Source organism: Condylostylus longicornis, unplaced genomic scaffold, assembly GCF_029603195.1.
Source record: "Condylostylus longicornis isolate FDR11 unplaced genomic scaffold, ASM2960319v2 ptg000075l, whole genome shotgun sequence".
Taxonomy (NCBI): Eukaryota; Metazoa; Arthropoda; class Insecta; order Diptera; family Dolichopodidae; genus Condylostylus; species Condylostylus longicornis.
Window position 1 is genome coordinate 634,291 of NW_026578043.1, and position 72,089 is coordinate 706,379.

The 72,089-nt window shown below is 25.0% G+C and overlaps 1 protein-coding gene across 1 annotated transcript; it reads right to left on the bottom strand.

The window, feature by feature from the left end:
* Positions 1-5,944: 5,944 nt before the first annotated feature.
* On the bottom strand, positions 5,945-60,245 carry LOC129612561 (GATA zinc finger domain-containing protein 7). The gene is made up of 4 exons (XM_055526230.1): positions 59,940-60,245; positions 42,916-43,044; positions 39,290-41,752; positions 5,945-6,245 (listed from the first exon to the last, which is right to left on the bottom strand). The coding sequence occupies exons 1-4, from the start codon at positions 59,958-59,960 to the stop codon at positions 6,036-6,038; spliced, it is 2,823 nt and encodes a 940-aa protein (XP_055382205.1). The 5' UTR covers positions 59,961-60,245; the 3' UTR covers positions 5,945-6,035.
* Positions 60,246-72,089: the final 11,844 nt, after the last annotated feature.

Sequence of the window (72,089 nt, forward strand, 5' to 3'; positions counted from 1 at the left end):
AACTGCTTTTGTTGTGTTCACTTTTTGTAGAGTTGGATAAAGCATACGATAAATTTAAATATAATATGCAGAATCTTATTATTTAAAAACAAAAATTCCTTTAAAACTCATCTAATTAGAGTATATTTTTTAAATGTGGCGTTTGCATTCATTGTTCAAATTATCTAGCTGGAAAAACTTATTTAGGATCATTAAGGTTAGGAGTTTTATTTTCCAGGAAAGTGTAAAGCATTATGAAAAATTTAATATTAAATTTTGAATTTTCAATGGTCTTACTAAACCCAAGTTCTAAGTGATCACTGCTGCGTTCATTACATTAAAAATTTAGAGACTTCATTTTTTTTTTTTTCATTTTTTTTAATAATTATCAAAATAATATTGTATAAAATTAGCTTTAAAATAATAAAGTAATTAAATAATAGAACAATGGTTCTAATTATAATAATATTCGCATAAATACTCTGTAATTTTTTGTGAGGATTAAAAAAGTCTGATAATTTAAAAGCGATGAATAAATTAAGTAAATTATCTATACTATTGTAAACATTATGCAATTTACATAAAAGTGTTGAAATACAGTCGAGTACTGAATGATAAGCTTAACTTTCTCATTTATTATAAAAGAAAATTTTGTATGTTATTTTAATTTCGTTATTTCGGAAACATAACCTTAATCTCAAAGTAAAATTTCCTCTTAAATATTCAGGATCGATAAAGAATGTTAAGTATGTATATTAAAAAAAACTTATGAAGTACTTCATCACTTTTTAGATTCTGCTCAATTTGTGACCAAAATTCATTGAAATTGGAATAAAATTTTTTTTCATAAAAAAGTTGTAATACATTGGTGGCAATTCAAAATAAAAGACATTTAATATATATGAAATCAGTACCTAGTAACCATGTTAATTTCTAAAACACAACCATTGTTGCATGTCAAAATTTTTCAACTCTCTCATCAAAACAGTTAGAGTAGTCCTCACATTATGAATTTTATTACCGATTGTATTGGATACAATGAGTGAAGTTATGTGACGGCACAAAATATCGGATGGCGAGATTTCGATGGGAACACGCCTCTCCATGGTCATAAATAAACTCTTTTTAAAAAGTATGACTCTCTGTCTGTCGGTCTGTTTGTACACTCGAGTATCTCATGTACGGCTGATCTGGTTTTGATAAAATTTCATATGTTAGTTTATTTTGGCTATATCACGGATTGATCAACTTTTGGAATATTTTAGGTCTCGGCAACTGTACCTATTTGTGGTTCAATTTTACATTTTTATGCTTATAAAGGGGAGGATTCGGTTTATTAATCAATTTTCTTGAAATTTAATATTTAAATTTGGGTTATTAAAACAATGAACCTATAAATTTTTTGGAAAGATCAGGTATCGGAAATTGAATTAGAGGTCGATTGTATATATTTTTAACTATATCTACGAAACTAATTGGAGGAGATCATTGAAATTTAATATTTGTTACCGAAACTCACTGGCGAATTTATCAGGGAATTCAAATGACACAAAGAGTAACTCTACTAAATTCAAATTTACATTTTTCTAGGTAAGTAAACTAAGAGCTTACTAACATCCTTAAAAGTGAAAAAAGTGCTTAAATTTCATTTCGCCACAATGCTGACCACATAAGATTTTGTTTTTATTTATAATGAGTTTTTTAATAACACGTTTGACAATTCTGTCCGAATTAAATTTCAAAGTTTGACTGTAATATTTTATTTTCAAAAATAATTTTAAAACCATTCTAAAAATTTTTAAAAATGACCAATTAATAGTTACAAATAGATTTTTGATTTTGCATACAAACTTTAAATAATAAAAATTTTAAATATAAAATTTGATTAAAAAATTATTCATAAAAAAAGAAATAAAATTATTCGATTTAAATTGAATGAAATCGAATGAACTTTTCAAATTAACATCCTATTTAATGACAAAATATGTAAAAATAAATTATTTTTGCAAATAAAATTTTATAAGGTAGGGAAGAGAAAATTTTCAAATTGTGTACGTGCATTTCAAAAAAAAATATAAAAATTTTGACATTTTTAGCTTAAAGGTATTTTGTATTTGTATAGAAATTAAAAAACCTGATCAGTATCAATATTTTTATTTTTGATCACTTGTCCAAAAATAAAATGTAATTAATGTTAAAAAGATTTCTGACAATGCAAAATTTTCCATAATTATTCAACATGGTTGTTTTTTTTTTGCTGGTATTTCTACGTGTCATATAATGTCAAATTATTATCAAAAGTGTGTGGCAGAAATTTGAATATCACAAAACATAAAAACCTTAAAGCATTTTTATTATTTTACGCCTAACAGTTAATAATATCATAATCAAGTCAAAGAAAATCGTTTGAAGTGAATTGTAAAGCAAGATCAATTAAAATACCATACTTTTTACTATTGTGGTCATTTTAGAATATCAAAAAGTTGAGGAATATTTTAACGTTTAAACAACAAAGAAAAATTCCAGATTGTTTTCTTTTTGTTTTTGCAAAGATTAATTGCACGAGTATAAGACTATGTTGCACGAGTATAAGACTAGCATAACAAAGGATTGAGGCAAAAATTCGGTCATAACAAAGGATGATCAAGCTGTATTAAATTCGATGATAATATGTAGTAGTATTACCGTCTGTACTTCAGTATTTCAATATATAATAAAGTTGAATCAAACCAATGGTTTGTTTGCACTTTTGCCTTCAACAATTAGTGAAAGTGCTGCTTTTAAATACAGTCTATGTATGTATATCTACCACACTATTAAAAATATTGTCATTCATATACGAAACTATTTCTAGGATTGCATATATTTAGGATGAACGATTTATGCAGTCTTTGAAGTAAAGTAAAAAGTAATTTAAAGACGATTGAGCATAATGCTAAATTTTAAGAGTTAATTGCGTGAGTTAAGAAAAATAATTATATTTTTTAATGTGATTAAATTTACCGTTAGCTTTTTCCGTTCATAGAAATTTGAAAAAACTTCCGATTTCGGGAATATAAAGCGTCAAAAATTCAAATTTTACAAATTAACAAGAGGCGATAAGTTGAGAGGGGGTTGAGACGGGAAAAAATTTTCTCCTACAGAAATAAACTATTTATGAATATATAAGAGCTGCTAAAATTTCAGACTCCTGTAACGTACAGTGTAGAAGAAAAACGATATTAAAAATTTGGAAAAACGGATTTTAGATAACGGTAAATTTGAACGGCCACTTTGCTTTTTTAAAGTTTAACTGTAGTATGCCACGATAGGAGAAGCAAGCCACTGGTTTTCCGTGTTCGCAAAATTTGAACTAGACTCTCCTCGAACTGGAGTTCTCCTCGAACTGGACTCGAACCAGAGGAGAAAAATTTTTTAATTAATTTTTCTGCCTTTAACTCGTTCCTTTGATTACGTCATCCATCTGTTCTGCAGTTGCATGAAGAAATTTCCATTAAGTTAAACCATTTTAGGGTTTTGGGGGGGTATAACTTCTAGAGGTGGGGAGATAGGTAAAATTTTTGTTCTACGGAAATAAGTTTCTAGTAAAGATTTATGTACATATAAATTTTTAGCTCTCTGTCTTTAAGGGTGTAGAAACATGTCCACGGACGGACAGACGGACAGACAGACGGACGGAAGGACAGAGTAATAAAGACTAATAAGCACTTTTTTTCAAAAATTTTTGGAAAAGTGCTAAAAATAGATACTTTAAATTTACTTGATTAATAGGAAATATTTAGTTACCTTCTATTATAAGCATGAAATGACACCAGATTTTTCTATAGAATACATCTGTAATTTAAATTATACAATTTCTAATACAAATTGATCTTTACTTTTTCTGGCTAAGTTTTAAATTGTAAATTGGCCTTCATCTACTTGCATCTTAATTATAAATGAAAAGTGAACTTAAAATTTATTTTGCGATTGGTAAAAGAGTAGATCCCCATATTTAATATAGGAGCGAGGTAATATTGCACTCAAGAAATTCATTTTACATTCTAAAATTTTATTGCATAAGTTCAATTTAGAGATTTTGATGAGAAATTTCAAAAGCACGAATTTTTTCAAAAAGTATGTATACAGAGTTCACTCTTACAATTTTGTAAAATTTATATTTTTTGTACCAGTAATCTTACGAGTTTTTAAAACCAGCTTTTAAAGAGTGTAATGGTAGATTGCCTTAAAGATTTTTAAAATATAATTATTGCTGTAAACCGAAAATTGTTCTTCCATAGTAATCTTCAGTAATTTGTCAAATGTTCTCAATGTTTGTTCTATTTTTTTTTTTTCAAAAATATTAAATTTTAAATTTTTCTGATTTAAATTTTATAAAAAAATTTTTACAAATTGCAAAATATAATTTTAATTTGTATAAATTTTAATTTCATAAAAGTATTGATTAGAAGTAAAATTAAAAAACTTCTTGAATTAATTTAGAATTTTTTCTTTTATTTTGTATTTTTATAAAAAAAAAAAAACTTTCATCAGAAATTCAATTAAAGTTTATATAGAAGTTTTCTAAATAAAAAATCGAAATTTCAAATTGATAAAATGAAATTGAAAACATTTTAAATATCAATCAAGATAAAAAAAAAATTATTATTATTTTTTTTTAATTTTAGAAAATTACTTAGTTATTTATGATCTTAAATCAGATAAAAAGCAAAACTTTTTAATTAAATAATTTGCATTTTTGTAATTGTAAGTGTAATTTGTAAAATTTTATGAAATAAAATAACTAGAAATGTACTCAGATTTCAGAATGGTTTACTGAAATATTTTTTATATTTTAATTTTCTGTTAAATATATAGAATAGAAGCGAATCAAATATAGAAAAAAATTTGGTTTCGGTTTTAAATGTGAGTCTTGACGAACATATCTCTTGACGAAAATAAAGTCGTTCAATTATTGTACTATTGTATTGCAGTACAAAATATTAGATTGAACAGTAATTTTATCATTAAAAAACAAATAAAAGATGTGTTATTTGAAAATCAAAGATATTTCGAAGTATTGCGGAGGACTCTTATCATGGACCCAAACCTATATTGTTATATTATTATTTACGATCAAATGATATTGTAGGGCTCTGACAGACATGCAATTTTTAATTTTGCAACTTGATTACCTGTTTGTATTCCATATTTCATTTATATTCAAGCGCGAACACATCCAACTGCATGTATGATTGCATACAATACAACAGTTTCTAATTTTTTACAATTTTTAGTTAACGCACTTGATTTCGAATGTGTTCGCGTAACCAATTTACAATCAAGCAATAAATTGAAAAATTAAAAATTGATTGTCTGCGTGAGTCATTAAGGAAAATAGAACAAATAGAAATAATAATTTCGATGTCAGTTCAGTCTGTTATTCAGAATGTGTTCAATATTTACAATTTTTTTTAAATATTTTAATATAATTTTATTTAAAATAAATTTACAAAAAAAAAAAAAACAAATATTTGTAATAACAATACAATAGGTAATTAATTATAAAATATTTACACAAAGTTGCTAATAAAAGTTTGACTATACACAGTAGTTATATAAAAAAAAAATTTATATTAAAAACACTGGATTAAGGTAAATTTCTCAAAATTTACAGGTATAATAATAAAATATTTTAAATTTTTAAAAAAATTGCACATATCCCACTCTTTTTGATTTGTATAACAATATAATTCATAAAATTAGATTTATTTATTAGTGACAATTTGACGTGATTCTTAGATTGAGATCTTAAAAGATTTTTTTTTCTGTTTTGTTTTGTAAAAGGTGACTATTAAATTTCATTGATGATGATTATGTATGTATACTTAATATAGAACTTAAATAACTTATAAAAACAAAAACAAAATAAAAATTTAAATGATAAAAAACAAAAAAATATGCATGCGTTATATAAAATGCTAAAGGATGGTTAAATTATTGAACACATGAATTTTTTTGTAATAATTAACAATTTTAAATTAAAAAATTTAAATGATAATTATATATAGAATATTTTAAGGTCCTGATTCAAAGCTAACATCAGCATGAAAACCAGAATCATCAGCTGTATAACGAACATTTTGTACTCGACCATCTGGTAACAGTATATGATATTCACCTCTGGTAACACCATCATGGTCACGTTTCTGTTTATGACCAAAATCATTTCCAGTATGAAAATCTCGTACTCTATAACCAAAAGCATATTTTGATGCATATTGTAACTAAAATGAAAATCAAAATAAAAATTTAAAAATTTAATTTAATTCTCAATTATTAATTTTTAATAAAAAAAAATTTGATGAAATAATTTTTTAAAATTTTTAAATGAAATTCCAGTTTTAGTAACATTTTAATTAAAATAAAATAAAATGTCTAAGTAAAATAAGTACATTTGTGTATAGGTGTGTATATTGCTACTGCAGAATCCTGCAATTTTCAATTTTTAATTACAATTTAATATTCTTAGTGCTGAACTGGTGCAATTTAGTTAGAAATTAATTTTGTCATAAAATCTTAATTGTTTTTCACCGACGGCATTCCATACAATTAGAGAGGTTATGTGATAGCGCACAATTTCGCATTTTTAGTTTACGGCGGAAGTGCACTTCTACATACTAGGAAAGAGCATAAATAAAATTATTTTGAGAGAGATATTAGATTATCTGTCTAATGGTCTATGTGTTGGCCTATCTGTTTTTGCAGGTCAGTATCTCAAGTTCGGTTGAACCGAGCCATAATCAATAGATGGCTATCAAATAGTCTTCTGTTTAAAGCATATTAAATTTTACAAGATTAATTATTTTTAGAAAATTATTTATGAAAAATTATGAAAAGAAATTAAAAAAAAAAAAATGTATAACGTTTTAATAATTTTAAAAGCTTTCAACCGCAAAGTGTAAAGGATCACCTTTAAAAAGAATTAAACCTGTAATTCTATCTTCCTTATTAATTTTAAATAGCAAAAAAAAAAAATAAACAAAAACCAAAAACAATTTTCATATTTATTTAAAAGCTATTTAAGAATACGAAGGCAAAAAAAAAAATAAAAAATAAATGAGAAAAATGAGAGAAGCCTATCACACTTAAGGTGGCGAAATTAAGAATTATCCCTAATTTTTCTTATCCTCATCTTCTCATAGTATTTGCTGTTTCCTTCGCTACTTGCTTTTTTTTTTCTGTTCCCTATAAATTCAAATGTTTCGAAAATTAATTCTAAGAATTTTAAACCACATTTTTTTGTTTTAGAGAGTTTTTATAATATTTTTATGGTATGGTACAGCAGGATGTTGTATAGGAGGATAGGAACTGTTCAGGGGTACTCATATTTTTCTATTGATTTACGCTTTTCACTGTAATTTTTTTTTTATGAAATTTAAGAGAAAATAGGATATTTCAAACCGCCCATATAACCCTAAATAAAATATATTTTTTTTTCTAATGTTTTCTCGAAAATTTATTTTGGTTTTTCTCTTTAATTTTCATTTTGTATATGGTTAAAAATCTTTTGAAATTTACAATTATTTAAGAAAATGTTGAAAAAATTCAAAAACTGTAAGTACTTTTCTCAATTCTTGGTAGCCTATACAAAAAAAAAAAAACATAAAATAATATTTTTCTTAAGGTGGTAGACCCTATATTTAAATGTAATTTAACTACAGTGCTAAGCAATATTATTGATCCTTCAGTGTTTAAAAATAATAATAAATTTTTACAGTTCATATTATATATAAAATGTTTACTAGTATCTGTTGTCTTTGAAATTTAATACAATTTACATGGGGTAGACCCATAAAATTAGAATAATATGTGAGAATAGAAACTAGTCGAAATTTGTTGATGGTAGTCTAATATAATTTGAGTTAGGTTTTTTTCTGTGATAGAAAATGTTCCGTAAACCAAAATTTTAATCAATTTCTATTTAATGTTTTATTTTCTATTAATTATCCGATTTGGTTTATTTTCCTTCAATTAGTTCATTTTGTTAATTTTTTAACCATCTAGCTTAGTAATATTCTTCTTATAAAAAAAATTTCTCGAACTTCATAATCCAAAATATTTAAATTTTAATTTGTATGATATTTTGTCCGGCAAGGATATGAATTATCACATTTACGAAAAAATCGAGTGAAATTTAAAAAATTTTTACCGAAATTCTGGATGGTACTGTAAATTCCTACAGCATATTTCTTTCTCTCTCTCTCTCTCCTTTTCCTATTTCTATATTTTTAATGTTAAAAGGATATTTATGCTAAGATTCTTGTTCTTTTCACATTATAATGTTAAAGATGTTATATAATCTCGTATAAAAAGAAATACCAAGAGAATGAAAAAAAGAAAAATAAAAATAAACATAAAACAAAAAGAAAAAAAAAAAGAAAAAGTATTTATGAAATGAAAAATTAAACAATGAAAAATCCCTTCTTCAAAAGCTTTATCCTTTTTAATACCATATTTAGAAAATAAGATGATTTTTTCTTCTTCTTATTTTTTTGAGAAATATAGGTTTTAAGAAAAAAAATATTGTACTTTATTTGTTGTATAATTTCCTTGTATATATATGTAGGCTGTGATGTATTAAAAAACCGGAAGCAAATTGAAATATTTAAACAGATTTACGACCTATTAAAAAATATGATCAAGAATTGCCCTATATAAAAATAAAGACATGAAGACAAGAAATTATCAGAAAAAAAAAGGAAACAGAGAGGAAAAAAATTGGGAAGAAAAAATAAAAATTAATTTTTTTTTTTTTTAATTTTCTTTTTCTAAATTCATCAGAGGATGTTCATTTCATTTAGATTTTTTTTTTCTTTTCAAAAGAATTTGACGGAAGCGGCGACGATGATAACATTTTCGGAACAAGAAAAGAAAATTTATAGAAAATTTCGGTCATGCATTATGCGATGGTGGGCTTATAATTTTTTTAAGGAATTTTTAATTTAAAATTTAAGAAAAAAAAAAATTTAATTTTAATTTTTTTTTTGGGTTTGTAACATTCATAGAATTTACGTGTTTGTATATATTGTTCAAAAAGAACACAAAAATGTGTACACACATACAAGAATTATTACAAAAAAACCAAACTGGTATTTTTTTGTTTTAAATTTTATTTAAAACCAAAACCATTATGAATTTAATAAATTAATAATTTCAAAATTTTAATTAAAAAATAGAAATTTATGAAAATATAATTTCAATTATGAATAAAAAATCTGTTCTTCTATATTTCTAGACGTAGCAAAGGTATTCAACAAAGTATGGCACAAAGGCATTATATTTAAGTTGGGGCAAATGATACCATCACCATTTGCGCAGCAATTTTGGAATCTTACTTAATTGATAGATTATTTAGAATTAAACAAGTAGCTGAATACTCCACGCTTAGAGAAATAAGAGCAGGTGTGCCTTAAGGCAGTATATTGGGCCTATCTTTGTATTTGCTTTACACGAGTGATCTACTACAAATAAAAAATGCTACGGTAGCGACGTTTTGCTGACGATACTGCAATATTGGCAGTAAGATCGAACATTGACGATTCGACAAAAAAAATTACAGGGGGCAAGTAATAAAATAAGCCAGAGGACGAGAGATCGGAGAGAAATAAAGTTAAATAAAGAAAAATCGGTTCACATAAACTTCATCAATCGAAAAATAGTGAATCCACCACAAATTAAATTAAATGGAAACAATTTAGCAATCTATAACTCAGCAAAATACAAAGGGATCACTTTAGATGTCAAGCTATGGCTAAGAGAGCATATAAAGAAGAAACACATAAAATTAGAAAATAAATATACAGAAAATTATTGGCGCCTAGGTCGTACCTTTCGATTTAACACAGAGTACCAATTTCCTGTACGGAAACACCAAGTTAGCGCAGGTATAACGATTTGTCTGTAAGACCAGTTTTATCCATTCAGACTTTTAGGTTAAAAGCTTTTTAAAGTAGGTGTCACGCCCCCCCACTCTCGGAAGAAAAAGGCAGGCAGCGCCGTCTTCTTCGTCTTTCGATATTTTTCACCTAATAGAAAAAAAAGAATGAGGCATATTTGTTTTACTCTTAATTTTTTCATTGAAAATTATTGAAATAATTGAAACGAGAGAATGAAAACCAAGGACTCTTAAATCATGGTAAGAGTTCATAAATACATAGGTCCAGTTACCAGGTAGGTAATAGTTTTCTAGGTGTATTTCAAATAGATTTCCAGATTCCAATGGTGTTCCAGCTGTATTTAACAATATCTTCTATTAATGAGTCCGTTCAATTGAAAGGACGAAATCGCCTCATTTTTAATACATTAAAACCATTTTTCTCTTAAATTTTCTTATTTAAATAATTTTCCATAATATGGTAACCCTTTCATTGCTTTTATAAATTTATTTTAAAGTTCGTTGTTGTTTAAATCTTTTTTAAAGATTTCTTATCTTTACATTTAATGTTTTTTGAAACATACAAAATATATTTGAAAAAAATTATAACTTTATTCATGATTGTGCACCTTTTAACACGTAACAATCCGTTACGCGTAAATAATATTATATATATATATATAGTGAAAAAATGAGAACATATATAAAAGATACGAAGCGTGAAACAGAAAACCAACCACATTCTAAACAATATAAAATGAACGAATTTGAATGAAAAAAAAAAATCTTATCTGGCTTTTTCATTGTTTAGCGACGACATTCTAAAATCGTACACGTTAGGCAAACCAAAGCAAACCAAGGCAAAAAAACAAACCAAAACCATTTTTTAAACATTATTTTCTAATTTTTTGTAATGGTTTGTTTTATTTTTTATTTTTGTCTAAATAATAAATTTAAGGAAATTATAAAAGAAAAGGAAGCAGGATGGGATGCAAAAGGAAAAATTTTTTTTTTGCTCTTGTTATCATTTCGGTGAATAAAATTTCAAAAACGTGAATAGATAGACATTTTGTTCACATTGTTGTTCAAAAAAAAAAAAAATTTTTTTTTTATTTTAAATGTCCAGGATATGAGAAATTATTAAGGAAATGATGGTGTAGTTTGGTGGTATTTTTTTTGTTTTCTCTATATGCAATGCGAATAACATACTATAGTTTTAAATTTTTTGATAGCTTTCTAACATTCTTTTTATACCCGTACGATCGTATGTTTGAAGGGTATACTAAATTTGCCTTACCGTTTGTAACGCTAAGAAATAACGGTCTTAGATATAGACTCAAGTGTATGTTTTGGATCACCGTCAAATTCTGAGTCGATTTAGCTTTGTCTGTCCGTCAGTCCATCCATAACCGTCCAACGATAACTCAAAAACTAATTAAGCTAAGCTCACCAAATTTTCACAAATGATTTATTATAGTAAATCCCAGAACCCTATTTAAATTGGATATGATCGGGGTACTGGTTCGGGTAGCTGCCATACAACTTCAAAATTTATTTGGCCATATCTCAGAAACTATAAAAGCTGTGATATTAAAATTTCACACAAACGAATATATTAGTAGTTGCCTTTCAATAGTAGTTTGGTCATATTTTAGAAAAAGCAGTACTGAAATTTTGCATAAATCAATATTATGGTAACTTAAAGTTATAGTCTGTCCCATAGTCCGCTATGACATATTTATTTGTATATAGCAAACAAATATACGGGTCAAATAGACAGCAAATTCGTACGGGTATCACAGAGTTGACACGATCAGCTCTATTTTTTCTCGTTTTCTTCTTAAATTAAAATTAAATTGTTGAAAAATAGAAAATTTTTAAAAATTATGACACGTTTGCAATTTTTCTTTTTGAAAGCCGCATCACATATGTTCTTTTGGTGCTTTCGAACATATTATTATAATGAATTGTGACAAAATGAATTTTATGCAAAATATTTCATCTGAAAATTTTTAATTAAATACGAGTTGAATGAATTATATATTTTTATTAAGATTATAGAATAATGCAGATATGATAAATGCGTAGAAATTTGAATAAACCACGACAAAAATTTATAGTGGAAATTGTTTTAAGTTTGTTATTTCGAGGAACAGACAAAAGATAAAGAGTGTATAGGCATAAATTAATTTTATATTAAATGAAGATAAAATTGTAGAAAAGATTGTTGACTGTTATATCAAATGTGGTCTTTCGATAATATTTTGGAATAGTATACAGAGTGTCTGGAACTCAATGGTATTCATAAAGCAGGGTGATAGATTGTATTCAAACGAACTTTTTATGCTGAATTAATCTTTTCCTTTCGAGGGTCCTTTCTTTCGAGTTATGGGGCCTCAAGGTTGGAACATGTAAAAACCGTCTAATTTTCGCAGAATTTAGATCGAATTCGGTTTTAAAATTAGCCCCTCTGAAACGCCTCATTTATAGGCCAATTATGTTTTTTTTTTTAAACCAATCGAATTTTTTAGAAATCGATTTCGATTTAAAAAAGTTTATATTCGCCAAGCTCGTATACCGTGAAAAAATATACTCAAAATGTCTCTGTCATTCATATTTCTAAAAATCAGACATGAATATAGAAATGGAATTCCCCTTATTAATGCAGCTTGCGTATAAACATTATTTTCTGGAGGCAGACCCATTTTTTTCGTAGAATATTAGAGAATATTTCTTTAAATCCTCTAACATCACAGTACTAATATCATCCCGTAGAAAATATAATAGATATTCTTCTTGTAATGTAATCGTATACTATTGTGTCTTATAAAAAATCAATTAAAATATCAAAAATTTGGAGGGAAAAATAAAATTACTTTTGAGTGTGCATGTTTTTTTTTTAAGGAAATTTTTGAATAATTATTTTATTGAACTCAGGTTCCAAATTAGAAAATTTTGTTCATTTGATAGAATTTTTGAATTTCAAAAGGAATATTTTTATTATGGCAATTTTTCATAGCTTTCATTCATTTCGAAAAATTAGTAATAAATTTAAAGGCTCTATTTGCGTTTTTACTAAAAAGGCATATAATTTCTAAACTACAAATAAGAAATTTATTCTAAAAATTTGCGATATTCTTATTACAATTGCAGTTTGCTAAAAATTATATAATCGGTCAATGTTCGAAATATTCAATGTTCGAAAACTCATGTTCAATGTTCGAAAACAACAAAGCGAATTCAATTTATTTTAATTTTAAAAACTTTAATTTTAGATGCAATTATATTTTCACATATGCTTGTCATCATTTTATGATGGTAATCTTGTGTAGATCTAAAAATAAAAAAAAACGAAAAACAAAAAATTCACATTAAATCCCGTTTGTTTTTTCTTCTTTATTTTCTTTTTATTGTTTTTATAATTTTCTATTAAAAAGAATAAATAAATATTTTTGTTTTGTTTTTATTTTTTTATTTCTTCTTATGATCTTTAATTTTTCGTTTAACTTTTTGTTTTTTCATTTTCTTGTTATTTCTTTTTCATACATTATTGTTATCCTTATGTTTTTTTTTCTCTCATTTCCTTTGAACTTTTATTGAATTTCCTTCAATTCCATAAATTTGCTGATTTAAAAAAAAAAAAATATAACTGAAAACCTTGAACACAAATAATATAAACATTAAATGTTATAAAAAAGATTTTTTTTTTTTTGTTTCGGGAGATCCTTGGTAGACTTTTTCTGTTTTCGTTTTACTGCTTCTCTAACTGGATATTATTGTAATAAAAATAATAATCATAAGAAAAATAAAATCAGAATAAAACGAAATTAAATCGAAAATTTGTATGTCTATACCGTGTATAACACAAAGATCATATTATTAATGTAGGCATACGTGTATTATAAAAGTTATAAAAAAAACAAAAAAAAAAAAAGAAAATTCTGAGTAAAACTTTTTAAGGCTTTTGAGGCCTTTAAGGCAGACACAAAAATTCTCTCGTATTTGTACAAAATACAAGTAAGCAGTAGAACCAAGTAGAACCATAAAAAAAAAAAAATAGACATAAAAAAAATTTTTTTTTTTGTCTTTTTTTTTTTTTATTTTCCTCTTGATTTTCTTTGACTGTTTTGCTGCCAAAGAAAATTACGAGGAATTTTTTTCTTTTTTTTTTTTCTTAACTAGATTACATATGTAAATATGTATTAAAAAAAAAAAACAAGAAAAAGTAAAATAAAAAAAAAATGCGGGTGTTTATTTAAAGGACTTCTTCTACGTATGTATATACAAAAAAAAAGTATCAAAATCAAAAAACAAAATTAAAGTAAAAATGAAAAAAAAATTAAAAGAGTATAGAAAGGATAATTGGATTTCTATCAAATTAAAAATTCTTTATACATAGAAATGAAAAAATCCCAAATATTAATAGGACCAAAAATGAAATTTATTTTCATTGTTCGATTGCTCTACTTTGTAATAAATATCGTTATAATTATACATACATACATGCATGTATAGCGAGTTATGGGTTATCTCTATACAATTATTATGAATTTATATTGTTGTACACCTGTTTGTTTAATTACGTGTTTATGACATTTTTAGTTTAATCGAAATTTTAATCATATTGTCTTCAGTAATTCAAATCATAAGATTAATTTTCAATTTGAATATAATTTCACGTCCCTAATATTGTAAATTGAGCATTGTTTTAAATTGCCATATTCTATTGCAAAGTATATAGGTTTTAAATTTTAAAAGATTTAAAATAAAATTTTAAAAAACTCTTTAAAAATTTTTAAAATATTTAATGTTGAAGAGGTATAGTGAAAGTTTGTTTTTAAAATCTTATACATTAGTCACGTTATTATACAACCAATAGAGAATATCACTCGCTTCAACTACCTTTGGTAGTATCATTACCATAAGTAGGGGTGCGGTCGAGGATATCAAAAATAGAATCAAAATGGCAAGACTGGCATTTGGGCGACTTTGGAAAATCTGGAAATCGGCACACTTGGCAAGATCAACAAAGCTAAGGATGTTCAACGACTGCGTCAATTCAGTCCTGCTATATGGGAGTAAGACCTGGCTCGTTCAAAAAAAATAAAATGAAAAAATTACAGACAATGCTGAATAGGCGCGTGCGAGTTATCTGCAACGTACATTGGCCCAGTAGAATAACAAATGTGATATGGAAATGCTGTTGTAGAAATACTTGTTACGTTTTGGGAAAACTAAACATTTTGTTATTACGAAAAATATTTTTTTTGTGCTAATAGTTATTAATAGTTATATAATAATATATATAGTAATTTAATAGTTTGGGTGTGGTTTTAAAAAACTCATATATGATAAAAATTTTTATTATCAATACAATGAATTTTTATTACGTCATTTGAAAATCATTCCGTCATGTAAGAAACTCTATAAACCAATACTCGGCAAACTTTTGTTGATTATGGGTAAATATGTACTATGTCAATATGAGTAAGGGCTACTCAAGTTTCTTATACATTATCTGCTTACATATAAAAAAATAAAATTCAAAAACAACGAAAATATAATATTTATATTGACAACATGTGATATTTATTGACAATATTGTGGAAATCTTGCAAATTTTTGTAAATTTTCGTTTCTTTACTTTTCTTTTACAAATTAAATTATCGCAAAATTATCGGGAAATTTTAGTTTTAGCTCTCTTGTTGTTTCAAATTTCTGAATTTATGGATCGTTTTGACAGCTAATAAATTTTTATGGAATCTTATGTGTCTACACCTACATTATTTATGATTGAGTTCTTAAAATTTTTTTGAAAAAAAAATTTCAAATTTTAAAACTCGCAATAGAATTTTATTTTTCTTGGATGATGGGCCGCATTTTGAAACTGAACTGGTCCGTATGCTGCCGCACTTTACCGACACCTCGAATGCTTGAAATAAATTGAAAACAAACTTTAATAGCCTAGAATTAGATATACGAGTACATTCTATTTTCAATTTCTTTTTTTTTTTCAAATTTTCAATTAAATACTTAAATTTCGATGTCAATTTTGATAGTCTATTGAAATTATGGCATTGTAAAGTGAGAGTATCTAGTCTAACTATCTATGAGTGAGAGTATCTTAGTCTAACTGAATATATGATAAAACTGCTACTATTTTTTGAAGATTACAAAATAAAAAATTAATTGTATTTCCTTTTCAATTCAAATAAATTAACGTAACTTGAGGGATAAGTGTACTAAAACTAGTTTAAGGGATGAAAAAAAAAATTTTAAGTTAAAAAGTTATCGAAAAATTTTATTTAGCTTTTTGGGTTTTTTATTTTATTTTCTATTCTAATCAACTCCAAATAAAAAAAAATAAAAAATAAAAAAAATATTTTTTTTTCTGATTGAACTTAAAAGAAAACTAATTGGAAATTATAAAAAACAAAAATGAAAATAAAAATAGAGTAAAACTTTTAATTTTTGGTTTGTTTTTTTTTTTTCATATCCTTAATGATTTCATTTTAGGCGATGTGAAAAAAAAATGTTAAAAATTATTTATACATTATTTTACCATAAAAACTAAACATAAAGGAAGTTATAATGAGAAGGAATAATTGTATTAGATCGAATGTATAACATTAAAAAAAAGGATATTGTAAAGAAACAATCACACATGTGTTTGTGTATATAAGAATATTTTATAAATTTTCTTAATTTGTTATTATTACTTTTTTTTTTGCTTGTTAAAATTACTTAATATTTTTTCTCTTTTCAATGTTAACTAAATTTAATTCTGGAAAAAAAGGTTCAATTTCTTATTGGATAATTTGTGAAATATGTATATATGCATATATAATAAAGTAAATATTATGGAGACCACATATGTGTGTATAATGTATATTGTATACATATAGAAGCGTGTATGTTTAGAAGATACAATGTAGATATGAAAAATCATTTAAATAGAAATTGATTTTTAAAGGATAATATGATGTAATCTTTTTGATATTTATTTTTATTTTAACTTTATATTAATAGGATATCCTTTTGTATATATATATATAAATATAATACAACATTTTATAAAAATTATACATGCAACTATATTACAGCGTTAAAGAATGTTTTGTATACATAACATACACTTTTCTTCTAATAAATTTGAAAATTAATCGTATCTATACACAATGGTAATAATATTATGGCGAGGGCTTATGAAGAAATACTCTATATCTCAAAATATTCTAGAATTTGTATACCGTAAAATCTATAAAGAAAATTCATATTTCTGGTTACTTTATTTTAACATTTTTCAAAACAAATATAGTGTCTTTCTTGAAATAGACCAAAAATTTTTTAAACTTGTTTTCCAAATGATTGTAAAAATTTTATAATTTTGAAAATATAGGGTTTTGTTCATGAGCCCTAGAAAAAATTAATAGATTTCATTTCATATTAATGTACAGAGTGTTTCACATAAAGTAGCAAATAATTTCATGCATTCTTTGGATATTTTTTTAAACACGTTTAAAACGTTTTACTGACAAAACTATGAGAGGTAGAGGAAAATGTTATATGGTTTAAATTTTAGATCTCATTGGAACGTATATCGAAAAAAACGAAAAAAAGAGAAAGTAGCAAATAAGTATTTTAAAAAAAATATCGAAAAAGGAAAAAAAAAGTTCTGAATTTGACGATCTTTAATTCGAAAATCGATTGATCTCAAAAATTAGTTGAACCGAAAATAAAGGGCAATAAATTGCCTCTGTAAAACGAGCACCCGACGATTTTTCTATGTCACATATTTCCATTTTTTAAGCCTTCATTTATATGCAGAAAAAAACCTGGTACCTTTTTTAGCACTTTTCCAAAAAATTTTTTGAAAAAAGTGCTTATTAGTTTCACTCTGTCCGTCCGTCCGTCCGTCCGTCCGTCCGTCCGTCCGTCCGTCCGTCCGTCCGTCCGTCCGTCTGTCCGTGTGTCTGTTTACAAAACTTCTACACCTTTGAAGATAGAAAGCTGAAATTTAATACGTACATAGATCTTTACTAGAAACTTATTTCCGTAGAACAAAATTTTTACCTATCTCTCCCCCTCTAGAAGTTATACCCCCCCAAAACCCTAAAAATGGCCTTTTTTAAATATTTGTTGCAATGAAACCATAAGCATTTTTGAAATTTTGCAAACGCAGAAAGGCAGTGGCTTGCTTCCCCTTGCGCGATATACTATAGTTCAACTTAAGAAAAACAAAATGGCCGCTCAAATTTACCGTTATTTAAAGTCCTTTTTTTCCAAATTTTTGATGTCGTTTTTCCTCTAGACCCCAGACTGTAGAAGCTTGAAATTTTAGGAGCTTTTAGATATTAATAAATAGTTCATTTTGTTAGAAGAAAATTTTTTTTCAACTCCACCCCCTCTCAAGTTATCACCTCTTGAAATTCGTAAAATTTGAATATTTGACACCTTATATTTCCGAAACCGCAAACTTTTCCAAATTTTTGTAAACGCAAAAAGCTAACGGTAAATTCCATGAAATTAAAAAATATAATTATTTTTCTTAACTCACACAATTAACCCTTAAAATCGAGCATTATGTTAACCCCTTTTTATATTAATTTTTGCTTTATTTCAAAGACTGCATATATGCGTCATCCTAAATATATGCAATCCTAGAAATAGTTTTGTATTTGAATGAAAATAATTTTAATAGTGTGATAGCTATACATAGACTGTATTTAAAAGCAGAATTTTCACTTGTTGAAGGGAAAAGTGCTACAATACAAACCATTGGTTTGACCCAACTTTATTTTTCAATAAATTGTAGTTCGAAAACGAGTATATCTGCACCACACCCATCCGCACACCAATACAATTTTTTGCTGGAAATTGATTAAAGAATCATTCTTGGAAATTATTTGTCATCTTATGCACAACACCCTGTATACATTACACGTTTTATATGTTAAAGAAAAATATAATATGAATTACACATAGATACAAAGGATTAAAGAAATATATTAATATGTATATATGTATGTATATCTACGTACATTGATATAACGAATACTATTTATTATTTTAGTGGATTATCATTTTATTGAATTGTAAAATTCTATAAGTCCTTACAAAATTTATAGTTATTATTCAATATTACATATATATAAATTAAATTTTAATACATAATACTTATATATACATTAAGTATATGTATATATATGTATTATCTATATGGATTCAATAATAATACCATGATTTATAAAATATTGTATTTAATTTAGCTTAACAGATCAAAAAAGATAAAAATATATTATGGAAGAAAAAACAACAAATACAATGAAATTTATGATCTTTTATTAATAATAAGTTTTTATAGTGTATTAATGATTCTAATAATTATACAATAAAAATAATAATCATTATAATTTAAATGCAAAAAAAAGAAAAATGGCGGATACAAGAATATTAACATTAATTATAAAATTAATATTTTAATTATGTATATTTAGTTATGATTAAAAATAATGCCATATTTTTCAATTTTGTTAAATTTAAATATATTTCAAAATTTTTATGAGTAGCCTATGAATGTTCAAATTTTTAATTATTCTAAATCATAGGGCATTAATTTTGAATTTATTTTTGTATAAAATTTAAACTTAATTATTAAAATATATTAATTTATTAGATTTAATTTTAAATATTATCTTGCGGCAATTGTATTTAATAAAGAATCGGAGGCTATTCAGCTTTAAACCATATAATATAATTTAAACTGATAAATTATATTGTATGTCATGCATACATGCAGGATTGTACAATTTTAAAATTATACTTAATAAGTATAAACCAAATATAAATAATTATAAAAAATAGACAATGATTTGTTATATATAGCCCCGATATTTTGAATTCAAATGATACTCAGAAATAAAAACAAAAAATTAAATTTATACAAAATTCTATTTATTGCACCATTAGATTAATATTATAAATTTATTATTATACTAATTAATAAATTATAGAAATTTCAAATTTTTTTAAAAAATATTCTGTAATATTAAATAAGATTTAATGAAAAATTGATTTATTTTCTATTCAGATTTAGTTATAGATTATAAAAAGAATAAACTATTATTAATGAAATTTATTAATAATGAGATTTTTTTTCCTGAAATATGGAAATTTATTATTAGTTCATTTGACCATTTTATTAAGGCTGAATAATATTCACTCTTATAATTGTTCAATAGTTTTATAAATATAGAAAAATTCTATGTGAAAATGTAAAAATTTTGCAGTTTTATTGATAGGCCAAGAATAAGGCTCTAAAATTGTTTCAATAAGTTTGAAATGAGAAGCCGTATTTTGACTACAGAATGCAGTTTAAAAATTGTGAACAAATTTTCTATTTCATTTATTACTGTACACTTTTCTATAAAAATTTTTTAAAACTAAAGATTTATAGCGAAATAAAAGACACGGACGCGGTTGAATTTTATATGAAAATATTTTTTAATATAATTTTAGAATTTTCAATATAAATTAATTTACAGTTGTACGAAAATAATATTTATGCGAAAATTTTTATACTAAAAATCATATTTTACGAGAAAATTTTTGAATTTTTTTTATACTGTGCATATTTTTACGTTCACATAGCTATATTTAACGTTTAAATAAAAATAGCTTTTTAAAAACCTTTTATTCTCTTTTTATTACATTTTCTAAAAGAAAAAACTGTGCTTTCATAATAACAACAGCCATATAAAATTTTACATTAGTTCATCTTTAAAGTTTTAGAAAACTGTTAAAAAAACTGTTAAAGACTAACTTTTAAAGGTTGATTGTTAAAGCTGCACTTTTAAGTCGACTTTCTATTGATTCACCTACAATTTTTTATTTAATTTAAAATTGCATAAATTTAGGCGAGAAAAAAAATTTTTTTTTTTTTGTTGTTTTCTACTAAAAATATTATTTTTATAACTTTCCTGCATTATTGTTAATAGATTTTCAATTTTCATGTAGTAACAGAAAGTTTCTGATTCCGCAATTAGGATATGTTGCAGTAGTTTGCATTGATATGAAATAATTGCTGCGTTTAAAGTTGAATAACACATAAATTATTGTGATAAATTGGCTTTAGCAACCAGTATGAAATACAAAGAAGAAATTAAATATTTTTTATTAAAATTATGTAATTTTTAATAAAATAATTAATGAATAGTTCATTTAAAGTATATTATCTAAAATTCAAAAGATATTAGCTACAGCTAGAAAAGATAAGGCAGCTACAGCTGTTGCATTCGTATTCCGAAAATTAAAAAATTCAGTATCTATTTAAAATTCCTTAAATTCCGATTATATTTTGTGCTTTTCTTCTTTTATACTTTTATTTAATTTTTCAAGAATTTCAAAAAAAAAAAAAAATTAAACTATTGTTAGATTAGCTTTGTCTGCAAAATAAGTTTATATTGAAAAATAAATGGAGAGCAATGTACTAAATATTTTATATAATTTTTTATCCTTTTAAAAAATCCTTAAAATAAAAATCATATTGTGATAAAGAAGTTGTTTTTGTGCAAAACTTTACAGTTCTTGCGTTGTATTTTTTCTATTTTACTACTTTTCTCTTGTTATACATTCTTCTTTTACTTATTTTTTTTTTTAATAAAGCGAAATGTCCTTAAGGATTGCTATTTTAATATATTCTGAAAAAAAAAATTGAATTTGTTCGTATTTCATATAGTTTATGTTTTAAATTATTTTATTTTGATTATTTCTTAATTCTAGAAGATATTTATATTAAAATGGCTCTAAAGGTTGACTAAAATGATTAAAAGGTTTAAACAAAGTTGTGATATCTTAGATAGGCTATCTAAGTTATGCTTTAAATGGGGTTCGAATCTATTTGTCTTGACTCCTTGGCAAATTCAATAACAATACTTTCTTATCAATTGAACAAGGTAATGCTAATTTAAATCAAAGATTTCTTGTTATTTCATTGTAATTAGAAAAAATAAAAAGACTACTCTGTGTAAGATTTTCTAGTGTTCCATTTTATTAAATTAAATTCTTCTTTTTATATACAAAAATTCTTATTTTCAATGTGAGTGGTATTGTTGTACTAAATTTATTGCAACAACATCGAAAAAAGCTGGTTTGGACGGAATATATTATAAGAATATAAAATCTTTGAGATATTACCGCCATATACGGGCAAGGAATTTCAATATCAAAAAGATCCCTGAAAGGATCGCCATAATTAATATAATACATTTTGTGCCGCCACTGTCTAATGATTTACACATTATAGCAGTAAGATTTTTTAGTATTATATTGTATTTTATAAATCACACCCCGTCCACAAAGAGAGGATTATAGTGAACAATTTAGAATTTTAGTCTATATCTTACATGAAAACGTCTTAAATGTTTACGCACAATTATTTGTTTACGTATTATTGTATAATATTGGATAGAGACTAAGATATCCACTCGAATAATACCGTATCAATTATCTTATAGCTTAAATTGAGTTTACCTTAAGTACTTTACTAATTATTACAAAATCAACAAAACCTTTTAACTTTCAAATAACTTTTGTTGATTTTGCATTTACTAATTAATTTTGTAAATAAATCGGAATTAAATTCCAATTAAATAATTTAAATATAGCGCAGAAAGGAATCAGTTTTATAAAAATATATTAAAAATAATTTTTCTCTGTGTAGTTTGTGTTTAATATAATAAAATTAATTTTATTACTTAAATATTACAAGAACTGTGTCCGCAAGAGTTTATTATTATAGTCTTTAGTTACACTTTTTTGTGTAGTTGAGGCCAAAGGTCTGATTTACACAATTTAATACCATTACGTCCCTCTATTTATCCCTACTTTTCAGTTGTTCAAAATTAATTTTTTGAATAATTAGTTTTGTCTCTTGTAATATTTATTTTTACCTTGTTTGTTTAGATCAATCGGTCGGTGTCCACATTACACCTACTTACATTTATTTTAAAAATGTTAATAATTATGCTATAAATTATATTTTTTTTTGCAAAAATATTCCAATTAAGATTTTTACATAATTTTAAGTTGATAATTAAGTAAATAGACGTAACATTATTTACAGCAGCATTAAACAGAAAAAAAAAAGAAAGCGTATTCTAATTTTAGACCCGCACAAGACTATTCGTTGGTCTTTGTTAAGTGTAATGATATTTTTTTTTTGTTAGAATGCGTATAAATCTGTATGTGGCATAATTTTACCAACTTTTTATTTCATTTTTAATTTTTTTTTTTTGTAATTTACTAATTTTTGTAATAGGGTCAACAGAAAACGTTCAAAAGTACAAAGAAAAAAATTACATGTAATTTAACCTCATTTTCATTGTTCTAGAGTGACTGTATAATATAAAATAAGTAATGACCATTTATATAAGTTTCAAAATTAGTTATACTTGTGTTAAACGTTCAAATTTCTATACAGGGTAATTGTGAGTAAAAGTGTTGGTGAAAGAGTAATTTTGTTTTAAGAAAGAAGAACAAAAAAATTTGGGAAAAAAATTACGATTTATTGGAATTCTAATTACAATTAATATAGAATTATTCACTTTTCGAAAAAAATTAAATATTTTACAGAGTACATTATAAATCAGGCAGTCAAATTAGAAAAATTCAACACTTTAAAGAATTAAGAATTTTGTGTGTGAATTGTTTGTTTCGTATGGCGTAAATGATAATAAATTTTTGTAATTTTGTTGACATATTGTCAGAAACTTCAAAATTTCGCAAAATTCATGTTTCGTACATACGCTAGGGCTTTACGGCCAGGTTACGCTACAAAATTTAAAGATGTAAAATAGAAAGACGTAAATTGAGAATGGAATATAATATATAATTGTAACTGTTATATTAAATTATATGTAGTTATAATCTAATAATTTATATTACTAACTAGATTCTTGCTGCTTTTGCTAATACTTGACCACATACTCTACTTTTTGGTGATTTAGTTTGTACTTTGGTAAGAGTTTTTAATTGTACAACCTTATGAGGATTATATTGCTAAATACTTTTGCTAATTTGTTTAAAATTTTAATTCTAATAAGATGTAAATCATGAATAAGGATGCAAAATAGTCTCCAATTATGTAAAAATGCCTCATTGTAGGAATCGCATCAAAAAGCAATTTTCCATTATTTGAAGGGAAGCTACTATAAATTAAATGAATTTGCTTTCATCTGAAAAATATTACACTCGATTCATATACCCTCTTTGTAGAACAGTTACACTCTTCGATATACCTTGGTACTATTGTAGACAAATTTTAAATAGAGTACATTCAAAGCTCTTGACAAACCATTATTGCATTCCAATTCTTTATTCACAATGTTTTGCTTTTGAAATCAATGGCAACTTTCTGCAAAAGTATTCACTCTGTGTTTAGTGTAGTTTCAATATATTTTATTCAATCTTTGTGCTTCATTTTTTTTTACAATATTTTGTATCCCTTAAATATATATATGAAATGTTTGTATTTAACTGGAGACAATTATTTTTGCAAAATATAATTTTGAATTTTTTGAATTGGTCTACCAAATTCATGTACATTTTTGTAAATTGTATTTTTAATAGAATCTTTTTTTTTTTTTATTTATTTTAAAATTAGAAAATTTTCTAAATGTAGTGTTGTGTAATAACATAGTTGGAAAATTTTTTTGAAGTTCTTCTTTTGTTTTTACCATTCCAGCAATAAAAATTCATTTGGATAAAACACAATTACTAAAACTGTGTTGTCCTTATTTAAGCATTTTAATATACTCAATAAAAGAGTGCAAATTATACAATGAATAAATGGATTTGGTGAAAATATTTTAGTTATATTCGATTTTAGATCAAATAATTTTAATGAATCAATTCTTTAAAATTAAAAATATTTTTAATGAAATTGTACGATTGACTTTTTAAACTAATGTAGAAATTCATTACTAATATTATTAAGTGCTCATCTGTTATATACTTCAAAAAATTTCTTTTTAAAACGAGGTTATTCAAATTAAATTAAAATTAGAAGTGGGATTAAAATTCACAGATGTATGCAATGTTGGACGTGCTCTTACAATTAAATGTTCATCACATCACATATTATGAAAATTGCGTTATTTTACAATAGTAGAAGTCTATACAAATATTTACAACGTGAGTGTCATAATATTGTGCTATAACATTTACTTATATAGTACTTCAAGTAATTAAGGCCTATTTTTTTAAAAGCGGTCCATTAAAGGACGCTTTTGTGAATTATGTTCAAATAAGTTGTGAATGGTACCAAAATTGTAAATTAAGTATTTAAGAAAAATATTACTTTGTATATTTTGTCAAAAATTAAAATTTTGCAATATGAAACGTTTTATTCAATACGTTCAAATTTAATGATTTTGCAAAAATACTAGCACACAATTTTGCCTAATAAGCAAAATTTTAAATAAAATTATAGAAGTGATTTTACAAATATTCAACACTTAATAATATTCACAAAAAAATATCGCAACGGAATTGAAGAAGGCTGGGGATGTCTAAATAGTAGTTTCGTTTAAATAATTTCTCAAGAGTTCATGGTTCTCAGTACTTTTCTTATTAATTTGCCAGTGAGAGAGGCGAGCCTGGAATAACTGGTAAAATGAGTTGAAAAGTGTGGTGAAGACGTTATCAGTGAGTAAAAACATATTTTAATTTGGTTTTATATGAAATCTTAATTGGGGTTTCATAGTACACTAGAGATATGGTTCGAACGAAACGAGTATAAAAATTTACAGGCCTATTTACGTGACAAGAAGCTATTAAGACACTTTTTTTTGCCAAAGTTCAAATTACCAGCAATTAAGCCATTTTTTGTTATGTAAAAATATCGTTCAACTAAAATTAGAGCAAATTTTTTTTTCCAATTGAAAGGTCCAATTACCTCAAAGTACTATATTGTTTTATAATGGAGAAAAAATAAATTTTCATTTTAATTCAAAGCACATTTACTTAACAAAGTAAATAGACCTATAATAGAAAGTTTTAACGCATTTCAAAATAGTTCAACCCTTTCCGCAATGCCACTTATGCCTTCTTACTTTGAAAGGAAAACATGTAATTATCCAAAAATGCAAAATGCATAACAAAAAAAAACAAAAAACTCACAGAAAAACCAAATAATTGCGTTCAAAAGTATTTTTCACACATTCCAACATTAAAATGCTACATTTCGGGATTTTTGTTTTTTTCTTTTTTGTGTATAAATTAGAATTTTTTTTCTATTTAAAAACGATTTGTCCGCACTGCATTTTTCACACTTCAAATTAGATAATTTGGTTAGATTTTTCAAATATGTAAATATATATTGAATAAATTTATTTTATTAAGTGTTTGGTGTTTTATGGTGAGTTTTAGGAAAAGATGAAAAAAATAAAAACAAAAAATGTAATTAGAAATTTTTAAATTAAATTTTTAATTAGAATCCAATTGGGACCAGGACAACCATATTATTTTTTAGGTACAATAAATTTGATTTTGTGGTGAAATGTCCAATTGAAATATTATGTTGTGTGTATGTATTCTTTAGCAAGATTTTAGAAAGCCAATAAATGAATAATTGCCATTAAAAATAAAAAAAAAACTTCCATATTGCGATAATTTTTATAATTATAATCAAAATGCAATATAAGTGGTTAAAGATGGTCTGTGGTACATACGTAGGTTCTATTAATAAAGAGTTTTTTTTCAGATACAGTTCTATGTATATAGTATGGCACATTCATATTGGTCTATTTAATTGAAATCCCGTTAAAAAAGATTTTTTAAAGATAAATTTCTTTTAATTGCAAATAATTCTATTTAACATAGATCTATTAATTTAGGCAAAAATTTAGTGTACAAGCAAATTATATCGACAATAAGTAATTTTGCTTTGTAACCATGTAAATAATTCAATGATGATGTCCATGATTTTGGGACGGAACATGTTCTTGTTACAATCTTGTATTTCAATTTACATTTCTCCTTTTTCACTATTTTTTTTATAGTTATTTCATTCGGCACAATTATTGAAGTTTATCGTGAGTGGTGTGAATTCAGCACAATTATAGCGGAATATTGTTTGAGCACATACAGTTTTTGATATAAAAATTTGACTGAAGCTCATGCCACTTTAAATAATAACAATATGCTTCCATTAAATTCTATATGGTATAAAATTCCACCATTGCCGTTTCCTTTGACGACACGATTTGAAAATTCCGGATTATTTCGGAAAAACGTGTTCTTATAATTAAAATAAAGATCAATCCAATTAAATTTAATAAATTTTCAAATTTATTTACTAAAAATAATATGAAAATTTTTTGTTAAAATATTTTACAAATTTTTAACGAAATGTGGGAGCCTTAATATTAAAGAAAATTAGTTTCCGCATTTTTATATTAAAGCATATCAAAGATTTTCTACTGCGGAAACTTTAGATTTTATTTTGCATTTTTAATAAAATTCTTGAATTTCTTATAGAAACTTTTACTTTAGTAGCATTTTACCCTATCCACTGTACATGCACACACATACACACTTAATACACAATTTTTACTTATTAGTATGAATGAAAAATGTATTTTATATTCAAAACCAATTATTTAGACAACACTAAAAGACTTTATTATAAGTCCTGTTTTAAATATTTTGAATATCCAATTTGTATATATATATATAAACATACATATATATAAAAAGTTGATATAATATATAGAAATCTATAAATATTTGTTATTAATTTTTTTTCTTTTTGTATAACATTTAAGTCATTTGTTTACATGAAAATCCCTTTCTTTTCAAGTGAAAACAATATGCCGTAAGCTAAAAGGATACAAATTAATACCAAAACCATCATATTTTATTATTATTATATATATATATATATATATATACAACTATATCAAATATATGTATATATATTTTGGTGGTGAACAGAAAAAGAATGAAGCAGTCAGTGGTAATGGTTAAAATTGGCTTAAGACTTAAGTGCCATCGAATAATAAGAGTACAAAATATTATAAAAAAAAAAAAAATACAAAGCAGGGAGAAAATTATATAAGAAAAGCGCCCAAAAGCAATGAAATTTTCTTTTGAAAAAATTTTTTTTTTTCTTTTTAATTTTTTGTTTTTTTTCATTTTTTATTAGAGGTCGAAGTTAATTGAGTAGGTATAATGAATTTATTTTTAAGTTTATATTTAAATGTAGAAAGAACATTGCTTTTTAGCATTTGAACGGAAATTTTCATAAAATTACGATAAGCAATTATGGAAATTCGAAAATTGATTTCAACTCCCGATTTGATCCCGTAAATCCTACTTTGGCTTCAATTCTTCAACAGCAATTTTGACTCCGATTACGATTCTGATTCCATTTTCGCGTCATTTATGGAATGTCAGCGAAAACGAAGGCTAATATTAAAGTTACCCAACTTCTTTGTTGTTTATTATAATAGTAACATAGACACGTATGGCTGGGCTTCTGTGTATTACATTAATTCGTTTATATTGTTTTATCTTAATAACGGAATCTCCAAAAAATAATTTTAATATCCGAAAGTTGTCAAGGAAAGTTTTAAAATATTTTTGTTTTTTTTTTTTTCGGTTGGTGAGAAATTGAACCATGGGTTGGACTTTACACAAAGATCAAAAAACAAAAAAGAAAAGGTGATGGAGAAGAGCTTTTGGAATAAAGCGTTTTTTTTTCTTCTTTTAATAATTTAAAATTTTTTTTTTCTTCTTCTTCTTTTTCTTATTGCTTGTATATGTCTGTCTCTTTCTTGTCTTATATATTTTTTTTTATTTTATTCTATAATATAGAATCCGTACCAAGTTTATTATTTTAAAAGGGAGGGGAGATACAAAATGAAGGCGACGATAGAAGTGAATTTTTTTTTTTTTTAAGGTCTTGTAATTGTGTGATGAAATCTTTGTAATAGCAAAAAAAAAAAAAAAATAAGAAAGAAAAACAAAAGAAAGAGAACAAGTAAAAGGCAGTAGAAAAGAAACCATAGATTTTGTTTATATTTTTATTTTTTTTTTTATATTTTATATGACCGCGGTTATTCTTTACAGTTGCTAACACAAATAAATAATAAAAAAAACAAAAAAACGAAAAATTTAGTAAAAACAAATTATATTTTTGTTTAAAAGTTGTTTGTTATCAACAACGGAATCGTTACGGATGATGGCTATAATGGCGTCATATCAAAAAATCATGATAACAAATAATAGGTTCTATATCTTCTATATTATAGTTATGATGAGACTAATAATAATGATGGTGTGCGATGATTATGACGCTGATGATGATAACAATTATGATGACAATGATGATGATGATGATGGCGATACTGATGCCTATGAATGTTGATGATGATGGGTGTTGATTATAAAAGAAATCTTTTGAAAAATAAAATTTATTTTTTGTTTTTATCACTGCGTTCCGATAAAGAAGGACAAATTTTATTTATTTTCTGTTAAACGAAAAACATCGTCATACACACATACATAATACACTGTTATACAATATATATACGCCATCTTAATGCACCATGTCTAATTCTAAAGGACACTTTTAAAACAGTAATGGAATGTCTGATGAAGTTTTCGCTTTTATTTTCATTTTATTTTTAAAGAAAAACATAATTTTTTTTTTTTTTTTGATGAATTGTCAGGATTTTTTTTCACACAATTGAAGGAAATTTAAAGTACAAAAAAAAAAAAATTTTTTTTTTTTTAATTTTTTTTATGTTTTTATGCCTTGAATACCATATTGGTTCATGTACACAGCTAGTATAGTGGGAGATAATTTAAGCCACATAGAGCCTGGTTTTCAATTCTTAACAATGATAAATGTTAAATTTTGATGAAAAATACAAAATTTTATAAAATTTCTCCTATTCTTAAGTTTTTTCTTTTTTTTGTTTTGCTTGTGCTATTTGAAGAATTACTTTGTCATTTTAATTTCAATGAAATTTTCAAGTGACAACAGAGAATTTTATTATGAGTTTTCAATGACGCAATAATTTTGTGTTTTTTTTTTTTTTTGCACTTTATAAAATTTCTTTCAAGTTCAAAATTATTGTTATTAATATAAGTGACTTGTAATATGTTGTCGAAATAAAGTACTTATATATATATATATAGAATAGTATAGAAAGTATAGAAATAAAAAACAAAAATTTTTTTTTTTGAAGTAAGTTGACAATTTCCTCTTAAGGATTAAGTTAATTTTTAATCCGCGTTATGAAAAATATTAATAGGAAATGGGCAAAGTTTTCTTACACGAAATTCTTATAATTTAGTCCACAGTCCTGGTTATGATACAGGCAACGTGTTAAAAAATTTTTCCGAACTATATTAATCTGGTAAACTTCGATTTAGTTCGTAAATGTTTTCTCAATTTATTTTCTATATTGAAATTATTTTTTAGTAATGAAAAAAAAACTATTGAAAAAGTAATTTCTTCTTGCATGCTTAATATTTTTCTACTTATTTTCGTATAGTATAAGAGAAATTAGTAATTAAAGGTATTTAATTGCTCCTTTTTAGGCTCATAATTAAAGGCATTTAATTGCTCCTTTTTAGGCTCATCTAACTCAAAATTTAAAAATAATTTCTTGCATAATTATAGCTGATCTTTAATTTTTAAAAAAAATTTTACTTTTGCAGATTTTTCGGTTAAATTATATTAGTTGTATGTATGTACATAAATGTAATCAATAACGACAAATTATTATTTCTATATGCTATGATCGATGTTTTTCAAACTTGGAACAAAATTTTCAACAATGTTTTAGTAATTTAGCCATGCTACAATTTTCGAATGTAAATTTCTTATCAAACATTCTATTTTTCAAATTTCACTGCTTTAATTTGTCGAAAATATTTTGTATTAAGTCTAAGTTGGCACTGATTATTTGAAATACCCAAGATGTGGAGATCCGTAAAGTGTTTTAAATAAAAGGAAAATATGCTTACTGTTTGGTGAATTTACCCTATGAGAATTTTACAATTTAAAATTTATTTTGATTTTTTCTCGAAATTTTACTCAGTATCATTTTTAATGAGAATAAGGCAGATCTGTATCGATTAAATTTCTATTAATTTTAAGAAATACATATATTTTTAATAAAATTTATTTTGAATGAAAACTTCTCCCTTTTTTGCCATTTCTTTTGACCTAAAAATTGAAGTTTACTTTGAGAGTTGCTTTCTCTACGCGAGAGTTTAGTAACCAGGGCAGTGATTAGTTTTTTCTTTTCATGGTGTTTTTTTAGAAAATCATTTCCTTTTTATTAGTTTTGTGAGGCTAATTATATTGTCATAACAATACAACAAAGGTAACATAAAACAAAGATGTAAACTTTAAAACTATATTTTACAAATTATTTCTAAATTTTAGGAGATATTTAAAACTCTTAAATTTATATACTATTATAACAATCATCCCAATGATCTTTCAAAATCTTTAAATTTCTTTTGGCATAATGTGTAAGATATTAAAAGATCACACTGTGCAGGATTACAAAATCAGATTTGACATAAACTTGAAAAAGTTACTCAAAGTAATTATGTGGCAATTAATCTTAATAGCAGACATCAGCTACATTTCTCTTTTTATTGTATAAAATTCTAAGTTTCAGTTTAATCTGATAATTATTATTCATATACGAAAAAAAAATAGTTTTTACTAGAATTTAAATAAATATTTTATTAAAAGAAGAAAAAAAAAAACACTCTCAAATGTCTAAAACTTTCTCTTTTAATTTCCCTATTATACAAGCACATACATACATACATCTAGCATTTAACATATATTTAATTTTGTAATGGAGAAATGAGAGAGTCCTTAAGCATTTAACAACCATAAAATAAAGTACTAGATTACAATTTAATATCAAGCGTGTACTAATACTTATGACAATTTCAGACATTCATGTAGTGTCAGAACAGTTTTGAATTTTTCTTTTTATGTTTTTCTGCTTTTCTTTTTTTGTACTACACTACAATTTAAATCTTCTTAAGTTATAACATTCGTCACAATTTTTATAGTGCGGTCTTCTCTAAAAATTTTTATTTTCTTTGATTGTTTTTTTTTTTTTTTCTGTTGTAATAACCCTCATCGTTCACCTGTATATAACACATTCACATCATATCTAACACTTAACTTTGTACATTTTGACACTTTTGGAATTTTACACACATGCAAACTGTATTTCAAAAAATTAAAAAAAATCTAGTAAATTACTTTGTAGTATGGGTATAAGTTGTACCGGTAAGAATAACTCTAATAGAAAATTTCTTCATACAATATTCAGAACAGAAGAAATGACGTAATCAAAGGAACAGAGTCAACACAGAGAAATAAAAAAAAAGTCCATTTTCTCCTTGAACTGGACTTGAAGTAGTGATATATCGCTTTCAAGGCGGACGTTATTCTTATAAAAAATTAATAATAAAAATAATCGGCTATACGTGGTATTGATAATTAGTAATATGGGCCAGTAATATTAGCCTTACGAATGATTCAATAAGAAATCATAGTAATAAGTCTAAGCGGTCTTATATAATTATTGTTATTATTGTTGCACTTAACGAACAATATTTTGTTTTAAATTTCTTGTAACAACAAGAATTTTTTTTCTTTAAATAAAATTTCTTGTTTTTATTTTCGGCAGTTTACGTAAGATTCTTCACATACAATCGGCTTAGTTTGATTTAAATTTATTATATCCAGTATAATTTGATATTTCAGCCGAAAGGTGGGGAATTTGAGAATGATTGAAACATTGGAAAATCAGAATGAGAAATTCGGTTCCCTACCCCTCTAATGCTGTCATCTCAGTCAAATATTCGCATCATTGGCACCGAATTATGACAGTATTATATTTTTTTTTTATTTTCTAGTTCACTTAATCTTAAGAACTGTGTCGGCTTTAATTAAATTTAAATTGTGTTTTAGTTTAGCTTATTTATTCAATTCTAGTACCTTATTTTACTGGGACATCCTATATTGTTTACGTAGTTTATTTTATAACTTTTATATAAATTTCTATAGTTCTATGTTTTTCTATTTAAAAGAACTACCTATACCACTGCTAAATAGTGGTTACTTTTAAGTATAATTCAGAAAAAAAATTTTTTTTCAAATACTGTTATTACAATTATGAAGTATCATATAAGTGCAGCCCACTACTATCACACCTAGATGATTATAAAATGTTCTTCTATTACTCATTTTTTATGCTTTTATTTTCTTGTTTAACTCTTGAATTCATTTTAAAATGATTTGAATTGAAAAAAAAAATTATATATATATTATATATAAAAGGAAATTATGACGTTCATACATACATACATATATGATTTTTTTTTGTGTTTTTCATGCAACAGGTACAGCATGAAAAACATTTTTGCATTTAATGGAAAAGCCCTGGTAAAAAGTTTATACTACGCGTATATCAAAAATGAAAATTAGAAAAGAAAAAGTTAGCAATGTTGAATTTTGATGTTCCGAAATAACAGTAATTTTGACATTATCTTTAATTTTTGTGGTTAGAACGAGACATGCAATTACGTTTTTTATTTATTGAGTCTTTCTTCCTATTCAAATGAATCAAAGATTTGTTCCTTTTAAATTTTGCAAAAATTCGTTTTCGTAGCAGTTGTAAATTAAGTCGATTATAGAGAATTAAGCCGATTCTTTCGAATATTTTAAATATGCTCTTATTTTTATATTACATTGGAAAGGAGGGAATAAATTAAACTTTGCCTTTCATCGTGTTTATAAATTTAAGCCACATAAATCGGTTTGCGAAAATTTGTTTCATTTTTGAAGAGTTCTGCCAGAATAGTTATTAAAAGGTGGCAATTATTTGTTTTATTTGTTAAGGCAGTAATCAGTTACCATTTGATTTATGTGGCATCATTTGATTTATGTGGCATTAAACTTCTTTTCAATTATTGCGTATCTTACTATTTCCGTACGTGAACTTCATATAAATTTGATTTAAATTTGTTTTAAGACTTTAAAAAAGAACACAATAAAAAATTTAAATTCGAAGCTAATTTTTTGCTTTTAAATATTATTTTCTTTCGTTTAAATAAATCCTCTATAGAAAACACAACTTTAACATATTTTATTAAGACTTTAGTGTTCAAATTTTTTTTAAGTTACAATAATTGACATGTGTAAGATTTTGTTTCCCTTCTTCCTTAAATACTATTTCTTTAAAGGCGTTATTATTTGACTCAATCTATGGCACCCACATTTGCTAAAGAGTTTTCTGTTAAGTCTACTTTATCGGATATTCCGTGAAAATGTGACGGAATCGTAAAATCTCAGTTAAATTTCTCAGGATAAATTAGTTTTCAATTTCAGATATGCATAAAAATCAGTGTCTCTTGTAGCAGAAAATATTCAAAAATAATATTAATTTAATGTTAATTTGATAGAAATAAACATAATTATTATTGTTTAACAAAAATTAAATTTTCTATGCGATCCAAGTTACCAGTTTCCAATATCAGTATTCGAAATCAGTAACAGAATGTCCAAGGTGATCAAAAGAAAACACAATTGCAGTTGGATTTTATGTTAGTGCCTATTAAAAAAAATGATTTAATTGTTATGTTTGAACGCCGAGAATTATGCAATTTTTTATTTTTTATTAAATGCATTTTAGTTTCTTTTTTAAATTCTTTTAAACTGTATTTGGTTTTGTTTCTTTTTCCTTTTGAATTAAAAAACAAACAAGAATGGAAAAAAAAATAAAATTACTAGTAACATTTTTCTCATTTTAATTTTAGTAATAAAATTTTCTTTACGTTTTCTTTTTTATTTTTGTCCGACAAGGTTGGAATTTATTTTATTGTCTTAATGGAAGTTTTTCTTTATTTTTCTTTCTGTTACAGTTTTACCGCATAAAACAAAAAAAAAAAAACACAAAAAATTTGAAATAAAAACAAAAGAATTCGTTTATTTTTTTTTTTTAATCTCTTGTAATTCTAAATTTTATTTTAAAATTGTTTTTATCTGCAGACAATAATAGCTGCTATTCTTATTTACACACACATATAGGGTTGATAGTAATAAGGCAAAAATGTAAAATAAAAACAAAAGAATAGGAAAATGAAAAGAACTTCAGGCTTATGTCCTTGGAATCGTTCCAAATGTCACATCTGAAAAGTTAAGGTACAATTTTCAACTTACACCATATATAATATCGATAACAGTAAGAAAACCGTAACAAAAAAAAAAAATTTTTCAATATTACTTTTTTTCGTATTTGTTTCAATGTAGACCCCAATGTAGACCCATGTCTCTGTGTTTATATTTGAAGATGAATTCAGGATGAAGGATAAAAAAAAAAGTAATTTTTTTTTTTTTAGTTTTCTCTAGAAAAAATCCAATTTGTTGACAGATTTCCTTTATTTTGTGGAAATGAAATTTTCTCTATTTTTTTCCCTATTTTATTTTTAAATTTTTTTGTTAGTTGTAATTTTATTTAGAACTTGTTCTAAATGGATATGAACGAAAAATTTTCTCTTTAAAATTAAATTTATTTTCAGTTTCGTTTTTTTTTATTTTCGGATCTAACTTGACTTATCAGCTATAATTCTTGTATGTAACAAAAGTTAATACAAAAAAAACAAAAACATGAACTACAAGACAATGACAAGAGAAAGAAGAAGAAAAATGTTCTATTTAAAAATAAAATAGAAAAGGAAAAGCAAAGAAGTTACATAAAAATTGGATGACAATTAGAAAACTAAAAAGTAAATCGCTTTTAATAAGCCTAATTGATTGTTACGACGATGTTAGGTTCATAATGTCAAATCTGAAATTTTAATATTTAATTGATATTTTGGTTTTTTTTTTTGGTGTGATATGGAGACATATTAATTGTTGACAAAATTTGTATGGTAAATTTAAAGTGGTAAAAATTGTAGAAATTTTGATTTAAATATTACAATTAATTAACAAAAGGACATTAAAAATTCTAGTTTTTTCTGTATTTTAGTTACTAAGTTCATTACCGATTTATTGACTACAGTTCTGAAATAGTTGTTGTCTTAAGGGGATATAAATACTTATAGTCTGTTAATCTATTAAAAAATTCATATTATGCATTCCAAAGGAGCATACCTTAAATAAACTTTTTTTGTTAAATGTTCAATGCATTGTACATTACAGCTGTAATGTAATTAAAAATTACAATGTTAATATTATAATAACAATAACTGTAACTGTCTTTCTTTCATGAATATTTTCAGTAAATAAGAAGTTATTAAGCAATAGTTTCTTTTATCTTAAATCACATGAAATTTTGAGGTGTTTACAATAGACTAGTTTTACAGTATTATAATTGCAGTTTTTTCAATATTTTTTATTAAAATCCTTAAAGTTTTATTCTATTTTGTCTATATTAATAAAAAATAAAGTTGGCTGAAACCAATAGTTTGTAATGTAGCATTTTTCCCTTCAGCAAGTGAAAACAGTGTTTTCAAAAACAATGTGATTGAAATAATTGGAATAAAACGAAAAGCAATTGAAAGAGCTTTTAACTTAATGCTTGAATTTAAGGGTTAATTGCTTGAGTTAAGAATATTAATTATATTTATTAATAGCATGGAATTTACTAACTTGAGAAATTAACTATTTATAACTGTGTCTAAAAGCAGCTTAAATTTCAGACTCCTCCAATCTGAGGTCTAGAGCATAAACGATATCAAAAATTAGGAAAAAATAGATTTTAGATAACGGTAAATTTTAACACCCATTTTGATTTTTTTTTTTAAATTGAATTCGTGGCAGAAGAAATCAGTCACTACTTTTCTGCATTTATACAAAATTTGAAAAATGCTTTTAGTTTCGCTACAACAAATAGTTAAAAAGTGTCATTTGGAGGGGGGGGGGGGCAGATATTTAAAAATTTTCTACAAAAATAAGTTTTCTAGTGAATGTCTGTATTTATATAAATTTTAGATTTTTATCTTCAACAGTGTAGAAGTTTTGCAAACATGTCCCCGGACGTAAGGTCGAACGGACTGACGTCCCAGCACAGTGAAAATAATAGCCCCTTTCTTTCGAAATTTTTTTTTTGAAAAAATGCTAAAAACTGATAAATTTTCAATGTAACGTAACGATAATTGTAAAGATGTACAAATATCCAGGAAACAACAAAATCTATTAAAAATTAAACTGTGGTTGTTGTGCAAACATTTTAAAAACTTGTTTACCAGACTTTATTTTACTATTGTTATAATTTCTTTTTGTTTTCCTTCTACCTTTTTAATTATTTTTACTATTACAAAATACGCTTAAAAAAATATTTTCAGGATACTTAAGAAATTCTTTAAATTTTCGGAGTATGTAAAAATATTACTTTCAAGAAGACTTGCTGTGAAAGAACAAAGCGCGTCATGGAAGTAATTTAGAAAATGAAAGTAGGTAAAAAATTGGGTAATTTTCACATGTTTTGAAAAGTGAATTTGTAGTTGCTTAACTGAAATCAACGTCAAAATTTTGGAGTATTACGTTTATTGAAATTTTACCGTTTCTTAATTTCGCTATAAACCGATTAATGGCAGGGAACAAAATTAATATTGCTTTTATTTGCTTTTAAATAAAAATTTGCCAATTTGTCTTGGATCACATTGAAAGTAAATTTGGTATTCTAAACGTTAAATTAATTCATAAAACTTGCTTTCATTCAATAAAATCATTTAGAACAGAAACCAAATAGAAATAAAAAAACAAAAGAAAAATTTAACTTTCATTTATTTGAATTCATCAGTTTTATTTTTTTTTATAAAATGAAATAAGGGATGTTTCATTAAGTCCTGAATTTTCTTGAATTCCATTACTTCTTCTTTTTTTTTTTTGTTATTTTCTTGTTAAAAAGGATGTATTTTTAAATATAAAATTGCTTTTATGTTAATCGGTTTGGTTCTTTTTAAACTTCAAATTAAAATAAAAAACAATTATTTTTTTTTGATTATACGAAAGGAAAAAAGCAAGCAAAATTACAAAAAAAAAAAAATTGGAGGCAAGTTAAGAAAATTTACAATTTTATTTCATTTACAAAATTACTTTATCCTTTTTCACCCCTCTGTTGTCTTGCTTTTTTTTTTACTTTCTAACTAATATAGACTTTGTAGCTTTTAAAAGGTTTATTTTTGAATATAAATTTTTCCCTTACCACGAAAATAGTGACTGAAAGTTCATTTTGCACTCAAACAAAGCCATAAATTATCGATGATAAAATAGATTTGATGTCTCGCTTTAAACTGCTTTTCAAATAAGAAAATAGATTCAAACTTAATAAGAAAGAACTGAAGTTTCGACCATTTGAAGCGCCAAGAGGTAAGCCATTTAGTAGCAATATTCAATAAAATATTTTGTAAGTACTACTATGGTTGCAGAATATTTTATTGAAGTTTTGATCTATGAGAATTAGCGCGTTTTTAAGAATATCAGCGCGGTCACTCTTCGGACGCAAGTGTTACGTAATCCCTATTTGAGGTCTTTTGAGGTAAAGTTTTTGTGAAATTCTGATAAAGTTTACTCCCCTTAGATCAAATATAATAAATTTTATAATAACCGTCTTGTCTCTGTAAAAAGTGGAAAAGTCTTTTGTGGATTGAGTTCATTTAAAATATATTGCCATTATTATCATATTACCATTACCATCATGGTCATAATAATGGTTATGATAACAAAAAAAAAGCCAGCATTTCTAATATTATAATATTTACATGGAAATTCAAAGCGTAATTCCTAATAAATACCGATATTGTCGGGTAACTGTCAAAAGGAGTAAAACAAAAGACATGGAAATAAAAAGGAATAGATAAAATAAAATTAATAAAACAAGATGAAAGAGAAGAAAAAACAAAAGGACAAACTTCTTAAGAAATAAAAAGCAAAATGTTCTTTTCTTTTATTAAATTGTTAAAAAAAAAATAGAAAATGGAACGAAGCGTAAAAACAATTGTATGGTGTGGATAAAAGAACAAGGATTTTAGTAAAATCGATTCACGCTTTATTATTATTGAATAATCTATGGTCTGGTAAATGCTTTTCTGTAATATTTTTCACTGAAAACCATTTATGGTTTTCAGGATCTCAGAATTCGGGATTAATGTGTCCGAAAAATAGTACCGGCATTACTGAATTATGTGGAGATCATTTTCATGTAAGACTGTAAGAGTAAAAACTAACTTTGAAATTTGAATTTAAAGGACATGATGTAATAGAACGAATTACAGTAGCTACCAGCGAATTCTAAAATAAAAAATTATAAATGTATAAATAAAAATTAAACTCACCCCATGGCCACTTGTATCCTTAAAAGCATTTAAACCATATAACTTTGTACCAATTTTATAATTTGGTGATAAATTATAGATATGTTTATATGAGGTTGCCGGTGATTGTGGTGGTGGTGTTATATGAACAACACTATTAATATCATGCTGCTGTTGTTCTTCTTCTTTAATAGGTTTCTCTGTTGATGTAATCATTGTACCTGATGAAGCGGAATTCTCATTTTTTATTTGCTTATAACCATATTCATTAATATAGACACTTTTCCCTCTAAAATTATCACCACCATTTTTTGAATCTGGATGAAATAGTATTGGGGCGCGATTGTCTTGCGGTCGTACTTTATCTTTAGGTTTAAATTGATTATTTTGTAATTCTTTTTCAATTAAATAATTTAAACCATGTATTTGATCTGTTGGAGATTTACCAATTAATGATGATAATTCATTATAATGTTGACTGCTAGTCTCAAAATGTGATTCTTTATCATTATTTTTATTATTATTATTATTATTATTATTGGTATTGGTATGTGAATGCGGTGTTGAATTTTCAATATAATTGCTTGGTGTGGTAATACTTAATAATTGTTTGTGATATTGTTTTGTTTGCCCATTATGTTGCTTATGTAGTTTTTGTTCTAATGGTGCTATTTCTGTAGTACTATGTAAATAACTATGATAATTGATTGGTGTTGTTGAAGGGATATATAACTGTGATGGTGATGGAGATGGTGATTGTTTAATGGAATATTTTTCATTTAAATCGTCTACATCAGGACTACTGGCTTCGATATTATTTTTTCCTGGAATATTACCTGCGTTACCATCTGTACTACCAGCTGTGTTTGTTAAATCATCAAATTTATATCCATGATTTATTAATACTGCTTTAGCCAACATCTCATTTTGTAAACTTATTGGTGCATATACATGGGGATCATAATTTTTGTATGTATATTGTGGCATAACTGATTTTTCCATATCAATAGTTTGAACTGATTTATCATTACTATCGTCATTTAATATTTTCATTGGTGCAGATGGGGCTGTATAAGTTGATATTGGTGCATTTGATTGTGTAAGTTTTAAAGTGACTGGAGTGGCTGCAATATCTTGATGAAAAACATAATTAATTTCTGGTATAACTTTTACCGCAACAGCCTGTGGTTGAATTATTGTATGAACTTGATTAATTTCTGGTAATGCAGTTAAAGCACCTGTTTCATGATTTTGACTTAAATTATTTTCCATTATTTTAGTTTGACCTGAATTAACATTACTCATACTTGCATCAAGCATTTGATTTTGATGTGAAGTTGCTACAGGAATATTAGAAGGAGGTGCATATTGTTTAGTTTCATGCAAAGAATTTTCGTGTTGCTGTGAAAGTAAAGAATTAGCTGTTGGTGTTTGTATTGTGTAATATTTTGGATGCTGTTGATGATATTGATTGTAAGTGCTATAATGTGGATGTTGATGACTTTGTAAACTATAATGAGGATTCTTTTTTTCTTCAGAAATGCCTTGGAGTTGTTGTTGATGTTGTTGCGGTGATTGTTTAAATTCTACATTAGTTGCTGTTAAAGGTAATGAATACGAATGTAAATATTTATTATAAGCTTCATCATAATCGCTTGGATGATGTTTATTGCTTACTTTAGTTGCTTGATATAATGCTATTTTATCACCATAGTATGGTTGTTTATGGTAAATTGGAATTTGAATAAATTTTAAATGTGCCCCTTTACCACTATTAACATGTGATGTGGATTGAGCTTGTTTATTTTCGGCTAATACGAAATCGATAGCTTTATGAACTTCATGTGGAAATATATTCGATATTTTGTGTTTAGTCATACCTTCTCCAGTTGGTGCAGCTGCATAATAATGAACATTTTGAGTTTCATGGATTTCTAAATCATCGTCTTTAGATTGATTTGAGGTTTCTTCTATATTAGTGTCAATTCTTTTAATCGATGCAGTTTGATTTATTTTTTTACGTGCAATACGTCTTGCTATTCTTCGTATTTTATTAGTTTTCGGAGTTGTTAAAGTTTTATTACTTTGCAGAAGAGTTTGTTGCGTTGTCGTCGAAATAATTTCATCCAATTCAAATTGAGTAAAATTTTCTAATTTTAAGGTGTCTTCAAATTTTTTTCCTGCTCGTCCACGGTCATTGACTCGAGCTGTTTCTTTACTTTTACGCTCATTTTCACGATATTTTTTTAAAAATTCTTTTGTAATTGCATCAGGTTCTCTGGCATCTGACAATTCAAATTTTATAAAATCATAAGGAAATGGCAATGCACGTCGTTTTGACCGCTTTTGCATAGATAAACTTTGTGATGTTTCCGGCTTATTTTCTTTATTATGATGCAAATTATATGCAGATAAATAAGTATCAAAAGTAGGATTGTCTATTAATTCAACATTTGAATTGTTTTCCAAATATTTTCGCATTTCCTGGAAAATAAATTAAAAAATAAACATAAGAAAAATCAATTAAATCCAAGTAAATATTAACATTTTTATTATAGATTATTTAACAATAGGTGCTAAAGAGTTGTCACTGCTCAAAATAAATAAATATCTGTTTTTAATTAATTTATATAAAAGTTTTTTTTTTTTTTTTTTTGAAGTATTTAATTAAAATACCAGAAAAACTTGATATGTTAATGGAAAATTATAGGAAAATTATTTTACAATAAACGAAAACTCACATTTCATATAATTTTTTGGAATTCTCGTACTGTTCGTTGCTTTTTAATAGTTATGTTTTAACAAACTTAAGAAAGAAAGTGATATAGATAGTGCGTGTAATAAGACAATATTTGCTATTCGTTTGAATGAAAATAAGAGAAAATAAAAATTTGAAAACTCCAAGCTGAAACAGCAATGTGAGTTTAGGTATACTTTATTTTTATGAAGCTGGATATATTTGCAATAAGCTTTCGACAATGTGCTAAAGAGTGTTAAAAATTAACTATACTAAAATCGGTATAAATTTGGTGAATTAAGTCGAAGAAATATGTCGAAAGATGGTTTAGGCTAATCTTACTCAAACCAGCCTGAATATTTGAAAATCGATTGCTTGAACGAATAACACGAGATAATGATTTACTTTTTCAATGTCATGTCCTTGCCTGCCCTTTTCATAGCATATCTGCCTTTGCAATAAATTATGAGAACCTATTTTAAAGCATCAATACGTTTCAGTTGTTTTTTCATTACTCATCTTCAATAGGATTTCTTTTAAACCGTGATGCGCAGCTCTTTTTGTATGTATCTCCGGACGAAGTTCAAATTCAATTTATTTCGAACTGCACGTTTTTGTATTGGGATTGTGAGTTATATTACAACAAAGAATCGGTTTAGGAATGGATATTTTAGAATTTAACGGTCTACTGGTTTGATGGCCAGTAATTGAAAAGTATTGAGCATATCTGAAGATGATCTACAAATATCATTATGTAAATGTAGGAAAAATTATTTGAATTTGAAACACTAGTGTTAAAAATAATGTATGTGAAAGTTCAATAATTTGAAATGTTAAGAAGTAAGCATAATACGTTTTATTTGTGCGGCCAGTATTCATTTTATTGTTAAGTAAAATTTATTTCACATACCTCGTAATTATTAAACGTTTCCATTTGTGGTGGTGGTTCATTTATTTCATCATTAAAATATGTATTTGTCTCCCCATCAACTTCTAAAGTTAAAATAATTGAGAAGAGTAATGGTGTAAAAATTGAAATCTGAAAAAATATAAAATAAGAAAAAATCATTTTAAAAATAATATGTACAAATATCAAATAAATTAATTACAAAAATAAATTAATAAAAACGTAGACTATTTTGTGGTTAAATTAAAAACAAAAAAAAAAAGTATATAGGAAAGGTGTATGACAAATTGTTTTTGAAGTGAAATTTAATTTCATTCATTTGAAAATCATTTAATAATATTTAAACAATTTTTGGACGAAACATTCAGAGACAACTGATTATTGAAAATGAAAATAAATGAAAATTTTGTTGAAGTCATTGCTTTTTTCGTACTTTTTAATTTAAATATGGCTGAAAATGTTAATGCAAATTTCTGTTTCGTTTATAAATTATTAATCAAATAATTTGAATTATTGATTAAATAGTCTAGATTGTTGATCGAATGCTTTTTCTTATAATTAAACGAATATATTGTGTATCCTTTAAGAATGACATAACTTTGCTTGAATTGATTTGGTATCAGAATTACACACCCATCATCATAAAAATTAGACTTATTGTGGAAAATAAAATACCTATATTAACAGTTCTCCAGATTACGAGTAGGTACTTGTCTAGGTAATTTAGAATTGGATAAAATCTTGAAATCATTCTACTGAATTCTATTGGATAAATATTATTGAATATTTACGGTAAATATACTCGTACGAACGTATGTTCAAAGGGTATACTAAATTTGCCTTACCGTTTGTAACACCAAGAAATAATAATCTGAGATATCTGAATTTTTTAACCATGTCTATCCATCTGTCTGTGCGTCCATCCCAGTGATTACTCGAAAACTAATTGGATTAAGCTCACGAAATTTGCCAGAACCCTATTTAAATTGAATGTGTCCGAAGCAGGTGTTCTGGTAGCCGTCCTACAATTTAAAAAACTATTTGGGTATATCTCAGAAATTATTGAAACAATAATTTTGAAATTTCGCGCAAAGAAATATATTATTAGGGCTTCTATTTGTGATAAAATTCGTTGAAATTTCTTGGCTCCTTGTGATAGCTGCCATACAATTTCGAATATCATTTGGTCGCATATTATGGAAACTACTAAAATCGCAGTGCTGAAATTTTGCATAAATGAATGTAGTATTATTATTTTCAATAAAATTTTTTTGAAATATTGATAAGTGAGTGTGGTATCTGTGATATATGTGTTAAAGCACTATACATATAAAAAACCAGGAGTATGTGTAAAACAGTGTGGCAATTAACATATAGTGCTTAAAATACCTCATTTGTATACGGGTACCATAACGTTGACACTATCAACTATTCTCGTTTTCCACTATTTTTTAGAAACAGTATCCGAAAGCGGTATCTATTACATATTTGTTATAAAAATTATAAACGAAACTGAAATATTACTTTAATCAATTGGATTTAAAAACAGATGTATTCCTTGTATTATCCAACATGTCCATTAGGTATTCAACATGTTTACAAAATTTCAATGCCATACTTAGTATGACGACCTCTATTTTTTTACTAAAGATTCTTGTACTTCAAAATGAAAACTACATTTCGAATTAAAAGCTTCTGCTTGATCTTACCTTTAAAAATTGTAATGAAAAACCTTTACATTAATCTATAGGTCAATGCTACATTGAATTTCATTAAATGTGTACATATAATTTCTAATATTTTTAATAAATTCAAAAATTTATTCACAAACAATATAAAAATTATTGTAAAAATCCAGTTCAAAAGCATATTAACTTTGAAATTGAAAATGCTTATTACAGTATTCACCATTTTTATAGGACAGGTATTTGGACAAAACTGGTTTAAATTTTTTTTTTGTTGTCTTTTAAATTCTTATTTTTTTTAAGCCATTTTTTTCACCTATCCTATGTAATGCCTAAAACAAAATTTTCAAAAATAAAATTTCACTTTCATTTCGAATATAAAAAATTCATTTAACGTTCGATTGAAGGCGAAAGTATACAAAACTTTTTTATATTTATTTTTAACATAATTAAGTAAAAGGAGTAATGGACAGTAAAAAATTTGTTTCTGGTTTTTCACAGCCAAAATCGGGAGTATCTTTTTTTTTTTATAACATTGAATTGTAAGTGATTTTAAAAATTTATAAATGACTAATAAATTGTAATTTTTTATATTCGGTTACAGTGTGATTCATTGATGTGTGTGATTCTGCATTTGAAAAGAAAGAGTAGGTGTTAGTTTCTTTGGTCTCCTAAATCATTAAAATCATTGGATCCTTATGCGTTCTTTCAGTTTGGCCGCCATATCCCGTAAAGATCGGTCATTCATAAAGTATTAAATTCAGGTCCCGCTATTTCAATTTATTCAATATTTTTTTGTGTTTCGAAGTGTTGGATACACATAATACGATTTTGTTATATTTGAGATAAATAATACAAAGTCCTATATTCTTCAAAAGCAATATCCACTAATTTTGCTCAAAATTTTACTTAATTTTTGGTTGAAAATTTAAACAGTGTTTATCTCCATAGACACCATGTAATACCCACATATCATTTTAATATTTTCAGTTTTGTTTATGCGTTCCTCTATATGCACATACGTATGTATGTCTGTAGAAAAACGAAATAAAAATAACATAACAGAAGAGAGCGAAAGGAAAAATTTAAACCAGTTATGCGAGGAAAATTTTGTTTAAAATCTGTACATTTCTGGTTTAATTTCTTACATTTTTTGATATCATCTTTAGTATATGTAAAAATTTTTAGAGATTTTATATAGGATTGCTATGACCATTTTTGTTTGTTGATTTTCGTTGCGTATACACTCATAATATGATAATAATTCTATGCACTTGAATATACTCTAAAAGAAAAATCGTTTATAGTGAGATGCATTTTTTTTTTGTGTTTGAATTTAAAAATGCACTGCATTGCATTTAATTGCTTTACGTAATGCGATTTATTATCTTATCTCTTATATGTTTTTACTTTTACATAGCCATAAAAATTGTATGTTGTATTGTAGTTGTACACTCATATATGTATATTGTTGTTGTTTGTGTAGATATACACATTTCATTTTCATTGTGTATATCTATATGGACACTTTTTAGTCTCACACAAAAAAAAAAGTTTCTGTGCATTTTCAGATGCATTTGGAATAGGAATGAATTAATTTTGTTTCCGCTTTTCATAGTGTGATTAATTTTTTTTTTTGCTTTCTGTTTGAAGTTTAGTTTCCTCTTTTACAACTTTAATTCATTTAGCTATATAAAATGAAATTTAAACGGAGGTTTGTTTTTTTTTTTGTAATTGGAAGATATGTGCTTAAAATTGAAATAAGTGAAAGAATGTTTTTTTGGATTCAATGTGTTGTGATGTAGCGATGCATTTTGATTTTAAATTCAATTATGCGCGAAAAAGTGATGTGCATTCATTCATAGTATCAATCTTTTGGATCTAATATATGTGTGGAAAAGCAGAAGAAAGTATAGAAAAAAACAAAAAATAAAAATGAAAGAAAAATTAGTTTTTCTTTGTCACTAAAATGAAAAGCGTGAAGAATAATAATTTCTGTTGCGTAATATGTGAATATTTTAAAGAGCCTTTCCATTTCTTGGAAATTGCTTTCAAGGTGAGTTGTTCGAAAAAAACTATTAAGGGGAGTCATATTTAAAATTAAAGAAATATAAAGAAATGGTTGCACCATGCACTTATAAAAATTTTATTATTCTAAGATTTCAGTAGATTAAAAAGCTGTTTTTGACTTTAATTATTACTATACTTTGGAAACAAATTCACATTATCTAGTAAATGGAAGTGGATGCAGTTTTCGAATAAACTACTAATGAAGTTTATGATTTCTTTTCATTTTCTTATAATAGACCATAATGTTTTAAATTGAACATAATTTTTATGTTATTTAAAATTTAGTATTTGTAGATGTCCTGATGAGTTCAAGCAACTTGTGAGACCCGGCCCCAAGCATTTAAAATTGTGGATATATAATGATTCTATAAATATAATTCAGTTCTCTTGATATATTTCGGTCCTTTGAGTATAAAACTATGATAATGCTATTATTATTATTCGGTTTTATGAACATAATTCGGTCCTACAGATATAATTTCCTTCAATATGGCAATAATTCGATCCCACACATAAAATTCGGTCATTTTGCAAACATTAACAATTTGTAATTAAATATTTTGCAATTCTAAAACGGTATGAGCTCTTAAAAATGAACATAAAACGAAAGTAGTACAAACTCTCGTTTATTATTCAAAAAACTTTACAAATATTTTTTAATGAGAAAAATTTGATTCATTTTTTTTTTTTCAGTAAAAAACAATGAAAAATCTTTGAACACCAACTGGTGAATTTTTAGTTTTTTAATTCTTAAAATTGTTAATATTTATTTTTAATTTTTTTTTTTTTCAAAATTATTTTTTACACTTTTTTTATGTTATAGATGCATTAGTATTTAATATATTCCGGCTTATATACCCGTTTTATAGTTATAAGTAAAATTTAAAAATATATCGAAAAACTTTGAATTACTTTTTACTATCATTGATGAAAATCAAAGAGAAGGAGGCAGAGATAAAATTAAAATTATCTTATTTCGACTCTCTTGCTAAAGTCTTTCAAAGAATGGTGTGGGCCGGGGGGTTGATAAAATAATTACTGCTATTTTTCTAAAAGACCCATAACAAGACAAAATTTATTTTATAAGTTTTTTTTGTTTTTGTTTTTTATTTATTTTAGTTCTACTTCTGTTTATATAGTTTTAATCTCAAAAAAACCGATATAAAGTTTCCATTTTTAATTTTCCAGTCGAAAATTTATTGCTATTGCGTAATCGATTTTCAATGTTTTCTTTTTTTTTTTTGTTTTTTTTTTGTTTTCCACAAAACATTTTTGAAAGTTTTCTAATTTTTATTTTTCATCAGTTTTTAATAGTTGTATTTTGTACTATCATCACCTCTCTGTTAAGCATAATATAAAATACAAAATGAAGAATAAAGCAAAACAAGAAGAAGAAGAAAAAGAATTTAATGAGGATTTTTGAAAGAAAATCCTTTACACTAAATTAAAACATTCCTTTTGAATTGAGACAATCTCTTTTTTGGATAACAACATTGGATAACTTTTCGAAAAAAAAGTTAAAAAACTTTTTCACTTTGAAAAATGCATGGGATACATATAGAAGTAAGAGATTGCAGCTACCGTTATATAAACTCACCTATAAGATAAATAGAATTTTGTGGAAAATCTTCGATTTTCACTGATATTGTTTTGGTAATTTTTTTTGGAATTTCTGTTAAAACAACAAAATTTGTAGGACTAGTGTGTTATGCAACTGAAATTTAATGAAAAGAAAGTTCTGATATATAATATAATAGTTTTTCCTTATAAGTTAAATTAATTTTTATATCAATTCAGAAAATTCAAAATATAAAATTGTATGAAGTGAAATTATAACACTAACAACTAGAAAAATACAAACTTAATCAAAAACAATGACTTTTTAACTAAAGTACAAACTATTGTTCCATTGTGAATTTATTTTTTTCTTGTTTAAAAGAAAATTGCTCTCAGATGAGTTGAAAAACTTTTATATACCTATAGTTATATGGTGTAGTAATTATAGTTGGTTATAATATCAAATATTGTTGAATTAAAATACTAAAATTAATAATTTTTAGTTTTATAGTTTAAATTTTAACAATTTTGTCATTTGAATTATAAAATAAAATTGAAGAAAAATGGAGTGATTATATTGATTGAACAGAAATTGGAGATTACATTTGTTGCTAAAACTATTTGATTCATTCGGTTTTATTTGGCCGAATTTCTTACAGAGAAAATTTCAGTAACTTAACGTCGGTCGAGCTTTTTAATGTTTCGTGTCATAGTACGGACTATAATGGGATGCATGAGCCAGTGACGCGTATTTTGCTTTACGAAATTAACTTGTATTCGTCTTTTTATTGTGTGAAGATAAATTAGAGGGTGCTTAAGGCCAGATTATACAGTAACATTGATTTTGTTTATTTTTTTTTCCTAATTTTTCGACGCGTTCTATTTACTCGCCGCACAGTTGTAGCATAAGTTTGGTTTTAACTTATTTAAATTTTTAATTTACTTTTTAATATTAAATTACTACTACTAACATTTCATCCCCCATTCCCTTTTCTTTATTACTGTTTCTGATAGCCATATTTGTTGGCTGTTAGTTTCATGTATATTTTGTTATACTAGAATGCGTGTACTAAGCAATCGTCTGATATAATAATAATAAAAAATTTCATTTTCTTTCATATGAAACTAAAAAAGTGTTTCTTTAAGCTATTAGGTCGTAGACACGAGAGTATTTCTTATCACATTTTGTTAAAACGTAATTGACTAAACATTTTATTATTATCATCAATCTTATCTTTTTCACTACAACGGCAAATTACTTTCACATGCTATGTTCTAAGGGATTCTGCTATTCTAAGTTTTAAATTTAAGTAAACTTAATCGAAGTACAATGAAATAAATTTATTAGTTAAGTGAAATCTAAGCCGACTATTTACACGACAGGAACCATGGCGCTCGGGTTCATTAAGCAATTTACAAATTTGTTACGTTCACCGGTAACCATTCTAGAGCTCAATTTAACACCTTCAATAAAAATATTACTGGATAGATTTTTTGTAATGGCTATTTGACTTGTCGAAATTCAATCCGCCTTAGGTTCTTACGGCCAAATTAATAATTAGGTAAAATTTCAATTGAATCCAATTTATTGCTTTATTCAGATTTTATGGCATTCTAAACTGATACTTTCGATAGATTTTTCAAATTATTTTCTACTTATTTTATAAAATACTTATAAAATACTTATTTAAAATTATATTCATTATAATCTTGCAGTTTATATACCAAACCATCTCTATATATGCAAAAGAATTAAGAAGAATAAGATTTTTATGCATAATGTATGTGTATAGGGTGAATATTTGAAACTTTTATAAGAAAATTCAATTAATTTTTAATAAGTTTTGGATTTTATTGTTTTCGCTTTTTTTTGTAACTTTAAAGCACCTGCTGAAGTATTTAATTGAAAATCTGTTTTCGATATTCTTTCATAGTGATGGGTTTTACTCGAATTCCTGTTTCATTTTTCTTATTTTTGTTCTGGATGTTTTTTTTTTGCGTTCCTTCCCTTTTTTTTTTGCTATACTCTTAATACATTCAATCCTTTTCAATAATTCAATTATTTAATTTATCCGTTTATACCTATTTTTCTTATCCATATTAATAAAATATTATCAAGGATTAAAGGATGTACTTGAGACCCACTTATACATCAAAAAAAAAAAAAAAAGTAAAAAATGTAAAGAATAAAGAATTTTATTTTTATGTAAGAACAATGAAGGAAAATGCAATAAGAAGGAGAAACAAAAGCAGAGTTTATTCTTAAGAGTAAAAGTATGAAGGTTTCTTCTTTTTTTTTTAAACTCTAGATTTTCATTTCATTCATTTTCTACTTCAGTATATTAATCCATTAATATACTGGAAATTTTTTTTTCTGTTATTATATTATTGCCATTGTCGTGAAATTCATTCAAGTTTTCATCGCTTTTATCCTCTTCTTCATCCCATCGTCATCTCTTAAGTAGCAGAATATTTTTTGAACAATCAGAAAACGCTAAGGTAAAAAGAATATACGAGTATTGCATTTTGATAAATGAATTCCCAATTTTTTAAAAATGAATTATCTATGAGTGAAAAATAAATTGTAAAATTTCATTCATTTATTCTCGTACAACTCCGTCATCTTTTTTGTTTTTATTTTTTTTTTGCAAACATCACTTAATAGGTGATGTAATGAAAAAAAAAAACAGAGGAAAAAGAAGAATGAATTACTTGAATTGACCTAGATCGAGTTAAAAAATTTTAATGAAAATATCTTCAATTCTTAAAACAAATATTTTATTTTTGTTTAGAATAGAAAATTGAAGAAAATAATAGAATATGTACGGTCTTCAATCTGGAGGGTCACATCTTGGTAAGAAAGATCTAACAAGATGAAAAAAAAACATTTTTCATTTAATTTTTGGAATAAAATTGATGAACCCCTTTAAAAAATTTTGAAATTTTTATGCTATTTGCTATGTGTAATTTTATGATGTACGGAAGGATTTTGTCTTACATAAAAATTAATAATCTTAAGAATGGAATAGTAACTGTTGCAATGTAGGAAGGAAAATATAATTGAAATTGCAATTGATTTCATCTACTTTATTCATTATGATATGAAAGTTTTGTCTTATCTTCAAATGAGATTATTTAAAATAATCAATGCCTTTCATAATGATCAAAACCGAAAATATCGAAATTTCGCATGTATATAACCACTCGTCGAAAGTTATTTATTTGCTTACTTGATATACTTCGAAAACATGGAAAATGTATCAAATTTAATTATTTCCAGGTATATCAAGTAAGCAATGTAAATGTACAGAGGAATACCATATTTACTCATTCTTATCGGAAGCAGTGGGTCGAATAACTATTATTTTATATTTGTCGCTGGTTCTATAAAGATTATAGACAAATTTAGCAACAAATTTTTCTTATGCCACAAAATAAATTAGTTACGAAAACTGGTTTTAAAAATTATTAAGAGTTCAATTCTGAAATAAATGTATGCATACCAAATTTAGTAAGCGCAGGACCAAAAAAAATGAGTAAAAATTGTATGATTACAAAAGTCTGAAAATATGCGTACGACTATCACAAAATTATTGCGATTAACCCTTACTTTTTTACAATGTTTTTTTTATGATTTAAATTCTTATAATGTGCACTGACAACTCCGGGCCTGTTCTATAGTATTACAAGATCTATGAGTTTTAAATACAAATTGTTAAACATTTTTTTTTTCAATAATTTCTGCTGTTTTTTTTTTTTGATTTTCTAAAGAAAATCATAAATTTTTGTTTTAAGGTCATTTTTAACGCCCTCCCAAAAACAGTATGCTGTCATGAAATTTAATAAATTTATAAACATAAATACAAACAAATGATTTTTTTCCTTAAATTTGTCATAGCTACATAAAATGAAAGGTGAAAATTCTTTCAGTTATTTACAGATCTTTATTTCATATTTTAAATTAATAGTTAAAGTTCTGAGAAACAAAAACTAGAAAAAAAAATCCTTTTCATTACTTTATTCATTTTGAATCTATAGATTTCTTTGTTCACTGCTTATTCTATTATTCTTTCCATATTCGATTATTTTTTTTGTTGTTCTTTCTTATTTGAAAAATCTTTTCGAACTTTTAATTAAAGAAATTAAGTGCAATTGCACTACCTATTAAAATGTCGTTTTTACCTATTCTTCTTTGGTTTTTCTTTAAGCATTTGTAAATGCATCTTATATGTCTTTACTTACTGTTCTATTATTTTATTATTTTCTTCTTGTACAGAAGTATTTTACTTTTAAAAATGTAAGTACCGTTTAAGAAATATCTGCAGGGAAATTGTTAAATAACAAGGTGCGTCATAAAAATCGGTGAACAGTGTTTTTAAAACAAAATCAGAATATCAGATAAAATTTAGTTGGAATTAGAATCATAAATTTTGAATTAGGAAATTTTCTTATTGGAAATCAGTAGTGATCAAACAGGCAGCGTAGTAAATTTTCTAATGATAATATTTTTGTAGGTATTTTAAGAGTGTTCACTCTTAAAATCAAAGCCCTTAAAGGCCTTATCATGTAATTTGAATTTCGTGAAACGATTTTCGTATTCGGAAAAATTAATTTGTACGGTGATACCTTTCCACTTCTGCAAATACGAATATCGTTTTACGAAATACCTCGAAAACATCGAGTTATATTGTAAGGCTCCAGCTCTGAATTTTGATTCGAAATTTCCTATCTTAAATATTCTCCGCGCCTGTGAGAATTATTCACTATTAATATTTCTTGATTCAGATTACTTTTATTAGTTTGAGGGGTCTTAAAATCACATAAGACTCATAAATGAGGTTTATCAAACCAATATGCGCTCAAAACATAAAACTGATAATTACAAAATTCAATTTAGTTCATTTTTTGATTAGCCATGATCAGACGATATTTGATTATTTAACGAAAACTTTTAATTTTTAGCACTTTTCCAAAAATTTTTTGAAAAAAAGTGTTTATTAGTTTTACTCTGTCCGTCCGTCCGTCCGTCCGTCCGTCCGTCTGTCCGTGTGTCTGTTTACAAAACTTCTACAGCCTTGAAGATAGAAAGCTGAATTTCAATACGTACATAGATCTTTACTAAAAACTTATTTCCGTAGAACAAAATTTTTATCTATCTCCCCCCCCTCTAGAAGTTATACCACCCCACAAGCCTAAAAATGGCCTTTTTTAACTATTTGTTGCAATGAAACCATAAGCATTTTTGAAATTTTGCAAACGCAGAAAGTCAGCGGCTTGCTTCCCCTAGCGCGGTATACTATAGCTTAACTTTATAAAAACAAAATGGCCGCTCAAATTTACCGTTATATAAAGTCCTTTTTTTCCAAATTTTTGATTTCGTCTTTAGACATTAACAAATAGTTCATTTCGTTAGAAGAAAATTTTTTTCCATCTCCACAGTCTCTCAAGTTATCGCCTCTTGAAATTTGTAAAATTTGAACTTTTGACACCTCATATTTCCGAAACCGTATGCTTTTTCAAATTTCTATAAGCACAAAAAGCTAACAGTAAATTCCATGACATTAAAAAATATAATTATTTTTCTTAACTCACACAATTAACCCTTAAAATCGAGCATTATGTTAACCCCATTTTATATTAATTTTTGCTTTATTTCAAAGACTGCATATATACATCATCCTAAATATATGCAATCCTAGAAATAGTTTTCTATATGAATGAAAATAATTTTAATAGTGTGATAGGTATACATACTCGTAGACTGTATTTAAAACCAGAATTTTCACTTGTTGAAGGGAAAAGTGCTACAATACAAACCATTGGTTTGACCCAACTTTATTTTAAATTCCCCGGTCTGAAAACTAAAATTCTTCAGAAACGAATTCATACATTTTAATAAAATATGGAGTATCTTATAATTTTTTCAGAATTTCATTGAAATCTGTAATCAATAATTGAAATGCAATTGCAATAGAAGCCACAATACTGAGTCACTGTTCTTTTTTTTAAATATTTTCTTTATTGAAAATAAATTTAAAGACCTTCGATTATATAATTAAAAATTACTTGTATATCCTTTCCTCTTATCGGAATATACGATATGAACTTTTTGTAATTTAAAATGATTGAAAAATATTAAAATTCTTCTTACTTATAAAATGCATATAAATTTTATATATGTTTATATATATAAAATACACAGAACGTTAAGTTAGAATTACAGTATCCGATTTTAATTTTTGTTTCTAATTCACAATTCAAATATTTATAGAAAATAAATTTTTAATGATTTTTTCATCATCATCTTCTATTTTCATCTTCAATTCATTTAACTACTATATTATATAATTTCGGTATATTTGAATTCTTTAACATCTTTCTTGATGTCCTTTTTGTGTTCCACATAATCTATTTTCAATATTCAATCGTTTAGATGAGAATAAAGAATGTTGATTGGGGGTATACGGGAGGAAGGAATAGCTTTAAATGTCATATATTACATTACTGCTGATTTTATATAATAAAAAAGAAAAGGGAGCATTCAGTGTTGGATGATATTTTTAAATTGCATTCCTTTCTAATTTCTATTTGATTTTAATTTTTTGTGTTCTTTTTATATCTTGCATGCACTTTTGATTTAATTAAGTAGAATTTTGTGGATTTAAATATCTTATGTCAATTATTTGATTCGGATATTATTTACTCTTAAAATGTAATTATAGTAAAAATCAAAAATCAAAAGAGGACAACAACAAAAAAATTTAATTTTAATTAAAATGATCTTTTTGGTTACTGTATATATATATAATGCATCTATATTGTAGTTGTGTATATAATAAAATGCCAAATATATTCCTAAGGTTTATATTAAACACTTATTGGCAAAAAACACTTAAAGGAAATTTTAATTCAATTGAAATTTTTAATTTAAAGTGGGTAACCTGATATTATATTTTATTTTCAAGAACTATTTTCATTATAAAAGATATACATACATGTTATATACGTAATATAGATGCCATTTCATTTCAGAATGTGTTATTTAACATGATTGTATGTGAAAGTGAAATTTAGCAAATAGCTATAATTATTCTCTATATGTAATAATTATTGTTTTCTGGTTTAAATTTCTTGGTTTTTCGTACATAAGTGGAGTTAATTATAAATTCTCAATTTAATTTAGAAAATAATTGAGAATATAAAATTTATTTGGAATCTAATACAATTTGTATAATTTAGAAATTTATCTAAGATCAAATGACGCGGGTTATTTGAAACAGAATTTCATAATATTTAATTTATTCAATTGCTTTTAAAAAAAATAATTAAGAGTTGTTCTAGAGTTTCCGAAGTTTATATGTCATCTTTTAATATAATATTTTTATTCAACATATTTCATATATAATAAGAATTTTATTTTCGAAATTAAATTTTTTGTCGAAGTTGTATGGCAGCTACCACCACAAGTCAAGAAATTTCAACTAATATCAAATGCAAGAGCTGTAATGAAATATTTGCTGTAGGTTCTACAATTTCTGATATCTAGCCATATAATTTTTGAAGTTCTATGGCAGCGGTCATGATATCTTAACAGTTTTTATCAAAAATAATGGTCATTATGTTACCATACCTGTTTTAAAAAAATTTCAATACCATACCTTCAAAAATTTCTAAGTTATAATCAAGTAACTTTTGAAGATGTATGACAAATGTAACAAGGACTCAAAAAATTTTAACGATTTTCATCTCACCGAACAGCCTCAAAAATTTTACGAAATTTCCATATTATAGATTCAATACTTTCTGAGATATAGCAAAATAACTTTTGAAGTTGGAGGGCAGCTACCCGAACGACTGCGGCTATCATATCCAGTTTAAAGAAGATTCCGGAATTTAGTATTATAAACAATTTTTGAAAATTTAGTGAGTTTAGTTCAATTAGTTTTCGAGTTATCACTGGGACGGATGGACGGACAGATATAACATACTTTTGTTAGGGTATCAATGTAAGGCCCATATTTAGCATTACAACTGCTACATGTGAATTATAGAAATATAAATCTAGAATATTGAACCCCAATTTTATTAAAACATTTAACAAAACTCTGAATAAAATATTTAACAAAACTCATTTAATAAAACAAGCAAAACTCCGAAATAAAAATTTATTTCCAATAGCATATTTTCGAAGAAAAATATTCGGAATCAAGTACCCATAATTTTTAAGGCTTCTGACACTAAAATAAAGTTTAATGAATTGCAAAAACTTTAGTTATTCATTTAAAAATTTTAATTACTTTTTCTCTGATTTGAACTTTGCAAAATAGTTCTACTTATAAAAGTACTATAACGTTTCGTACTCATATAGTAAATGAAAGTACTAAATAAAATATTTTTAATATTGAAATTCGAAATGTCATCAATAAAATAATCTTAAAATTGTTAAGAACAACAATGTTTTTGCTTCCACAGGACATGCAAAATATAAACTGTTATATTGATTTTTTTATTTTATTCCATTTTGTTTTTTGAAATGAGGTCAAATAAATTTTTGTATTAAAATGGAATAAAATAAATTTCTTCTTTTATTTTACACTGATTTTATTTTTATATTTTTATTTATTTATGTGTGTTATTTAATTTCACAATTTTTAATATTAAAAACAATTTTTTTTAATAATACGTACACATAAATAAAATATATGATTGTATAATGCAAAAACATATTGTATTTTGTTCAATATTTCAATTTAAGTTCATCCAAAATAATCAATAATTTTAAAATAAATTGCTTATTGCTCGAAATCTATTAACCAAAATGTAGAAAATCAAAGCAGAAAAAAAAAAATTTTCAATGAAAAAAAAATTAGTAGCAAATATTTTGGATTTAAAATAAATTTCTGAATTTTTGAATATTTTCGAAATTTTCCAAAATTTCGAAATTTGCTTGAAGCAATAATTCTTAGAATTAAAAGAAAACTATTGCCCTTGTACGAATGGTTTCATATTTAAGGTGAATTTGAAAATTTCGCTCGACTAATGTTGTTAATAAAATGTTGTTAATATTAAATTTCTTGTTAATCCTTATATTTGCACTGAAATGGTTTTTTTTTAACTGAAAATTCTGAATATTTAATTTAATAAATTCCAATTCTTAGAGTTTCTAAAAAGTCAAATATGCACCAAGTCAAAATTAATTATACATTAAATACAAATATCGAACTATAAATGAAACCTCTTCAATTTGCAACGGAAATTTCCCAGAGTGGAAAGAATAAGTAACCATATTTTTTTGCTTTCAAAACGAGTTACATGGGATCTCTAGATCATATGCATTTTAAGTTGTTTTTTTTTTTTTTTGTAAATGAATTCAAAGTTTTTTCAATATTATAATGGCCGTGAAGGTCGTAAAAATTTTAAAACGTAATAATACTAAAATTTTTAATTATTTAGAGTTTCCCATAAATGTTTTATAATTTTATATTTAAGACCAAAATTAATTTACGACAAAAATCCGATTACACAAATATTTAAAAATATGAGATGTTCGTTCGTGTTGCTTGTGCACTCGCTTACAAATATGTATGTGTATACGTATTACGTGTGATATTTACTTTTTATATAATACTATATTATTTTATTTGTATACAAATAGTATTATGTGTATAATATGTTAACCAGAAAATGAAAGTATAAATAAAAATATTATCCGCATTCGATGAATTCAGGGAAGTATTCAAGGATACTATATGTTATTATAAGTTTATAATCCATGTGTTATACGTGGATTCATATACGTCATACGAGAACATTATCAATTATTACCAATTACTTGGAATACTATCAAAGGCAGTATTCAAAGTAATTTTGCACAACAATTTCTGAATTTTACACTCATAATGTAAACTCTTTACTAGAGGAAGTAAATTTTTTAGATATTGATAGTCGTCCAGTTATCCATTTTTGGTCTTTTATATGATTATGAGCAAAATTCAATTAAAAAGTGAAATTCTAGATAATCTTAATTTTTATTTCTTCAACGCTTTGCGGAACTGTTTCATAAAATCAAATATGTAGTAAAGTAAAAGATTTTATGTGGTTTTCACTTTTTTAGTTTAACAATAATACAACATAATTTCGGTACCTTGCATTCTCTATGAAAAGGTTCTTGATAAATAATATCGTCATTTTGTTCAGCTTCCCGGAAACTCTTATCCTTCTAATATAGGTATTGTTTTCTTTCTAATTATTCAATATCATTTCATACTAAATGCAATATTGCATTTGTCGGAAAATATAATATATACAATAAAAATTTTCTTATACAATAGGAAAACTATGCCGCTCTTACTCACACTTCAATACCAAATTAAGTCAAGAATGATAATTTTTCTGACCCTACTTATTTTAAACAGACCCTGTTCATATGTGTTTATTTATTTTTGGCGAATGAAAAACATAAGAAATCTGAAAATATGAAAATGAATATGAAAAAAAAAAAAACAAATAGAAATAAAAAATCGCTTACATAACCATAAATAATAAAAATCTCTTAATTTGCATTTAAACCAAAACCCAGAACGAAATTTCAGTATAAAAGTTTTATACATGTGTATATGAGGTTTGTATTTAATGGGATATTTCTTTTTTTTTTCAATGAATGAATGTATTTTATTGTTATTTAAGATAACGGTAAATAATTCAAACTATATAATAAAAACGTGAAACAAAAAAAAAATCCTTATTGAATAATTTGATGATTTCCCTATACTTGCTCTGTGGGTATATTATTTTTGCAAGGTAGTGAAAATATCTATTTTACTGATATAAAAGTGCCAGAATAGAAAAATTCAATTTTATGAATTAAAATAATTTATGACATATTGAGCTCATAAAAACACTATTAACAGTTTTTGGAATAAATTTTTAAAAATCGATTAATAAAACTATTCATTTTTTCCGTATTTTAGAATAAACACTATAGCGGAATTTTCTTGAAAAAATTCTCAACTGTGTTAAACATACAAAGTTAATGCTGAAAATTAGAGTATTCAATCTGAGTTACATATTACTAGAAAGAGAGCTTTATTGCGTTAAAATTAGTTTGTCCTTTCTAAAACAATATCGTATTTTAGACAGAAGTGAGAGATAGATAGATAAATTACGTGACAGCCAACAATTCAAAGGACAGGTACGTGAACACATTCCTCTGTGGGTACATGTTTAAAGAATAACTATTCCTCAGAACGTATTCGCCGAGCTTAATTTGTGTATACGTATTTTGGGAACAGTACAATTCCAAAATATGTATATGTTAATTAAGCTCGCAGTGCCTAATAATGAGCATGGTAGACTGGGATATGAAAACGTATAGACAGTCTTATTCCACAATAATGCAAATGTAAAAAAAAAAGTTTTTCATTTTTAATCCAATAAGCAGTTAAATAAAAAAATAATGTCACTTGTATTTTAGCCGTTTGAAATCCTTCTTACAGTTTCGGGTAATATTTTTACTATACAATGGAATCTTGTGTGTTTGTACATTAATGGAATCTTGAATTGTACTATTATTTCAAAAATAATTTGTAATTATGTAGGGCTTAAGATATCTGCCCCTGTGAGTTATAAAGTTAACTTTTTCCCTGAAATTTGGAATCCTAATACTTTTTTCAATCTTGAATAAAAAAATGAAAAAAAAAAACATAAAATGCTTACCAATATTACGGAACTCCCCATATTTTCATAAACTAAAAGCCAAGATGGGCAAAATAAAATCCAAATTTTAAAAACAAAATTTTCACAAGCCTTTTACTTCACACTACCAATATTTTTTTTTTATAATTATTATCAATTTATTTTAAGCAACTATTAGAGCACTTTTCCTTAACACATCACAAATCTAAATAAATTGCTTAATTTTAAGTTTCTTTGCATCACAATTTTCTTTTTTTCTTTTGTATTCCTTTTTATTTTCTCTCTTTAATATTTTTTCTTTTGTTCAAAATTCATCCAAAAACCATTTAAAAAATTCTCTCTTACAGATTATTAATATTCATCCATAAATAGTAAATATTCACTTGTTAAGGTCCACTGCACTTTATATGTACAAAGCAGAGTTGCAGTATACTTTCAATTGCATAATTTTTATATTTCTTTTTTATTTTATATTATTGTTATTATTATTTTTTTTCTTTGTTTTTTTTTGCTGGTTGCCTTCACCTTAACCTAAGTTGGTAAAAAATAATAAAAAAAAGCAATATAATCACTTGAATAACTTGAATTTTTTAATCTCTTTTGAACTTTAAACAAAAATAATAAAAAAAGGTTTAACACTCGTTCTGTTTCTTGTTTTACACAATTAATTTTAAGTACACTATACACAGTTATAAATAATTTACAATTTATTGTGCTTTAATTATTATACACTAGTTATATGAGTAGTGCAAAATATTATGCATTAAGAGAATTTTATGGAATTTTTCGGGCGGCGAATCAGGTGCAATTTTATTAAAATAAATTTTTTTTTTTTTTGAAATTTTAAAATAGAAGGTTTGAATCTCGAATTCAAATAATAAAATTTTTTTAAAAAAAATATTTTTTATTAATTTAAAATACAAAAAAAAAATGTTAAATTGAAAATTCGATTTTTTGCCTTTATAATTTTAACAATTTTTATTTTTTCTAATGATCTGATCACAATAACGTCTTTATGTGAACTGAAGATTAATATTATAATGTAAGTATATTTTGTTAAAGCCGCCACCGCCACATATCTCTACTATAACATGTGCAAATAATAATAATATTACAATATCTTTTAAATAAGAAAATAAACTATTATATTTAAGAGAAATGATAATATAAGAAAAATTTTTTGCTAATATAAAACAAAAAAAACAAAAAATTAACGAACCAGTCTACCAAGCATACCTTTTATTACAATCGTCTTCGCCTTAAAATACTACATCAGGAGATTTTGTGTATATGATGTTGAAGTTGTTGAAAACAGTCGCATCTTTAAATATTAACACTGTTAGGCTATAGGTGCAACAAAATAAAAAAAAAATTTCTTTTGTTTTTCCTATGATGTCATATTTAAAAGTTGACGCTTAATTATGATGCAAAACGTTTTGTTTGGTCTTTTTTTTTGTTTTCGTTGTCTGAAAAAATGCATTTACCACCATTTTTCTTATTATGTGAAATAATTTCTTGTTATTGTTGCTTGTTTTTTTTTGGTTTGGTGTTTTTTAATACAATACTAGTTGTATAGATTTTTACAATTTTTTAATAACTGGAAATAATGATATGGCGATAATATTTTGTACATGTATAAATTAAAATGTTCATTTATGTACGCGTCTGTGTATTCACATGTACATATCCGACTTTTTCACTTTTGAAAATTTGATGATGGTTTTAATATTAGCGTATTAGCATTTAATATATTAAATAGAGAGTTTTTTTTTTTTTTGTCCAGATATTATTCGAAAAGTATATACGATTTTTAATCTACTGCAAATAAATTAACAATAATAATATACACATTATATAGGTATGTATGTATTTTTATGATATAATAATTGACTGTATATTGTTTTATTCAAAAAATATATTCATAATCATACAGAGTGTTCAGAATGCTGGAATCAATAAAGAATTCGGAATTGATAATGTTTTTTCTTCTATAATACAAAATAGTAAATCTAAGCAAGTAATAAAGAATACTATCTGTAAGGGTGAGGATGAATTGCAAATCATTTTCTTGACCGACATACTCCTAATAATATAAATTGTAATATATATGAAACATAATACCCAGAACGTTAATTATTACATAAAATTAAGAATTTTTCAAAATTGTAAATTTCCAGCAATAATTTTAAAATAATTTTTATTTAGTAAGAATTGGTATTAAGCATCAAGATTAATTTGAGTAAAGGGAACCTGAAGGCTGACTATAAAGGAAAAATAAAAGCTGACTGGAGCCTTAATATGTCTAAGGTTTCTTGAACATATACAAATTATAACTATTTTACGAAACTATCAGTCAGGTTTAATTGGAAATGAATGAATATTTAATATAGTTTTTGAAAGTTTTTTCTGCATTTGTAATGAAGTTTATTTTAGAATTTCCTAATTAATTCTAGAACAATAACAAAATCTTAAATACATAGGTATATTATTATTTTACCGTAAATTTCCCCTACTGTATAGGTATTATTGTTTTCCCCTACTGTATAGGTACATAATATAAAAAATTTTAATTTTTATTTTTGTATACTAACAAAATTTAATGAATTTTATTTGCTTTAGGATTCAGGGTGGAATAACTTGTATATACAAAACATTTAAAAAAAAAATATATATTTTAAGTGAATTTTTAATTGTCGACCAAATCGGAATTTTAAACTAGGTAGTTATTATATCCCAATTAGCATTTTTTTTTTAAATTTTAATATTTTTCAATTTCAACATGGTATCTATGTAATATTTTCGATTGCATTTTGGTATACAATAATGGATCTTTAATATTATTTTAAATTTTAGGGGAAATTTTCTATTTGGTAATGCTGAAATGCATCTAAGAAGTACAAATAAAATTAGAAATTTATAGGTGACCTACCCTTAAAATTTTTAATTCTAGTATAAGAAATTTGAGTATGTTACATGTCAAATTTGGGTGTAAGTTCTATAGTCACTATATATTTTAAAAATTTTTTATTGAATTTTGAATTTCGAAATAAATAAATATTCCTCTTTTGCCTTTAAATAGCGCAAGTTGTTATGAAAACTGTGGATATTTTGATTTTTTGAATATTTTCGGCTTACTGATGGCTATATAAATTCTTAATTACGAAATAATTTAAAGATACAATTTCGACTAGAATTCATACTGACATCGAAATCGCAAATGGATTTTAAAAATTCAAAATAAAATTTAAATGATGCGCATCTGGATACCTGGGAATTTTACAATTCAAATTTTAGTAAAAATTTACCCTGCATTGTTATTTATGCCGTTAATATACTGTATAGTGTATTATATAAGCCTGTCTGTATAGTGGCCAGGAAAATTTTGTCAATAAAAAAAAAAATGAGACAGTAAAACAAAAAAAAAAAATTCATTTTGTATTTTATAATGTTTGTAATAAATCTTATTGTTGAAAATAATTTACTTTTGTAGATTCCATCTATTATTTTGTGAGTTGTTGCTGTTGTTGTTTTTGTTATTTTTGAACAACTCTTATTGTTAAATATATTTATTTATTCGAATAGTTTTGATGCTGCGGCTGCTTGTATATTTTTTTTTTCCTCTTCTTTACAATTTGAATAATGAATTTATTTATAATAGGATACGGGAATTATTATAATGTTTTGTATACTAGAACAATGTAAATGTATATGTGCACATTTATACATACATATGTATGTATACATATTTGGGAGTAATACCGCGTATTATGGTAAAAAAAAAAATTTTTTTTTTTTTTTTTCTGTAATAATGTGGAAGTTTGAATACAGGAAGAAAATAATTATTAACTATTCTGTATTAAATTTATTAAATAAAAAAGTTAGTTATAATAATTATAGTAGTATTATATAGTTAATAATGTAAGGGGTTATTTTGTTCCGGTGTAATAATAATCAGTATGTTAGTTGAATAGATAGTATTTTTAAATAGTTGTAATATTGGTGTTTTATTTTTCATATGATTTTACTAACTATAAATAATTGTTAAAAATATTGTAATTTTTATATTAAACATAATGTCATTTATTATTTAAAGTATGGATAAATATAATATGAAATGTATATTAAAATATGTGAGAAGCATGGGTAGAAATATTTAGTTTATAATAATTAAAGGTCAACTTACACCCTAATGGGATTGTGTTAAATGGTGAATGACATTTTTATAATATGTAGAGTACATTTAAAGTCTAAAAATATAAATTTCTATGGAAAATTTTGAATAAATTAAATTTTGTTATTAAAATTTGTTTTGCATTGACAATCAAGCTCTATTGTGAATTTCGTTCGTAGCTCTGAAATTTGGAAAATTACAAATATTATATTATCAATTACGAATTACTAAAATTCTGCTCTGAATACTCATAAATTGGAGTTCCAATTTTACTAGTGGAATTCATTATAGGACTGAATATTGATTATTAAATAGTTTTATTAAGTTTGGTAAGACAAATATTAGATTTTCTAGCCTAGAGATTGACAATATTGTTTCTAAATAAAACTAAAAATCAACAAATGTTAATCAATATCCAAATTCAATCACATTTAAAATCAAAACAACAATCTATCGAAACGACAAACTTGTCAAATAAATAAGAGCTATCAACTAAAAAATCTGCTCTAAAATTTAAAACGGGTAAGTAAAAATTTCATAAATTTAATTTCCAATAATGAAATCGAACTAATTTAGATTGTGCTGACTTTTTCAAAAAAAAAAAAGATTTATTGTAATTTTTCACTAAATTGGCTGATCATTTTGTAACTTATTTTATTGTATGAATGAAAATTTTTTTCCTATATGCTTTAAATTTAAGGCCCATATAAGGTTTAACTAAAGGAAATGGGGGAAAAAAGTAAAATTTATAAATATTGTGTGGGTTTTTCATGTCAATTTTTTAGATTCGACTTTATACAATTTTTCTAATTTTTTTTCGTTTTTATGTATTGGCATTTTTAACCACGGATTTTTAATTTTATTGACGGTGTTCTTCTCCTTTTTTTCTTGGGTAGTCAAAAAGGAAAGGATCAAAAATTTTGTATTGAGCACCTTTTTTTACATATCGTATCTTTGAATATCATTTTAACGGACAGATTGATTATTTGAACAATATAAAAGATTAAAATTGCTATAAATTTTATTTTGAAATTTTTTTGTTCTGTATTGAAATATGTTAGATCTAAGTATATATGTGTAGAGGGAATTATTCTTAAACAGGGTGTATGCAGAGTTTTTTTGGTTATGGTAAATTTTTTATTCAGTTTCTTGTGATTAATTTTTCAAAACTCTCACATTTTCCGTATGCGTTAAAATCGAATTTGTCTATATGTAAGAATGTGGCTATAAAGGAAATATATCATTAGTAAACGTATAGTATAAAATTACTTTAATAGTAATATGAAAATTAATAGGTATTTTCATTTATTTTAAATGTTTTCATGTAATTTTTATTAATTATCAGGTCAAAGCTATCATCCTGTTTTAATAAATCCGTTGTTAAATTTTTCCTTGATTTTTTATTTTAACAACATTTCGGTCAAAAAAAATATACGGAAATTATTATTTATTTCATTGTTATTATTTACACTTCTGTATATTTTTGTACTTTATTCGCCAATCTGTTCAATATGTGCTTTATTCGCAATTGTGCTTTATTCGCCAGTATTAGTATGACGCTTTTAATATGGACGTATATGAACACATTGCTGTTGATCTATTGATAAATGATTTTAACTTAAAAGAGAATAAATTTTAACAATATTTGAACGACAAATATTTGAATCATAATTTTGGCTCGTTAGCTGCTGAATAATTATGTTTTCTATTTAAATGAAGCATTCAGAGTCTTTAATTAAGACTACAAGTTCCAGATAAATTTTATTTTTCAATCATATTTATGAAGAATTGAAAACGTTTCAGTCGGTATAAACTGACTGAATTGTATCCTATAACTTTCAGTGTTATACTGGAGCCTGTAAAACCATTCTATAGAAACTTTACGGCTATTTCTAACATATAATTGGATACACAACTGCAAAATTTCATGTATCTAAGTTTATTATTTTTCCAAATATTTAAAATTAGGTTTTGGAGTTATACATATGTAATTAGTCAAATTACAATAGCATCCGTCCTTAGTAGAAAAGAAACAACTTGTGAAAGTTTGTTATCGATTTCGTTATCCGCATTCGAATTATCGTGCGATCAGACAGACAGATTGACATATACAAATCGATGCAGAATTTTACGTGGAGCAGGATGTTCATACCGCAGACTACTCCTTCAAGTGGTTACAAACCTTATATCAAAGTTAATATAGCCCTCAAGATGATGTAGAGTATAAAAGTATCAAAAGAATTTTGTTATCTAGAAAGCTTAGATTTACAAGCTTTATTATGCTTATTGATAACAAAAGGTATGATTAACACGTTTTTAATATTAGAATTGCATATTCTTTTCATGTAGATTAACTTTATCCTATTTACACCCTATACAGCTATAATAGTTTACATGTAAATTTGTGCAAAAAAAAAAATATAAAAATTATTTTTTTGCCATAAAATCTTTTTCATTATTATAATAAATCTTTAAAAAAATATCCTTAATATAAATTACATACATATGTACAAAAAAATGTATGTGTAACCCTCTTTGAGTAAAAAAAAATTTAGAATTCCTATATTATGTATGAAAATCACTTAAATGGATTAAATTTCGACTAAACGTAGTAGTTTATCGCTTATATCTTTGTATACATAGGTGTCTTTAAATCGGTTCGTTGATTTCTTTTACAGTTTTTTTTTATTTAAATACAAGAGAAAAAATATATTTAAATTTTTTTTGCTTTAATTTTAATTTTTTTTTACCTTTTAAGAAAATTTTCAACACAGTTAGCAAAAAAAATATGCCTATTACTTTTACCTTTTGTTCGTCCGTTCGGACGCTTTTTTTTATAAGATGTGATTTTTATTATAACCTAGACAGTTGAAATCTTATACCGCAAAAGGATCTTTCTGAGAAACTTAATGTTTTAAATTTCAGCCTGCCAAAATCCTTAAAATATGGTTTCCCGCCAATTTACTGTATCAAAAAAAACACAAAGGTTTTTTAAATCCTGAGAATTGGCTGAAGTAAACGTTACCCTGGTAGAATTGTATTAAAATCATCCGTTATCTTAAATCCCGCTGTTTCCGAATTTTTAAAAACATTTAACAATACGCTGAAAAAGAATATGTTAAAAATTTTAGGAGCTTCTAGACATTAGTAAGCAATTTATTTCGTTAAAAGAGCACTTTATTTTTCCCTTCGCCATAGTTCTCTGAGTCAATTCATGGAAATTTTGTGTGGCTATTTGAAACTACCGGCTGTGTCATATGTAGACAAAAGCATATAAGTAACATTGAGAGTTTTCTTTACAGAAAATATAATTAAATATTTGCAATGAGCCCGTTAATCCTTATTAACTCTTTTTAAAATGATATTTGGGGAACACTTTAGGTGCGTATGCAATATAGAGGGCTACTTTAAAAGGAGTTAATATGAGCTACTTTACTTACAGAATTCATTTGATCTGAAATTTATTTAAAAATATTTTTGTTAGAGAAACCGCAATATGAGCAAAATCGACGTAAGCAATAGTAAAAATGTTTATCCTAATTTTTTTTTTTTTATTTATTAAAATATATTCAGATATTATTAAGATTTTTAAAGGACATTCAGAAATAAGAAAATTATTTTTTTTTGCTTAATTTTTCTATTTTTTTTTTCTATTTTTTCTAAAGAAAATCTTTTCAACAATATTTTTGATAAAATGTTTAAAAGTATCGTTATCCTTTATATTTTATACATCTTATGTAATTATGTTCACATATGTAATAAAATAATATATATATAAAAAAAAATAGAAATTGTAAAGGATATTTAAAATTATTTCTCATATACGAATTTTCTGAAGCACTCATATTATATGCTATGGAAGAAAAAGTTATATGAGTTTAAGAATAAAGAAGATTTTTTGTATAAAAGTATAAGGTTCTTAAAAGTATTATACGAGTAAAAGAAAACCTTAACACAATATATGAGTTAAAGAAATTGAGATAAATCGCTTTCAAGAAAATTGTTTAACTAAATTTGAAACAGTTACAAGTTTAGGTTTTGTAGAGAAGGAGGAGCAATGAAATTTGAAACTTGAAATGATTTTAAGGCAATTTGAGCTAAATCAAAAAGAGAGAGAGAGAGAGAAAAAAAAAGGATTTTTTTTTCTGATACGTTTATACTGATTAATGTGTATATGTAAATTTTTTTATTGATAAAAAAAAAATGAAATCTTCCCTCTTTTCCCAACTATTCATTCCTTCTCTTTTTTCTTTTATAAAAATTTTTATATTTTACTCTTTTTCTCTATATATGCATATATTTGTGTTTTATATTCGTTCACGATTACCTTCTATATACTATTATTATTAGTATGATTATAATATGTATTATTGTAAATATACATGAATATACATGAAACATATACATACTCGCATACATACATGTATGATATAAAATTATTCCTCTGACGCTGATTATACAATTTATTAGATTTGAGGGTTATTCTCCTGGAAGTCATTCTTAATTCATTCTGCATGTATATAATTTTAATATACATATCTGCATAAGAATATTTTATATACATATATATATAATTATATTATATATGTAAATGTTTACATATACTATGTTATAGAATATTATTTTACTTTACAGGAATAATAGTATATCGTTTTAACATAATCATTTTCATGATTGAAATCATTACAAGTAGGTACCATTATCATAAAAAAAAATTTCTTTTTTTTTAATTTTTTTTTTTTTTTTGTTGAAAAAATTTCCTAACTTTCAACATTGGGAATCGAAATAGAAAAAGGAAAAAGAAAAGTAAAGAAAATTTAAATATAAGAAGTACGAAAAATTTAATTTATTAAAGTATTTTAGAGTGAAATCCTGTGATCCTTATTACAATTAAGAGTTATAATATAAATTGAATCTATAATGGGGTAAAAGTGAAAAAGGGAGAAAAAAAGTGTATATACATACAATAGTTATACATTATTTTTTTTTAATTAAAAGAATAGAATTGAGATATTAAATTTAATTGGAATTTCGGTAATAATTTTAATTTTCAATTAATAAAAAGAAAATTGCATATATTAAGGCGAACTAAGGAAATTTTTAATATTTTAAAGTGAATTTTTTTTTTTGAAAAACATAAGTATTTTAAAGAGACATTAAATTTTGCGCTTGAAGGGTTATTTAAAATTAATAGAGATATTATACAATCAGTAATTAAATAAAGTTAAGCATAATGGTGATTATAATTTGAATTTAATGTACTTCTAGTATATTGTGAGATTCTCTTATAAACAAGTAAAATTCTAAGTTTATAAATTTGATATAACTGCTTTGTGGTTTAGTAGAAAAAACGACTCCAGATTGCAGGTCGTTTCTTCATGAAATGGCAGGACAATTTGAAATTTATCTGATTTGGATTCTGGGAATTCACAGAGTGAATCCACAGAGTTTGCAAAGTGGATGATCTCACGAAGCATATGACAAATCTTGAAAACCTATAGCTGAAAAGGGAGGGCTTAAGAACTCCTTTGAGAAAGTGTAAGCTATGGCGATAGAAAGCTGGATTAGAACAAACCAACGGCCGATGCACAATGGACTAATCTGTCACCGGAGAGATTTAATTTCATATCCCATATGCATAATGATTACCCATTATGTTGTTAATATAACAACATAATGGGTAATCTCTCCCATTATATTGTTATACATATATTATAATGCCTCGATCAAAGCTATTTTCTGATAATTAAAATTCCTCAGCTCGACTACAAGAAGGGTGAAGTTCAAATTACAGGGTGAAGTTTAAAATTTCACAGTTCTCAATATAATGAAAACTTGAACGTTTGTTTTGGAATTTTTGATTTGTATAATTAAAATGTTAATAATTAATATTTTTAACAGCAATCCTATTCTGAACAGGACAACAATTTTAATATTTCATAATCAACTTAAATTTTATTTCCATTATAATAAACCGATAGCTATTTTAATTTTTTACTTCCTTAGAAATGGATTAATAAAAATTTATAAAAAAAAAATTCAATTATTTTAAAAGGATGACATTTTTATTTGAAGATGATCTTACCATAAATATACCATAAATGCACATATACACAATTCAATATGATAAATAAAAATTCATTTTACTTTTTGCAATAATGTTCAATTTATCCACAACTTGTGATAAATTTCAAATTAAAAAAATTTTTTAAAAATTAATTTAATTTTGTAATTTTTGTAATGCAAATTCATTGTCAATCTCATTAATTTTCTTTTGATTTTCTTCCTGGAAAACTTGTTATTCATTAAAATTATTAAATTTTTATGATAAATTTCATACTATGCTGGACAAGAAATTGAAAAAATTTTATAATGAATTTCCTTCTTTTTAATACTCGTATGAACTGTTGACGACGGTTGGAAAATTAAAATTTGCTGTAAGTGGAATAAACACTTTAATGAATTGAGCATTAGTTTGTGCATGCTTTTCTCATAAGCCCAAATTATAATAAACTTGAATTTTTACACGTTTCTACTTTTAATTATTGTTTCATTTTTGATTTTATTTATTATAAAGTGTAAAGTGTAAATGATATTTCAATTCATTTAAAAATTAAATAATTTTTTTTAATATTGCGTGTCTGCTAAAACGCAAGGTGTGTATTAAAAGAAGTCAAATATGAAAATTTTATATTGTAAAAAGCACATTTCTTACATGAAAGAGTTAAAAATGGTAAATTTAATGTTAATTGGTAAGCATTAAAAGTTCTGCGAATCCTCGAAGTTATACCAATATATTGTACTCTTACCTAATTTAAGATTTAAGCTCTTACAAGCGCAATAGTGTATCTTAAATGTCCATGTTTCTTAGTAGTGTATAGTTACTTAATTTATCAAAATATTGCTGCAATTCTGATGTTTGTAGATATGCAGCTCCAAAATTATAAATTCATTACTGTGCTCAACTAGATTAAAACTTGTGTTCAGCAATAAGGAATTGTTATTTTCATCGTGATTGCAAATATTTAATATTTCGAATCAAGCATTTAATTTAAGATCGTCATTGGTGTTCTGCTTTTAAAAACTTGCTAGAAATAATGTAATATGTGATTACGGGTATCACATTGCATCACATGGTAGGTAACACTTGTCACATTGTAAGTAACACTAGTAAGTTTTATAATATTTTCAAATAAGTAGTTTAATTGTCGAAAACTTCAATTGTCTTTATTTGTCAATTTTTATAACATTATTTTTTTTTAAATTAATAACTTGAATGGAAAATATTCAATTTTTTTTCGTATTTGATTAAAAACTAAAGAAGGAGGTTAAATTTAATTTTGTGAAAAAAAAGAAAACAACATTTATTTTGTTTATTAAATTATGAATAAAAAATATGAAAATATGAGATAGACATAACAAGTTTATATTTTTTCTCTATAAAAGTTCAAAAACATTACGATGAAATTAAGCATGGTGAGTAAATCAAATAATTGAACATAATTTTTGACAACAAGATATTTTACAAATAAAAGTTTTGATATTTTGAATTGCGGGTATTTAAAAATTAAACAAGGAAATGAAATTTCATATTGTAATTGAAAGTGATTCATGGTTATAATTTTATTAATATGAAATTGAAACGGCACTTATGGATGCTAATGGATAAATTTTAAATTTTTTTATGAAAATGAATTTATAGTTATTAAAAATTTCAAAAAAATTTGGACTAATAGTGTACGAAATTTATATGTACATATATTGTTTCGTTAGTATTTTCTTGTTAAAGATCGATTTTTTTACAGAATTTTCTTTTAAACCTGTAGAAAATAATTTAAACACAATCGGTATTACTTGATGTAATCTAAAAAATGCAAGTAAATTCCAAATGATTTTGAGTACAAAATGATAATTATTAAATTTTATTTATACTATGTAAATAATTCATATACGAAAGCAATTTATCTTTAATTTAATTGTTGGTTATCTTTAAATTAATA

What these genes read in the sequence shown, in the direction of transcription:
- LOC129612561 (XM_055526230.1), bottom strand. Translation starts at nt 59,960, where the DNA reads ATGGGGAGTTCCGTAATATTG. An exon ending in AAACGTTTAATAATTACGAG is followed by an intron (nt 41,753 to 42,915) that starts GTATGTGAAATA and finishes TTTATTTTCCAG; the next exon opens with GAAATGCGAAAATATTTGGA. An exon ending in AGGATACAAGTGGCCATGGG is followed by an intron (nt 6,246 to 39,289) that starts GTGAGTTTAATT and finishes TTTTCATTTTAG; the next exon opens with TTACAATATGCATCAAAATA.